Raw genomic sequence first — 69149 nt, 5'->3', positions numbered from 1 at the left:
AAGCCTTGGTTATTGTACTTAGTAAATAAATGCATTTTGAAAAAAAAGAGGAAGTCATTATTGGAATAAATCTTGTACTCTCTTTCCTTATTTATGCTGCAGATCATACACTTAAAAGGAGTTACTGAGAGCAAAATTTCGGTCATGTTATTCATCTCGATCTATTTCGATTACTTTAATTCTGGATTAAATTTTTGCAAGTAAGTGTTCTCTTGTTAAACCTATAAAATGTAATTATGGAGTACATAATAGAATAGAGCATAATGCTTAGTTGAAATACCTTTTTTAAAGCTTGCTCTTTTATTTGACAAAAAAACCCTGCCTGTCATAAGTCTAGAGTCCTACTGAACTCCTGGTCTTTCATGTCTTGGTTGCAAGTCTTATGGATTTTAGTATTTTTCCTTAAACAGCTGAAACATGTTATCAAATGAGGAGACTCTCAGGCCTCTTTAATTATAGAACAAGAAGTTCAGAGCTGCCTGACAGAATACCTTCCTAACATTTAGCAAAAATAAATACCTCAACCCTCGGCTTGACTGTCCTGGCTCATGATGATGTCTTGCAGTCAGTTTTTTTCTTTCCTTTCTGCAGAAATTTTCAGCACTGTGACACTGCTGGTCCTCTTTCCCTGGTTTCTGCACCACTGCCCACATGACCTTCCTCTGGCCTGCCACAGTTACTCAGATGCAGAAAGTAAAGTGCTCGTGTTGTACTGCTGGGAGTTACCAAGGCTAATTGTCCTTTGAAGCTTTTCTCAATATCTTCCACACCCTTAACTGCTGTTGTTGGATACAGTGAGGTACTGGAAAAATGGGGAAGCTTTTTGTTGAGTGCCTTAAATCTGAGGAAATGTAAAGGTTTGGCTCCTCTGCTGTATACCTTAGCAGCCTTGTCAAAAGAGAAAGGGCAACAGAGGTAAGGGAGGTATAAACAGATTCAAGGCAGAGACGGGAGAGGGTTTGAAGAAGTAACCTCTGTGGCAGCTGAGGGGAAAAATACAGTGAGTTTGGAAAAAGATCCAGAAAGTTAGTGTCTGCAAGAGGTCATCCGCAATTAGAGAATGTCTGCAAATAGTTTTCTTCATAAACAGCAAGTTTCGTTTTAGAAACGTGGAGCCCTTTCAGCATGAAAGCTGGAAGCAACAGCAAATCTCCAGATCTCTGCTGTAAGCAAAGGAATGTGATTAACAGACAAATAAACCACTGCCGAGATACAGAGCAAATATTTCACAGAGGGACTCAGATGTCTGGAAATGTGGGCTTGCCAGGCAGAAAAGGTGCAACTTTTCTGATCAAAAGTAGATATTAAGTGTTGCTCTAAGCATTTTATTGTTTGGCAGCATTCACATGGGCTGCCTGTTTCCAAAACCTACATGGTAGCTGCTTTGGCTATTGGTTGTATTCAGACAACCCGATGTCGGTAGACTTCTGTGTTACCACAGACCCACACCACAAAAACAATGTTGGTATCCCAGGACAGTTACCACCTTCTTCTTGACACCTGTCTTCGGATTGTCCCATCTTTGTGCTTGTAACCGTAGTTTGTTCATCTGATGTAGGCTCATGTAATGAGAAATAATATTTCTGGGGATCTCAGCAAACACTTAAATAGTCTGCAGGTCTTTCTCACCTCCCCAAACTCAGAAAATAAAGGAAAATATGTAAGTTAAATGACTGGAAGCCTCTTCCCATCATTTACCTCTATAAAGACTCTCAGTTAGAAACTCTCTATGGAGGTGCAATGGCTTTTTCTCCTTAAAAAAGTTTCAGCACTGCAACACTGATGGTTCAGTTTCCCCAGTTCCTCATTATTACCCACAGGCTGACATTTTTCCTTTCTTGCATTCCATAGTTTATGCAGAATGCAGCAGTATCTCATCCCATTTTGATGAATAATGTAAACTACTCTGTACACTTTCACCTAAAATGTCTATATACTTGAGCTTTTTTAACAAGGCAAGTATTCCCACATATTGCTGCTAAAATGAAACCTTTAAAGGAGCACAAAAATAAGATAAAATACAGCAGATGACTTGTCTACAATTGATAAATCTGATCAGAATAGGAATACAGAAGTTAAGCCTTTACTCTGATAGCATTTAAAATTTTATTTTCATATTCAATAAAGGTATTTGGGTCATAGGGTGGGATTTTTCCTGTTCTTACAGCCATGCAGATTTGCTGGAGGGGCCTTAAGCTCTGCTAGAAACATATTTTAGCACCTAGTAATGTGTTTATGATGTCTCTTTATAGCTCCAATCTTCATGGATCTCTTTCAAGATACTGCTAGAGCTACTGACATTAACATTAGCTCTGATTATCCCTGTATGTACACACATGCATGCATACCCAGTCATATTAAGTAATCCTTATACTTAAAACTAGGACTTCGAGGGTTGGTGGTGTGTGGTCTTTAGTCCTTAAAAGTTACAGCTCTACAGCAACTTGAAAGCTAGCATGCAAGCAAACGCTGAAAAACTATGGGATGCACTGCCCTCGTGTGGAGATTTAAATGATAAAGGTATTGAGAGCTCCACAACCGTTCTTGACCTTGGAGCTTTGGAAGTAAATTTTTGGAAGAGCTGGGATTCCAGCTGAGTCAATAAACCTCCTCTTCCCTGAACCTTATCTTAATTTGCCCAAACGTTATAGAGTTGTCTTTGCACTAATCATTACACCGTACAAATAGAAGAAAGACTTATTTTTCATACTTAGACAAATATATACTTGTATCTTACATTATATATGTATACTTGTGTTTTATATAAATGCACACACATATAAAGCATGTCTATGTTGTGTATATAATATATACATCATGTACACACACATTTTCTAAAAACATTTTATGAACTTCTGATGTATTTTTCAAATATAAACAATTCAGGATCAATGGTCTTTATAGTCTGATACACTATTTATTTTCCTCTAGAGATTATGTAAGTGTTCATAGGAGCGAGTCTGGGGAAATGCTGAGATTAGAGGTGGGACTACCTGTGCAGCACAAGCCAGCCATGCGATTTTAAGAGAGGCTTGGGGATTTGATAAAATCCGCTGCCCCTCAAACACACAAACACTCAGACAACTACGGGTGTTGTCAGCAAACGCTCACCCTCCTGTCCCACTGATTACAGGGTTGTTAGGCACTGCTCTGCTCGGTCTTTTCCTCTGAGACTGATTCCTGACCTCAAGCTAACAGCACAGAGAAAGCAAGTGGCACATCAGGGGTTGCTTTCAGCGACAGACACTGGGCTGTGGCAACAGCTGGGAACGACAGAGCTGGAAGCATATATAACTGTGATGCTGCTTCTCTATCATGTAAATTGGGATGTCCCTGCTGCACACCGTTTCATCCCAGAAGGGGCTATAGCACACACCCGATATCAGGTGGAAACTAGGAGGAAAGAAGCAATCCTTTCTTTCTTCTGCCCTGTGTTGCTGCTGTGGACCTGGCAGCTTGTCCTTCTGAACAAAGCAGGGACAAAACCTGTCATTCTGTGCTCCTCTCACTACAATTTAGTTGTGTTCACAGTGTCATTTTTTTTTTTCAAGGCCCTAGGCTTCTCCACCTTGCAATACCTTCTCTGTGACAGAGGCCAAAAGCAAAGCAGTTGGTGTGGATCCCTGATATCCCTTCTTTATTCTTGGAAGGAAACACTTTTCATTATCTAAACATGCCACGGATGCTTCATGGGGGCTCGGATAATGATTTCTATGTTGCTAAAAGATGCTTTGTGAATGGCCACGTTCTCCTCCTGGGCACTGCTACACCCATGTTTGACATAGCTGCTTCTCCTTGTCCCATGAGATGGATGTGGAGCTATCTGAATGACAGACTGATACTCCTCTGGTACTAGATATACTGCACTCCCTCAGCAGCTGTGAAGTTTCCTCATAGGCAAGGTATAATGTAATTTGATAACTTTGTGGGACAAACATCTTCAAATTATGCATATGTAAAAACATTTACAGGCACATTGCATACTATACAGCCCACGTACTTAACTGAAAATCTTATTTAATCTGACTTCCTGTGGTTTCCTACATGCTTGTAACACCACCCTACTTCAAAAAGAAAGGAAATTATGGGAAGTGATCATGTAGACACACTGAGCTATTGCAGGCCTTCCAAGTTGGGTAGAAGAAGAGGAAGGAGCATTTAGACCTGAAGAAAAGTGAATTGACAGGGGTTCTTAAAAATGGACTATGGGAACACAGAGCTGAACAGTGAGACTGGAGACTGGTGAAGGAAGTCTACAGTACCCATTCTGAAAGTACCCCTTGAGTCTGGAAAAATGGCTCTTGAAACTCTTATGTTTTCCAGTAAAACTTCAGCAGTACTCTGCAAGAAGCAATGACAAAGTAATTTGAGAGCCAAGATGTACTTCTGTTTTATACAGCTTGCAAGGATCTGAAATTATTTTAAAGACTAGGAGACCCCTTCGTAACCCACAAATCTCATTGGACATGTAAAGCAACTTTAACAAATCAAGGAGATAGAGTAAAGCAAGTAACTCTGCTCAGAAGACTGCTAGATAAATGCCAGTTGTACTTAAAAAGATAAAAATAAAACATAGCACAGGTAATGTTAAATGACACAATGTTTTTAAGCAGAGGAGTGTTCCTGATGATTAGCTGGTGAAATAGAATCCATCTGTAAACCACTAATGTTCTTTTCCCTATAGTAATAGAAACAAGAGATATTAGTTACTTCATGAACTGTGCAAACACATTGGACTATGGCAAGGATATCAGTGGCAGAAAGAGGCTCCTTGAAAAACACAAGTCTGAACTCTTGGAATTAATGAGGTTATCCTAGAAAAGCCAAGCTGCCTTGTGAAAGGTGAAACGTTCATTCCCTTTATATCAACGTCCCTAGGATTCATTAATTTCTTCACGATGGCAATGATTTGTTCCCCAGACAAGTCGACCTTGTGCTTGCACAGGTGACAGCCAAATAATACACCCAGGTTGAAAAACATACTCACACTGCAATATATATAAAAGTAGGCAGAAGAATTTGATTATCATAGTGTTCTTTACCTGCTTGAGGGTATGACTGTGATGGCCATAGCATGAATACATAGGCAGAAAAGCAGAGAAGTCCAGAACAAAAATATCAAGGAAAGATCTCTGCAGTTCAGAGCTCTAACTGCTGGTTTGCTTTTGTTCAAAATACCTCAGATATTTGAAAAAGTCAACAGTTTCATAACCAACCTTGGACAAGCTAATCTTTGACTAGCACAGTCAGCCGAGACAGAAACTTTTCTGATAACTGCTGGTGTCATTGATCTTCCCCTCGGTCAGCTCGCTGCAGCCTCACACTTGTTCTGCCTGACTCCTGCAAGGCTGCTGTGGAGCAGTCAGTAACAGTTTCTTGTCAAACTCTCCCAACTCTGGCAGCTTATATGATGTGGTTTAGCTTTTCTCACAGGGTTCTTCAGACAGACATTTAGACCAGCATAAGTAACAGAAAGGTAAATGAAAACATGTATTTCAACAGCTTCATGGTTTTGTCTTCTAAATAAACTAAATCACTCTTTGTCATCTAAGTTTATCACAGTAATGAATTTAGTAGCTCCCAGTCCTTAAAAACAATAATAATCAAAAAAACACATATCATTTTCTTAACATAAAAAATTATTTTAGCAATATCCATTTTTGGACACAGTCTGAACCTTCATGGAAAAGAATCTATAGAATTTCCACATATTTCTATTATTTATTTATTCATTTACTTAACTTTCAAAAAGTCCGTTGTGCAAATCAGAGGAGCAGTATACAAGCAGAATTCAGTCAAGGGAGTCAAGTCATGTTTGTCTTATTCTTAATTGGACGCCACACATGTGAAAGATGAGTTATGTCGCATGCATCGCTACGGGCTCTACAGATGACTGGAGACAGATCTGTGTTCTGTCCTCGTCTGTCAAAACAAGCTGGCAGGAACAGAAGGTGTTCTGTCCTGTCAGGTCTGTTCTTTATACCTATACACTCGCTGGGCTGGAGTTTCAACTTTATTGCTTCGTTTCCATTACAGTGAAACTGTACTGGAAGACTGAATGAGAAAAAGAAGAAAATCAGGGCTGTCGGTTTGACCTGGAAAACTTTGCGTTATCGTCTTACTTCTCTGGAGTGACTGAATTTAGCTTATCAAGCTAATATCCCACAGAAAGCAAGGCATTGTATAGGAAGATGACTCTGGATAAGAAGTGTGTCCCAAATTCTAGGAGCATCCATGCAATTCCACTTTCCTTTTCTTTGGTTAGGATTGCAGTCACATTGAAGATGTACACATATTAGAATTTACAATTATGTTAAACTTACAGACATTAAGGGTAGGGATGTAATCTTTTCCAAGAGGAATAATTCTTCATCTTTTTCCTGTGTATGCCAGGAAACATATTTTTCTGTTACTTGGTGAGATCCTTCTCCTTTTACTCAGTCAAAAAATACAGTAGTATCATATGAAAGATACTCTGGTTTCCATTTGTGTAGTGTCTTTCAAGCCCCCTTGTTTGCAAGGAGCAGTGCCACAGTTCACAGCCCTGAAAAAAGAGCAGTGCATTTGTTCTGCCAAGCTCTATGACAAGCACAGACTATTCCTGTGTTTCACACAGGCCCTTTTTTCCTAGTTGGCTCTCCAGCTATCCCAGAACTATTTTCAGTATTATCGATTTGCAGAGGACATCTGTCTACTTTCACAGTTGTATTTAATCTAAGCATTTTATTTCCATTTTCAGTTCAGCATAATTTCCTTAGGTAATTATTAGTATTTTTAAATTGAGCAATAATATCTTTAAAGATCAATTTTCAATCCTGCTCTCAAGTCACTGCCGCCCATAAAGAAATTTAACTTCAGAATTTACATGCTGATACTTGAGATGACCTAAAGCCTGTCAGGTTGCGGTGAGAAAAGGCTGGTACCCGTGGACTGCGTCGGGAGCAGGAGGCCCAGCAGCCCCGCAGGGTGACAGAGCCCCTGCCCCAGCCCCTCCCGGTGCCACCGGAGCCCCAAGGTCTGCTCCTGGAGGGGTCCACACGGCGTACAGGTACGTACGTATGTACGTGTGTGTCCTGGGTTTGAGTGAGTGGTGGGGCTTTTGTGGTAGCAGGGGAGGGGGCTATAGGGGCGACACCCTGTGAGAAGCTTCTCGAATCTCCCCCAGCTCTAAGTCAGCTCCACCTCTGCACCAAAACTGAGCCCATCAGCTGCGCCTCTGCGAGAATGTATTTAAGAAGGGACGTGGTGAGGAGCAGTGGGACTGGTGAGGAGGAGTTGCTGCAGCTGCGTGAACACCAAGGTCAGTGGAGGAATGGAGGAAGAAAGGAGGGGGGAGGTGTGCCGGAGCAGAGACCCCCCTGTATCCTGTGGGGAGACGGCAGGGCGGCCCCCCCCTGCCACCCATGGAGATTTACGGTGGAGCAGACACTGAATTATGGCCTGTGTTTTTCATCTGGTTGATCAAGGTTCTGTGCCTGAAGAAGGCCAGGGTCTTGTGGGAAAAGGTAGCCCCGCTGCTGTAATTCAGTGCTGGGAGGATTGCAGCATGCGGGGGTGTCCCACGCCGGAGCAGCTCAGGAAGGGCTGCAGCCATGGGAGGGACTCACGTTGGAGAAAGTTTGTGGAGGACTGTCTGCTGTGAGAGGGGGACCACGATGGAGCAGAAGAACAAGTTCCCAAAGCTCCCCCCACCAAAGATGGAAGAAGAGGCAGCACTGCCTGCACCCCCCATTCCCTGCCCCTGCGCCCCTGGGGGAGGAGGTAGAGATATCGGGAGCAGAGCTGAGCCCGGGAAGAAGGGAGGGGTGGGGGGAAGGTGGCAATGTTTCTCACTGTCCTACTCTGTTACATGTTGTTAGTGTCTGTAATAAATCTATGTTCTTTTTTTTTTTTTTTTTTTTCCCCCTAATGAGTCTGCTTTTTGCTTGTGCCCATAAAGGGTGATTTTTTTCCCATCCCAGTCCTATCTCGAACCCCAAGCCTGGCTCTCTGTCCCTTCTCATTGCCAGAAGAGAGAGAGTGGCTGCGTGGTGTTAGGCTGCCAACCAGGCTCAAACCACAACAGTGCGTCTGTCTGTGTATCTATATAGAGAGAGATGTACGCGTATATATTTTCCACTGACCGACCTTCACACGCTCAGCCTTGCTGCTGGTGGCCCCGGAGCTGCGGCAGGCTGCCGGTTTTGGCAGCCCCTGACACAATCCATGAGACCAACGGCCCACAAGATGTCCAAGACACCCAATTATTCAATGCAAACCACAATTTCAGTGACTGGCTGTTTTTTAACGCCGGAGTACATATTTCACTTTCTTACCCGCCGACTGAGAAAACACATAGCATCACCCTGTTGGCAAGTTATTGGGAATAAACCTGAGGTTTTATGGTGAACTTTCTCTGCTTGCTTAAAAGGCCCCATAGGGGATATCTGGGATTCGGATGAGATCAGACGATGCTAACAGTTCCTTTGGACTGAAAAAAACGAATGACGCCGCCTCTTCGCCAAATACTTCATTCCGGAATCACGGGAGCGGCGGAGGAGGCTCCGCTGCCGCCAAACCCACCCGTGACGCCCAGCGCCAACCCCCGCGGCCCTCCGCCGAAGCTCCGCGCTCCCCCCGCGGGGCGGGCCCACGGGCGGGACAAGGCCCGCTTCCTCGGGGCGGGCGGGCCGAACCCCCGCCCCGCCCCGCCCCGCCCCGGGCGCCGCGGCCCGGCTCCTCCCCGCGGCCGCGGCGCTGCATAAGGCCGCCCCCCCCCTCTTCTTCCCCGGTCTGCGCGGAGCGGGAGGCCGAGCCGCGGCGGCGGTTACCGCCATGGTGTTGAACCCGGTGCTGGGGAAGCTGGTCAGCAAGCGGGTGGTGCTGGCCAGCGCCTCGCCGCGCCGGCAGGAGATCCTCACCAACGTGGTGAGTGAGGGCGGGCAGGGGAGAAGGGCGGCGGCGCTGCCCTCGGGGCCCGCGGCCCGGCCCCAGGCCCAGGCCCGGGCCCGGCCCTGACCGCCCCGGCACCGGCGTGTGCGGGCCCGGCGGCGCTTCCCTGTCCGTCCCCGGGGCTACACGCCGGCTCGCCGGTGGATATTTACAGTGGTTGTCCTGTCACAGTTTTTCTCGGTCAGGTTTGCTCTGTAAGCGGGGCGCGCCTGCGTACTTTTCGTGTGTGATCGGGTTGATACGGGGGGGGGGGGGGGGGATTGAAGCGTTCTGCGGGTGTAATCAAACAAATAAAAGACTTCCTCAGGCTGAAAAATGCTGGCATAATTACTTCTGGAGCAGAATAGAAAAGTTCAGAAGGTTTTACCGTCATGTAAATAATTGAAAATGCATAAGTAACGAAGTAATTAAAAATGCGCTTCCGTTGCTCTTTCGGTACTTAATACCAAACTCAGGAAAATTTGACTTAGGTTCCAGAAATGTATGAAAAATTTCTGGGATTAGTATTCTGAGTGGGGAGCATGGTGGTTGTCTCTTCTTTCTGTGAAGTGCTTGTGGAGCGCAGAGAAAGCCCGTAACGCGTCCTTCGGACTCGTCAGCCCCTGTGGAGGAACATGTGGAGCTCGCTGGGCAGGCTGCAGGAGGCTTTTGAATGACACTTTAATATTTTAATGCATCTAAATTAGGTTCCTTAGTGTTCCTGTTCTTCATGGGAGAAGCTGAATGTAAATGGAAAAAAAAGTATATTATTCTTGAAATAATGAGATGTGGAAAAGCACCAAGGTTCGAGCATGCGTGAAGTTATTAAAACATAAAGTGCCTGCTGGGTGTAGTAAATTTACAGGTATAACCTGCAGGCAAGAAATAGGGAGAATATTTTTTTTTTTGACAAAACTATACAGAAACTGGGTCTCTGTTTTCTGGTTATCGTGTGTAATGGCACGTAAAGTGTGGGAGGTAAAGGTCCTGTAAGAATGTATACTATTTCATGAACAAATAAAGTATTATGGATGGATTAAATAAAAAATATCCAGTAGTAGAACAGTCTGTTTATGAAGCGTGTAAGTTTTATACTGTTAGATTTTTTAATAGAAGAATTGTGAATTTACTACTGCAGGTAGGTTCTAATAAATAATAAGGGTAAAATCAATTAAGCACACTGGTTTAAAAGTTTTTTATGATTGAGCTTTTTGTTCCAGACTGCTTGCAAATTATATGTATACACCAAGCACTGGGGTTTTTTTGTTGTTGATTGTTTGTTGGGGTTTTTTGTTTGTTTTTCTTTTTTTTTTTTTCCTCTGTGTGTTTGAGGGGGAGGAGTGTTAAAGTAGAAAGAGTAAAAATCAAATCTGTTACTTGATTAATATCTTGGGAGCAACTTTCGGTAACCAGATCAGCTTGAGTTAATTTCTTTCCTTTGTTATAGGGCCTGCGGTTTGAGGTGGTTCCATCCTGGTTTAAGGAGACACTTGAGAAGTCATCTTTTGCAGCCCCTTATGAGTATGCTGTAGAAACAGCAAAACAGAAAGCTCTTGAAGTAGCAAACAGAATGCACGTAGTAAGTTACCAGCTATTTTGGCCGTGAGATTTTTGTCTTTGTTGTGCATGTTACTGTGACTTAATTTGCATCTACTTCTTGGGTGATTTCTGAGTGCATTTTTCCCACTGAAGGCAAATGGATGGTTTTTTTGTCATTTGTGAAGGATAGCTTCCTGAAATTAACTCACCTAATCAAAATAAGGTCTGGTAGGTGCAGTTTGGGCTTTCCACACACAGAAGTGACCTGCATCTCTCGTCAGCAGCACACCTACTCTTACCTGGGATTTATACTTGGTAGTTCCTTTTAGCAGTCAGGTGTGTGTCTGGACAGTTGTTCGTTACAGGTGTTTGTTGGCTGTGGAGGCAGACTCTCTGGAAAAACACACTGATGTGAACCCAGTGCTTTGTTGCAGCTTTCGCTGAACGGTAGTTCTGTTGAACAGTTGTGACAAGAGAATAGCTTGGAAATTGTGAGTATAGAGGTGCTAGAGGAAAGCAGATAAATTCCATTGTAAAGCATTTTGAACAAAGAAGCAGGCAATTTAATTTTAAGAAGGAAGAAGCTGATGTGATTTCAGGTTCTGTAGTCAAGGCATTTGTTTTGTAGCCTGAATATTGTCAAAACCAGTGATACAACTTACACTATCAGTGGCATATTTGACTTCTACCCTTGCCTGCAATCACTGTGTTTGAACACATAGGTTGTGGTAGAGATCAGCCTTATTTCAAAGTCGAGCTGATTAGATCCCACAAAATGTACCGTAATAACTTCTTAACGCAGCTCTGGAAGAGAGGAGCATGTTTGTTGAGCCTATACTGGTGGCAGAAAAGGAATGTTGAACACTTTAAACCAACAGTGTTGCCAGATGTCACCATTTGTCAAAGCAAATATTGCAAGATCCCTAATGTAAATCGTTACCCAGGTTTCCGTCAACTTCTTGTCAGAGGATGGTACAACATTAGGAGGGTGGATTTTAAACCCAGCCTCACCGACTTAACACTGGCCTTTCATTGCAAAACGCTATGCTGGCAATAATGCTGGATCAGTGGATTTCAAAATTCTTCTTCATACAGGAATTTTTTAATGATGACTGGAATTAGTCCTGCTATTTAAAGCACATCATTGGCCTTTCTGTAGAAGAACTGACTCAGCTATAAGGATGTCCTACAGTTTAAAGCCAAGAAAAGGCTACAAGGAATCTTTATGTATATCCCTAGCTCTCAATTTCCAAAAACGGACTGCATGTTTTCCCTTTTGAGAGAGATAAGGCAAGTGTAGCTAAATAAAGTTTGGAGGTTGTTTTTCAGCAAAACTTGGCTTGGAAAAATAATCCTGGAGGGCTGTACTTCCTGGTTTCCATACACTGGGCACTTCCTTTAAAGGAATTCTGTCTGCCACCTGGAATGCCAGGCTGACTTTTGAGACTGAGATTAGTTCTTCCCTGGATGCATTTGTTCATCAGTAAGGTATTTGAGCAAAATTGTGCTCTGAAAATGGTCTGCTCAAGTCTCCTGTTTTCCTCACTTCAGTGGCAATATAAATGATCGCTATTTTGTAAGCAGTGCGAAAGGAGAAACAGTGTCTTGTTTTCAGGTCAGCATAGAGCCCTACCTGTAAACCAGTAAACTTATGTTTTCTTACCTTAGGTTTTAAAAGGTTTTGTTCTTTCTACCTCTTTTGAGAAGTATCTTCTTTCTTTATGCCTTTGCAGAAACACCTGAGAACACCCGATGTTGTCATAGGAGCAGACACTATTGTGGTAAGAAGTCTTCTGTGGTTCAGCATTGTTTTAGTTTATTACTTGTAGAAAATACTTGTATTTTTAGGTTTAAAACTGAAGTTTGAAAGCTGTCTTCTCAGTGAAGCTATACCTGCGATATGATACATCTTTGGTTTTGTGGGTGTGGGCTTTAGGTTTTTTTTTTTTCCCAGCAAGGCAATTTTTGGTATCTTGAGTCCTAGAAGCCTTACAGCTGTTTTTGCAGAAACACCAGTATTGTGTAAAGATTGCTTTGCATCCTCTAGTATGTAATGGAAATCCTTTTCTCGGGCAGCTGTTGACTGTCAAGAAGACCAGATCATGTGAACTGTTCAATGTTGTGCCTTGTAGTGGGCATCACTTTATACCTGTCACCTCCACAGACACAGGGAACTGTTAAGGACAGAAGTTGAATTACTCATTTGAGACCTGCAGCCACTGAAGTGTAGTGTGGCATTCGTTATGTGCTTGACACTAAATTACCTATTCTACTGAAGTATCTGTGCTTCTTGCTCTACTCTATAGACTCCTGTTTGAAGCCCTGTGTGAAATCCTGGTATAAATGTAATTTCTGACCTCAGTTTCTGAAAAGCAGCAGCACACTCACTCTGTCTTTCTGTTTTAGACTGTGGATGAGCAGATCCTGGAGAAACCAGTTGATAAGCAAGATGCGTATAGGATGCTGTCAAGGTCTGTAGTTTTTAAGAAAGATTCCAATTGTGTGTATATTAGGCTGTTTTAAAAGGAGCTGTACAGGTTCCTTGGTGTGTATGAAGAACTCAGTGGACACAAATTTTTCAATCACTTTGAAATAGTGTTACCTAGTTCTGCCACTGAAAAAGTTAGACCTGATTTTATGTTACCCACAGCTGCTTGCACTTGCCCCTTCATCTTAGGAAGCTGATCAGGGACATAATGAACCATTTTGTTTTCACTTGGATTAGTTTTCAGAGTCACTTATAACAAGACTGTACGTATGCTTCAGCTGGTACAGGATGGGGAGTTAGGGAGGGAAATCATGATGGGAAAGGTGACAGAACCATCATAGAAGTGGTTTGGAGCTTGAAATTTAATCAAAGAATATTGCCTGTACAAGAAAGTACATGGTGATATGTGTTAATGGACAGTTGCTTTAAATTCTATAGTTTAACTGAAGAGGGAAAAAAAAAATCTACTGACAGTGTTCTTCATGGCTGGTGGACTGATGTTGTTTGAGGCTTCTTTTTTCCTAAAGGATACTTTTCCTTATAAGGCTAACATTATCTTGTAGCACTCTCTTTTTTAAAAAGAAAAAAAAAAAGAGGAACATCAACTAAATAACTCTAGTCACTGAAGGATGAGATGTGATGAATCCTCTAGTCATGCTTCTGTTTTATGGGAAGAACACAGAAGAGGTGCTCTGTTTGTTTAACCAGTTTACATTGTAACTCGGGCATCCCTTAAAGAGAATACAAGTGCCTTGGTAGTTTTTGGAGTTTTGCTCTTTAAGTCTATCTTAGATTATTTTTTTTTTATTGATGACTTAGGCTGAATTTTTGGTCCTTTGTGGCATGTTGCTAACTTAAAAGTAGTAGTCTTAAAAAAAAAAAAAGTGATAGCAGATATGCTATTAGTAGCAGATTCTCAAAGGAGTCTGTCTGTCAAGTGATTTGTCACAACTGTTTTTGCTTGAAATCAGACCAAGTTCAGGTAGTTCAAAAATAGTAGTTTTTTTCTTTTACAGAGCTTAGTCTACTTCTAGCACATGCAAAAGTTTTTTTTGGTTTTTTTTTTTTTGGTTCAGTAGGTCAGTCTCTTAATCATGGATATGAAATGCACTTAAAATTTAGATTTTTACTACTCCTCTTTGTTTTATTCTATATGAATAGGAAAAAAAAATGCAGATGATATATGCATATATCCAAGGTGACAGATTAAAATTTCACTCAGTTTCATTTTACAGTTAGTTATGTGGAATCTAGTGGAGAACAGTAAGAGTACAAGATGCTTCTGATCACATCAAATAATGGCCTGGCTAATCAACTGGAGACTATTCCTTAATTAGTCTCGTGAAAGATTCAAGTTCTCATGCTCGTTATTATACTTCCATTGCTTACACATTAGTTTAATAAATTTAAGGCCCACAAAATTAATCGGCCAGTGTGTGGCGTGGTGGAGCCACTGCAAGAGAGAGCTCAGGGGGAGTGCAGGCTCTCTTCCTCCGCACTCTGTGCCTGTTACTCTGGCTTGCCATGGGATCCCTGGGGACCAGCCTGGATTAAATGAGTACAGAAGCTCCAGGTGCCTATCCCTTGTTTAGTCTAAGTTGCATCACCTTGCTATTTATTGCCTGCTTTCAGTGAAGATGCCTATGCTTGTAGGGTTTATGCTGATTGGCTTTTTGTTATGCATTTGAAATAGTCACTTCTCCCAATGTACAGTAAGCAAGCTGATACCATGGAGTACTCTTCCAAATTGTGGACATCGGTACAAGTGAGATTTTGGAGACTTGAAATGACAGAATCTCTTGAGAATATTTTTTTGTTTCGACAGTGTCTTTTCACCTATGTTGAAATTAAAAAATAAAATGTATTTAAGACACGTGTCAGAGACATCAAGTGATGTACTAATACAGTTGTCTGTTTCTCAGGCTGTAGTAACATAATCACGTAGAATGTTTTTGCACATGACAGATTTCATAAAACTGTTTAATGTGCATTTTTTTTCCCCGACAGGTTGAGTGGGAAAGAGCACAGTGTTTTCACAGGAGTGGCTATTATACATTGCAGCAGTAAAGGTACATGTGTCGTTTTATTAAAACTCAGTATTTTCATTAAAAATTACTCTCATAAGGACTTGTACAAGTGAAGAAACAGGATGGAAATTTTTCATATACAGTCTGAATTGGCTTCCTACTCATGATGAGAATTACCTTATAAATGTATAAATTAAAAACTCCCTGCAGAAGCCTACCTTCTCACTGTATTCAGTTTTCACACAGGAAGGAGGATGACAAAATACAGTAGGCTTCAGAAATAATGTCTGAAAGCTATGGAACTAATTAAATTGTAGGAATATTCTAAATGAAATTCAAGTAAGGCACTACCACCTGTGGGATTGAGCAGAATCTGATCCATATTATCTATTCCTGTGTTCTGTTTACACTGGCTGATGAATACAAGTGGTTGCCATATCTGTAGTTACTTTGGTTTTTGGTAAATAAGGGAAGCTTTAGAGCCCGTTTTTAGGGGATGAGTAAAGTAATGGCTTAATGCCTCAGACTGTTAATGAACTGTAGTGGTGTTCTTTATCTGATAATTTATATAACAAGCAAGTGGTTTTTGAGATCAATACTATTAATATAATTTGAGGAGTATTTAGCTTGAGAGGCTTCCTCTGATAATGGTGCCAATATTCTTTTAGTGTAACTTTTGCAAAGATCGTTTCTCTGAAATTTCACTGCACATACTCTTTCTGTAGACAAATTATTTATAGCTTTTAATCTTTACTGGAATGATTGCTGTTAACTCTTGTAGTAGAAATAAAGTCACTATCCAGTACCCTTACTAATGTGCTAGTACAGTAGAAAGAGAGCTGCTGCAAAAGAAATACATGTTATCAAGGGGTTCTGGTGAGCAATCCAGAATAATGATGTCTTTAATTGTTTACCCTAGGAAGGAAGTAAAAGTGCACACAGCTGTAGTGCTGATGCTATGACAGCACGCCTCATTAGAAGTTTATAAATTTAAGCCACATTATATGGTATTTTTATTCATCTGAACAAGTGTGAATATTCCCCAAGTGATTCCATAAATGGAAGAGTTTTCTAGAATACATTTTTAGTTTTAGTTTATGAATACAATGCTGTCATTAAGTATCACGTTTATATTACAGATGGAATTTTCATCTTGAACTGAATGGCGATTTTTTTATCATTACTGAAAGACACAGTAATCTGTCTTCATATGCAACATTATTTTTTTTTTTAACTTGGGTCATTAAATGACTTTTCAACACTAACACCTTTAGCAGTTGGTTAGTATTCTTCCTTTAGTCCGTACTGTGGCTCTTACTGCTCCTCAAGAATTTCCACCGCTATTAGAACAGTGGTAACAGGAGATGCTGACCTTGGTATTTCTAGAAGAGCATAGAGGCAACTAATAATCCGTAATGTGCACACCCATTTGTGCAAGGCTGTTTAATTTTGAACACATTTTAGAAAAACCTTAGTCTGCAGTGATACCAGATTCACAGTGTACCACATGCAACAGGGTCCACAACCAGGAGTGCAAGACTTTATTGCACCCCTGGCTTTCTCTCAACCACTTCTAGACACAGAAGTTTGAAATAATCTTGTTATTTCTTGAGAGTTGATATGGAAATGGCACTGATGGTTGGTGATGGGACTGGTGGATATCTGAGTCTGCAGTGCAGATGCAGCTGCACATTCACATTTGAGCATTTATAACAGCTACCTGTTTAACTATGATGTGTTGTGAAGAGTTCTTTCACAACAGTCATAAATTTATAAGGGTGTTTGTAGCCTTCTTTGTACTTAGTGCTGGGTGTGTATGCTGGTAGTCCATAAATAGGTCTGCATAAGCATTGTTAATTTAAGAGTGCATCACATACAGGGAGAGCAACCTGCTAGCCCCAGGACAGGACTGCAGGGGTTGAAAATGCAGGCTTTTACTTTTTGGGGAAGTTGAGTCCGCTGTCCCTAAAGAAGATTATTAGTAATTTCCTATATCTGTGTCGTAGCTGTAATTTTTCCAAAGCAAAAATGTCAAATGAATACGCAATAAGACAGAGGTTATGCTACCTAAACTAGAAGTTCTGTTCCTAATAAGACCTCTTCCTTTCTGTAGATAATCAGCTAGAGACAGAAATCACTGACTTCTACGAAGAGACTAAAGTAAAATTTTCTGACCTGTCTGAAGAGCTCTTGTGGGAGTACATTCATAGTGGGGAGCCAATGTAAGTAAGACCCTGAAGCTGTCACACTGTACTTGAGAATAGGCCTTGGGGTACGTTACTAGCCACTAGCATAGAACACTTTTTCCTGTGCTCTGTGGAATTTTGCTATGTATATATGATAAATGATAGCATGGGTGATGTAATGTGGATATTCTGTTCTTCTTGTCTAGAGCTATTATTCCTCCAGGAAAAGTGAGCTCCCTTTTTAGTACCCTAAAGCATTTGAGAAGTAATGACTGTTGAAATACGCTGGATTGGAGCGAATGCTCATGCAGTAAACAGTTACCTCTCTGTTAACACAGGCATTCTGGGAGCTTGGATACTTGAGAAAATGAATAGTTCTCATTTTAAAACTGGTGAACAGTGTGAGTATTGGAGAACTTCATTGAAAGAAGTTGGAACTCGGTTTATTTAGTTTATCAAAATGGCACTGCTCTGGTGCAAGAAATGCCAATTTAATTTTCACTTACTCTTGTGGCCAGCTTATGTGTTCCAGTGCCATAACTGTCTCTTAGCTTATGTGTTTCCACTACCCATGTAATATACTAGTTAGTTACAGACAACATGGATTCCACAGAAGAAATAGGATAAGAACAGAATGCCTAACTGCGCCTAAGATGAAGGTGACTAGATTGTTTAAAAAAAAAAGTACTTATTTGGATACAACAAGGGAATGTTGGTGACTTCATGGAATTTGCGTTTCCTCTGTGTTAGCTAAAGCTTAGTAAAGGCATACTGGGCTACAGTTAGGACTATGGACTGCATATCTGGTGATCTGGGGTGAACTTTTGGCTCTAACTTAAATTATGACTGTGTAAGAATATCAATCGTGGTGTTTTTTTAAACTAATTTGTGCTGTAGAACAATATAGTGATGTTTTACTGGGGAAAGAGGAACCGGTGTAGACTTTGAATTTACTTAAGTGCTTGTGTGTAAATGAGGCATACTTTCTGAACATGTAAGGGTCAGAAACTGAAACTAAATTGGATTATGCAGAGAGAAATGTTTTGGCAAGAATAAGGTTTGTAACAAATTTCTAGTTAGATTTTCGGAAGGTGACCTTTAGTATGCAGCTGATCATAAAGTTGTGGCTTGGAGGAGAAATGACTGTGAAATTTTAGGACGAATGTCAAGTTAAAAAATACTACAATATTCTGATTATTTCCTCTGGAAGGAAATAAGCTTTAGCAGTGCTGTGCTGCAGCAGAACGGTTCATGAGCAGCACTGGGTAGTTCTCTTCATTCTGCTCAACAGGGTGTGTGGCAGCAAGGGTTTCTCAGGAACCAGAGATTCAGAGAATATATTTCCTTACTCTCTGGTGCAGAAGCCAATCAGTCTTCATTCATATAAGCAAGAGGATAGGAAGCATTTGATCTGGCCTTGTGAAGGAACTACTAAATATAGTGTCCTATAAATTTTGCAAAACAGTAAGGAGAAGTCTCTCATGTTTTGGTTTGGTTTTTTTTGGCTGGGCTTTTTTGTTTCCTGCTTCATGCCCCACCCATACTGGTTACACATTTATGTGCATACAGGTTTTTCTAAACACTAGCACAGTTCAAGTGAGCACTTGTTGCTTTTTGTTTGTTGTTTTTTTTTTTAATGTCTACTTAATTTTGTGAAATCATACAAGAATTAATGATCACATGAAAAATGAAAAGAAAATTGACTCTCTTGGTATGTTGAGGGTTGGGCTGAGTTCTCCTTATAGCAAGGACAAAATTGGCATATAGTGTTTTAAAAGTCAGTCACTGTTGATACAGAATAATTCTGAAAGTATATGGCTAATTTAAAGTATGTGTAAGGGAGGAGGGAAGAGCACTCTCTCAAGGTACACTGTGATGTGATGAGGCTATAAAAGCCCTCAAAAATTCTGGCTGCAGAAAGACAGCCTTTCCCTTTCTGTTTTATTCTGCTCCTCTTGCCAATCAAGGATTTTCTGCCTGCTCTCAGGGTCTCTTTTCTGACTCTCTGTAGAAGGAGGGTGGGACCATGGTAATCCTCAGTGTTTTGAGTTTGTGATGAGTAGACTTAGTTTCTGCCAGCCTCTTTGACCCAGTTTTTTAATTTGTAATCTTTACTTTGTGAACAACTTCCTCCTTCTCTCCTCACAACTGGCCCTCTGAAGTTCCCATGTGGTTTTTGGTAGCTCTGCTCTCAAAGGTGGCGATGGAATCAAATGGCCCTACTACACTCTGGAAAAGGGGTGATTATACAGAGGCTGGAGCTCTACAGTTTCAGACTTAACTACGAAGTAACAAAACGTAGAATGTAAATGTCCAACTTTCTTTCCTTGAATGATATCTCTTAAGAGTGTTTTCCTTCAAAAATACAGCAAATGTAATTTCTATATTTTACAAATAATTACATACTCATAGCACAAATTAGCTCATGGGTAACATGAGGTTATCAGCTCTTAGAGCATAAGAGCAAAAATCTGCCAAGTGCAGGATTACAGAAGTAAGGGGAGCTGTACTGTTTTTATACTAGAATTAACTTGGAATCTTGTTTTTAGTTACTACCATTGACTCCCCTGTATGAAATAATTGGCCTACATTCACCAGAAATTACTAGCAAATCTTCTTGTACCTGCCTTTCTCTGCTCCTTTGCAAGTTCCTTTGGAGATGGAGAAACACGTCTGGTTACATGATGTGTGTATGCTGGCTGGACATACAGCTGTTGCCTCTTGCAAGAGAGAGGTGACCAAATTCTGCTTCTCCTTACCTCTGTCATGCCAGTCTCTGCTCTACAAAAGCATTAACTTGATATTTGAAGGAACTAAAAGTGAGACTTCTCTAATTTGTAGCTATGTGAAGTGAAGACAACTAAGCTTGGGTATCCAGTCAACTAACTATTAGTTGATAGAGATGCAAAAAATTAATGTACAGCTTTTAATGTATTTTAAACGTTTGCTTCAGTGAAGGCTAATTTTGTCAGTGCTGTACCTATATCATATCTTTCTGACTATTAGTGAAGCCCAGTCTTTAACTCCGGTGGGCTCTGTCTAATGTGTCTGAAATTTGCCTGTATTTCTACTCATGTAACTGTTTGAACCAAGACATGTATAACTGTCAGACACATGTTCTTGCCTTTGGAAACCCACCTAAAACCTGACGAAGCATCTCCCTTCATCTTGTAGGAGCAGTAGTGCTTTTTAGTGCAACATTGATTTATTTGATCATTGGCTCTGTGTTGGACAATACAGATACTGTATACCTGGATTTACTGTTTTGTGGCATGACTAAAGTTCAAGTTCTGCAGCTAACAAAGAAAATGTGCTTTAATGTTGCATTTTCAAGAGTTTCCTCTACTGTACCTACTTCTTAACAATTTTTTTCCCCATTGTATTTTGTCTGGGTTGGTTTGTTGTTTGTGGGGATTTTTCTTAAAAAAAAAAAAAAGTTGCACACATTCCTGCTGTATTGTGTGTGGATTTGTTCATTGGTTGGTTGTGGTTTTTTTTTTGGTTTTGTTTTTGTTTTTTAAATCAGTGGATTAGCACACATTCCTTCAGAAATCATGTATCCTCTACAACAGTCAGTTACTGAAGAATGTTTTAGATGCAGCAGTGGTCTTACTGCTTGTCAAAAGGTCTTTAAAGTGAGTTGTGTTTTTTATATAGTGCAAATTAACAGGTGCATAGTGTTATAAATGAAGCCTTAAAGTTAGTGCTATGCTAGTAAGAGTATCTTAGCCAGTCAGATTAGTCAGAGCTAATGGAGAGCTGTGTTAAATACTGATATGTTCTGGGGTTTAGCATGGAAGACACTTGAAAAGTCAATGGAACTGTCACTAACTACATAGCCTCATGCTTTTGGACTAGAAAAGCATGAAGTACCTGTAATAGAAAATCCTACTCAAGATCCAATGCCAGAATAGAAAGTTCTGTGTAAAAATAAACAAGATGTGACCAGTTGTGTTAGTGTCCTTGCTGGGAATATAATACTGCTGCTTTTGATGGTCACAAAGTGGGGTTTTTTGCCTCCCTGTCGGTATATACCAGAAAGACCTCATCCTACTGGACTGCCACTTCATTTAAAAATGAAAAGACTTTTTAGTTATTAGAACATTCCTAATATAGATGGTGTAAGTCTTAAGTATGTTATAAAAGAAGGAATATTTTAAACAATGACAAAGCAATACACTAGTGCTTAAAATGAATGATTAAAGGGAAAGCCCCATTCCCTAGTTTATAGCAATTCAAAAATCCCATTTACTGGGATACTGATTCCTCTGTTTCTCTTAGGAGACTATTAGAAAGGGAATCCAGAAATAAGTTCTAAAAATATAAAAAGCTGGTTCTGATCAAATCTAAGATGAAAAATCTACAATCATCTTTGTGTAGCAACTTCGTTTCACAAGTGGTTTGAGTAATTCCATAGTATCTTAAGTTAATAGATCAGAGACTGACCTCTGGTTTCAAAGCTTGCTGACTTGGGCTTTCAGGTTCTGATGTTATCTTGTAGTAAGCATACTTCTAATTGCCTTGTTCTTAAACGTGAACAGTAAAATTGTTGGGTCTATTGCAGCTTATCTGCTTGCATGCTTTTCCATTCCATGTGGTGGAATTTGCGTAATTGCACCTAATGACAAACTACATTTCCAAGGTCACTCTCTGTGAAAACATGTTCCTGTGCCAAATTACCAGTGTTACCATGACGTCTAAGAGCACAGTGTTGTGAACCACAGCTCTACTTGTTATGTCAGAGGTTTACACAAGAATAAGATAGGGCTGAATGGAATAGTAGCACATTTTGTATTTGAATGGGTTGCTCCTCCTCAAGAAAGTCCTGCTTTCCTGATCCTCAGTTTAGATACTCCCATGACTGAGATCTGCAATATGCATACTACAACCATTTGAGTTCTAAGATGTCTTCTTCAGTGTGAGCTCCTTTTGGAGCTTTAAAGGCCTGTCAGCCTCTTGTGGATTAGAGCAAGGGTCAGTATGCAGCGGGGTGACCCAGTGGCACTGTTGGTCTCAGGGACACTTGCTGTTACCTTTTTGGTAGCCAGGACTTGGAGAAGGCTGGGTAACCTATTGCAACACAATCTGCCTGCAGTCAGCTGATGTACCTCCTGCTAAGGTGACCGTGGCACTTGGACTGTCTGAAGCGTAAAGACCTTATGGGACTGTCGTGGTATAGGCCTGATTGGCAGCCAACCACAATGCAGCAGCTCTCTCTCCCTTCCCCTCCGGCAATGAGAAGGGACAGAGAGCCAGGCTTGGGGTTCAAGATAGGACTGGGATGGGGGAAAATCCCCCTTTTATGATCACGAGCAAAAGGCAGACTCGTTAGGGGAAGAAAAAAAAGAACATACATTTATTACAGACACTAACAACACATAACAGAGTAGGACAGTGAGAAGCATTGCCACCTTCCCCCCACCCCTCCCTTCTTCCCGGGCTCAGCTCTGCTCCCGATATCTCTACCTCCTCCCCCAGTGGCGCAGGGGCAGGGAATGGGGGGTGCAGTCAGTGCTGCCACTTCCTTCATCATCGGTGAGGGGAGTTCCTGGAACTTGTTCCCCCCTGCTCCATCGTGGTCCCCCTCTCACAGCAGACAGTCCTCCACAAACTTTCTCCGACATGAATTCCTCCCACGGGCCGCAGCGTTCCCCACACTGCTCCGTCATGGGTCACTAACTTCCTCCGACTGGATTCCCTCCCACGGCTGCAGCCCTTCCCGAGCTGCTCCGGCGTGGGACTCCCCCGCATGCTGCAATCCTCCCAGCACTGAATTACAGCAGCGGGGCTGCCTTTTCCCATGAGACCCCGGCCTTCTTTGGGCACAGCACCTTGATCAGCTGAGCAGGAACAACAGGCCATAATTCAGTGTCTGCTCCACCGTAGATCTCCATGGGTGGCAGGGGGGCCGCCCTGCCGTCTCCCCACAGGATACAGGGGGGTCTCTGCTCCGGCACACCTCCCCCCTCCTTTCTTCCTCCGTTCCTCCACTGACCTTGGTGTTCACGCAGCTGCAGCAACTCCTCCTCACAAGTCCCACTGCCCGTCACCACGTCCCTTCTTAAATACGTTATCACAGAGGCGCAGCTGATGGGCTCAATTTCCCAAACAGAAGTGGAGCTGGGGGAGCTTCGAGAAGCTTCTCACAGGGGGCCGCCCCGATAGCCCCCTCCCCTGCCACCAAAAAACTCCACCACTCACTCAACCCAGGACAGGGACTCACCCTTAGTAGAAATACTGATCTATATATTTATCCTGTGATTTATAAATTGAAGTGTTGAGCCTGACTAGTAGATTTAATCTGCCTCTAACTTGAGTACACTAGTCTTTACTCCAGACTGCAGTACTGGTGAAATATTTGTGTTCTGTGCTACCTTTACTCTTAACCTTAATTAGATACATGTCATTTTGCTTTCTCGCCCCCAGGGACAAGGCTGGTGGATATGGAATCCAGGCCCTCGGTGGGATGTTAGTTGAGTATGTCCACGGAGACTTCTTGAATGTGGTGGGATTTCCTCTGAATCACTTCTGCAAAAAGCTAGCAGAATTGTACTATCCGCCCTCTAAACATAATGTACAACATAAAAAGTATGACTCTATTCCTTCTGTGGACACTTTTGAGAACCTAAGTGATGGAGAAAGTGAATCTTCAAATTTCACAGAGCACAAAGGCACTAGTAAGTTGGACAGCAGTGGGATGTGTCCCTCGGGAGCTATTTGCAATTCTGAAAACAGTTCTACTGTCAGAACTGGTTTTATGGTACCTCTGGAAAATCAGAATGGAGTGTCGGAAGGTGCAGCAAAACTTCCATCTAAAATTCTAGAGCTGATGGATGGTTTTAGGGCTTCAAAGGTAAGGGAGAAAATAAAACTGTTCCTTACGTTGCTGACTGATACGATTGTTTCATTGGTTTTCAATATATGACAGCTAATGTGAAATACTTGAGTTGAGGTGAGAACGTATTAATAATTTGTAAAAAAGGACCACTGAAGTACCAGAGAATCTAAGATAACTGAAACTTCTTTTGCAGTGCAAACATTGAGATATTTTTGGTATTTGCTTTTATCTGTTGAATGAAATTTCAGTTACTCAATTTTTTTGTCTCGAGAGGAAAAAAGTTTGAACTTTTTTACTGATCACAAGAGCATGATCAAGTAGGAAGTTACCTTTATATACTCTGCAAAGAAAGCATTTAATAAGGTTAACTTATCTGACTAAACTGTGACCTTTCTCACTTTTAATGCTTAACGTCAGAATTCTGTGGAAGATCTTAATTTTTTTATTCCCTGTTAAGGAGATTATTTTTTTTGTGCCCTGTTTCATGTTTCAGCTATGTTTATCTGGTGTTCTCCCTGCAGTATCCGATGAAGACATAGGCATAACAGTTTTCAAACAGGTCGCATGCTCTGTGTAGCAGCCAAGTGTGAGAAATGAGTAGCTGGACACTCAGTACTAACAGGTTTTTTTACTCACAGTTCCAGTGTAGTGAAGACAACAGTGAGGAAGGTGAAGGAGCAGTGAACACCAATCACTTTAACAGATCACTGATCTCCAAGTCATTCATGTTTTAGGAAAAGGTGGAAAAAACTGCTAAAGTGGCAGTGAAATGACAAACTTGGAACTAGAGATAAAACAGATTTGAAGGGGGATGGAGGGAAACATGCAAGACGGGACAATGGTTTTGCTGAAACAGCGGAAAGTTGTACTGTGATCTGAAGGAAAACCATAGTGTGGTCGCTGTGGATCAGTGGGCATGTTGCTTGCAGGCATGCAAAGCAGTATTGGAGAGATTTGGAATAAAGCAGCCTTGAGATTGCTGTGTTTGAACTTCCTCGTATATCCATAGGGAGCAAATTCTGATGCATCTGAATGGGTGAGATGATGCTTAGCATTCCTTCAATTTAAGTAAAAAACATACGGAGTATCATCAGCATTATGTATGTTGTTTGCAGTGATGTGGTGCTGGATTTGGTTTTGGGCAGTGAAAGATGGTGATGCTGTAAACAGAAGCAGAAGCTTTCCTTTCCCACTAATTCAGTGTAAAGTCATAGTGTGAAGTGCTGAGTTTCATGCTGAACTCTAGCGGGAAGTTTTTTTCCTCAGGGCTTGGATCTTTGTGAAATTAAATACTGCTTGCAACGAACGTTTCCTGTGATCTGACAAAACTCATCATCTCTTCACTTGTAGAACAGGGATAAGAGCACAAAAGCTCTCAAGTTCTATTTCATTTTGATCCTTGAGTGTTGTTTCAAGGGCTTTGTAAAGTAGAGTGCAGTCTTCTGCAGGCGAAGATGTTGTTGCTGGTTTTAGTCTGAACAGCTGCTGTTGCAGGACAAGAGGGGATCAGGGTTAAATAGTATTTTCTCAAGCTTAATACATTCTGAATTTGTATAATCTGATCTGTACTCAGACCTTTGGGGTTTTTCCTTTTTTGATTTTTTTTCACCCCCCTTCCCCTTGAACTGAGAATTAGAGTGGTAGAGTGATTTGGATCAGCCAAGTTTTTGACCATATCTTCTCACCTTCTCTTTCCTGTTCTTAAAGTTTCCAGGTAGTATCAGTCCAAAGATTGGGCAGGTCTTGGTAGCCAAATGGTTGTAGACTAGATGCAGTTGGCTCAGTATTGTGACAGCCTGGATTATAATAAATCTCAGCTATATGTTCTTATTAGAATAAAAGAGGAAACTGTAAGAGGGTGAAGATGATAAAATATACAGACACACAGTAGCAGACCCTCATCTCAAAGTTAATCTCTTTTTCTCCACCTGATTTTTATTAAACAGAATGTCAATCCATTTTTTTTTCCTTGACTGCCTTTGATTTTTAAGTACACTATAGTTGCCTGCAGTTACAAAGAAATGGCTTCTGTGATTGCTGTGTGTGTTTCCACTCCTGTGCTCTACATAAATTCCTTGGGTTTTGTTTTTTTTTTTAACTATTACACAATACTGAAACTAAAGAATTGCAAATTAATTTCAAATGGGGAGCTATATATTATCACATCTCATTACCTTTCCTCTCTGGTTTGGTTAGCATATCTCTACAAGTTCAACTGAAAAACTTAACTTAGTTGCATTGCCCATGTTTTTTTTCTGCACTATCAGGCACTAGCTGTTCTCTCTTCCTTGTTCCATGTGTACATGTACTGTTAAGGTGCACATGTAGTACAATTGTGCTCTGAAGTTTTAGTCTTTTTTTTTTTCTTTAATTTTTATTTAACAAAGACCAGTATTACAGCTACTGAACCTGTTACACTGCCTTAGTGGAGCTTTCCAGTTCCATATGTTTTGGGTAAATCAAATTTAATTTGACCTTTTGGCATAGGTTCAGATGCTTAAGTATGTTTGACCATATGGAACAATCTTATAGATGGGGATACGCTAAATATCTGAATAAAGAGGTGATCTTCATGCAAAAGCTGTAGGCTGCATTCCAGAATATTTTGAGTTCCTTTCTCTCCCAAACACCTCTGTTCAAAATTCTGTTACTAGGCTAAGATAGTAAAACCCCCTGAGAGGGAAGGAAACATGATAGCAATTTCTAGGAGTTTTGTTAAACTGTGGTGCACTTCTTAAAGAACAGTAATTGTGTAGGATAAATCTAGGTAAAAGGTACAGTTCTTTTGTTTCTTGACTGCAGCCTTTAAACACAGCATGCTAACAGGTTTTTTTTCCTGCATGTAGGCTCTGTTTGTAGCTTCTAAGCTGAAGTTGTTTGATCATCTGAAAGATAAAGGTCCACTGAAGGCTGTAGATGTTGCAAATGAGGTTAGAACATCTGTGTGTGGAACAGAAAGACTTCTTGATGCGTGTGCTGCTCTTGGATTACTGAAGAAGACACCACAAGGTGACTAATTTCAACCCCCATCCAATTGCGTATAGTACTGGAAGACATGCAGGACTGGAAGAAATGCTTTGAAGTTAACAGGATCTGAGTTGATACTGTGGGTAACTTGGATTTGGGAGAAAAGGGAACGGATTGTTGCATCTTTGCTTTCATTAATAGTAGCTGGATTTGATTAATTTGGGGGCAGGCTTTATCTAATGAAAACATTCACGTCTCCTTTGAGGAATGCTTAGATTCTTCATGCTACACTGACCAAATTTCTCATAAAAGTTGTGTGGGTAGTCCCAGGGAACAGCACAATAGCTCAGATTTATTGTCTGCACTTGGGTAACAAGAACCTCATGCAACACTACAGGCTTGGGGAAGAGAGGCTGGAAAGCTGCCCAGCAGAAAAGGACCTGGGGAGGTTGGTTGGCAGCCAGCTGAATATGAGCCGGCAGTGTGCCCAGGTGGCCAAGAAGGCCAACAGCATCCTGGCTTGTGTCAGCAATAGTGTGGCCAGCAGGACGAGGGAAGTGATCGTCCCCCTGCACTCGGCACTGGGGAGGCTGCACCTCAAATACTGTGTTCACGTTTGGGCTCCTCACTACGAGACAGACACTGAGGTGCTGGAGCGTGTCCAGAGAAGGGCAATGAGGTTGGTGAAGCGTCAGAGCACAAGTCTTATGAGAGGCAGCTGAGGGAACTGGGGTTGGTTAGTCTGGAGAAAAGGAGACTGAGGAGAGACCCTATCGCTCTCTACAACTACCTAAAAAGAGGTTGTAGTGTGTGTGGGGGTGTCAGTCTCTTCTCCCAAGTAACAAGTGATTGGACAAGAGGAAATGGTCACCAGGGGAGGTTTAGATTGGATATTAGGAAAAATTTCTTCACTGAAAGTGTTGTCAAGCATTAAACAGGCTGCCCAGAGAGGTGGTTGATTCACCATCCCTGGAGGTATTTAAATGACGTGTAGACGAGGTGATGAGGGACATGGCTTAGTGGTGGACTTGGCAGAGTTAGGTTTACAGTTGGACTCGATGATCCTTAAGAGTCTTTTCCAACCTAAATGATCCTATTACTCTATCTAAAATAAGAACCAAATTCCATTCCCTGCTGCAGCAATGCAGAGTCACAATCTTCAGACGAATCACGGTTTTAACAAGGAGAGCTCTGCTGTGTGTCCCTCTTCATGGGCAACAGCTTAAATTTTAGTGCCCCTAACTGGAACAGTGCGTGAAGGTGTATGTAGGTGGAGTCAGTATCAGGTTTAATTTTTTCAGTCCACATTACGTAGTTAAAAGTTTCCATGTGCATCATTTACATAGTAAGACTTGAAATGGTCAAGTGCTAGTAAGAGAAAATAGAGGAGGCTTTCAACTCAGAGGACAAGACCAAGGAGGAGGCCCTAAAGGCAAAGCATACTGAAGACAGCTTGAATTTAAGGGACGGAGAAGCCATAGTCTAAAGAAAAAGGCAGTCAAGAATGAGGAGTTTCTGATACTCACCTTTGAATATTAGGTGTCTGAGGTACTCTGGTTTAAAAAACCTATCTATTTCTATATGCCTGTCTATCTTCCAGCATCTAAATTCTTTTTATAAACAAAGTACTTGCTCCTTTAAGAATAAGAAGACTTTTAGAACTATTTCATAGAATTTTTTGCACAAAAAAAATATGATCATAAGATTAGGATTTGCTAGCTATTTAACAGCTACACAGGAAAACACGCCTTCAGATTTTAAATGACAGTTGTAAAGTACTGAAACAAAGCTCATTACAATTGTTTTCTTCCCATAAGGTTACACTAATACAGATTCAGCAAATACCTACCTGACCTCAGATGGTGAATACTCACTTCATGGCTACATTATCCACTCTAATGACCACCTTTGGCCTCTCTTCACAAACTTGGAGTCTGCTGTCAAAGAAGGCAGCAGGCAGAACCACCGAGCCTTTGGAAAGAAAGCAGAGGATTTATTTAAGGTAATATCTTGTTAGTATCAAAACTGTCTTTGAGGAGCCCAGAAATGATCTAGGGGCAAATGGTCTGGGAAAGCTGGTTAGTCTCAGAAATGGTAGAAACACAATGCAACTCACTAGTCCCAGACTTCTGCTCCTTCGACTTTAGGCTCTGAAGTGCTGGAGCAATCACAGAATATATTGGGAAATTTGAGTGCTGATAAATTCTCCGGCAACACACTCTCAGAACAACCTCTGGGCCTGTTTCATTTACATTTTATGTGTCCTTTTTATAAACACCACATAGTACCTTATCACACATGCACCCCTTCCATATTGGGTGCCAGTCACTTGCTACTGATGTGCATCCAGTTCAATCTGTGCTGGCTGTGTAATCAAAGCTATTTTCAAAGTTGCCTTGCGTTGATGCAGTGGAGAAATGTTATAATCTCTTTTATGAAGGTTTGTAATTCTGTATGTGCTTCAAGCTGGTATACAGTGCTGATAAAAATTGTAATTCTTTCTTGCCATCTGTTTTCCATCTCTATAGCATTCCTTTTCCAGCAGTGCTGGCCTAGTGTACTTCAGACTACATCCTGAAGTTCTGAATTTGTACTTAACTTCTAGATGCTAATGAAGCCAGTCTCCTAAAGGAAATACGGGCTTTTGGAGACTTAAGAAGGTCCTGTTAGCCTAATACTAGTACCTGGTGGACAGAACCTCCTTTAGGAATCCTTCAAAGGCTCTTTTAAAGAGAGTTTAGATACTTTATTTTAGAGTAACTGCTGCAGTAGATGCTTAAATATTTGTGCAAATTAAGTGCTTTAACATAGGTGAACTGGATCTCATCCTTTTGTTAAACATCTGGATTACCAACTTGAGTTTGCTTGGGTGATGCTTGTGGCAGGAGTCACTGCCAGTTCAGGCCTGGGCTCTGTATGTGTACAGGATGGTATGTCAAAGCAGAATATGTGGGCTGGCTATGGCACTGCACATACCACAGCCTGGAGATACTTGCACTTCATGGTAGCAGTAAAGCCAGACATAGAGATTTCATCAGTTACGAAAGTGAGATATAAAGGGATTCATGCTTACATGTAATTTCAAAGGTTAAGGCATGAGATTCTGGTACTGAATGCTTGCTTCTCCCTTAATCAGAAAACCCAGTATGAGCTTTAATGTTTCTGGTTTAAGTTAGGGTGCAATCATCTAGTTATTTTTCCATCATGGGAGAATAAATGTCAGAATTAAATGAAAGCAATTTGAATATATCAAGGAGGAGCGCCTTAGGAGACTGAAAGAAAAAATTCAGTCTGTCATTTCAAACTGTTTAAAGTCTGGAGACATCTTGCTGTGGAGCAAATGCCTTAGTAAATATATATCAAAGGCACAGTGTATCTTTACAAAAGCACATACCAGATTACCCCTTCTTCCTGCTATGCTACCCGAGCTTCAGTGGGCAGAAGTGTTGAATTTAATAGCCCTTGGGACATCACCAAGAGCAGGTTCAAACCAGCCAAGTGTATGTCCTTTGGGATGCACTGCAAAAGATGTCTTGTGATCAGAATTTTTGAGAGAATGTAAAAATCTGCTTATCACTACAGTGAAATAGCAAAGGACTTGGATGAGTAACTGGTCAATGGCACTTTTAACTGATCTTTTAATTTTAGAATTCTGATGTTAATTTATACCTGCTGACTTGATTGTATATAGTTTTAGTTAAGTCATGAAATAAACTTCAACTGCTGTGCTTTTTCCCCTTTTTTAGGACTATTATCACAGCCAGGAGGTGAAGCAACGTTTTATGGCTGCCATGCACAGCATTGCCCACCTGACAGCAAGGGATGTGGCTACAGCATTTGATCTTTCACAGTTTAAATCTGCTTGCGATTTAGGAGGTATTGCCTCTAGTGGAACTTGTATGCAAGTCAAAGGGGAAAGCTTGATTTTTCAGTTCCATATCTTATTACTTAAAACATTGGGGTTTTTTACTGGAACTGCAGTAATTTTTACTGGAACTGTTGTTTTTCTGATATTGTAATGTCAGAGTAAAAGGACTGAGTGTAGTTAACTGAAAGCAGAGTTACTTAAATGGTTTTTAAGTACTTTGAAATAAGTGAATGTTTGTCACAATCAGTTACATACTGACACAGCTCAATACAAAAACCAAGATGGTTTGTGGTTCAGCTGATAGAATATTGGGCTTGGAACTCCATTTTCAGCTGTGATGTTACTGTCCTTTGGCCTGTCCAAGACTTTAAAAAGTAGTGAAGGATTTCTTTCTGAAGCCTTCTAAATTGGAGTGTCAAACTTGAAACACTGCACTGCTAGAACAAAAAAGTTTTGATTCTCTTACAATTCTTTTTTGTGTGTTTTTATTATTAATATCTAAGATGACCCCCAAAATGTTGAAGACCAGTGATATACCTGAAGAAACTCTTCTTGTTAGTGTTGTTTTTTGCCCTGTGTTTGGAGTTGCACAGAGGGAGTGTTATTATAGGGGAAGATCCACTGAAGAAGGAACGCTTAGTGCCTGGGGAGGTGGACAGCATGTCAGAGGATTTAACACAATACTGGTGCAACCTCTGCTTCTTGTGCAGAGACACCAAGACTTTACCATCCCTGTCCTTCACTGTGCTGGAGAGTATTTGTCAAACTTCATATACCAGTGCTTTGTAAATGGTCAATAGTTCTAGTGCTTTTCATCCACAAACTACAAGGCCTTGCCTTTTCACTAATGTTGTTCTACCTCCCCAAAAAAACCCTGAGGTCCTGGTATCAAAAGTCGTATTAGCAATTCTACAACAGTAAGGAGTCATGCCTGCATTCCCCAAACTTTAAAGCATCACTCTATCCACCAGGAACTGCTATTGTCCTTGTTAATTGTGGAGCTGACTGTCTAATTCTGATTTGATGTCTCTATTTTAATGTTATATACAGCCTTGACTATAAAAATGTCTGTAAATGCTGGGAGAAAAGACTTGTTTTTTTTTTTTTTTTTTTTTTAAAAAAACTTCCAACAGGTTGTACTGGAGCTCTGGCTCATGAATTAGTACAAATATACCCAGATCTCAAGGTCACAGTATTTGACCTTCCAGAAGTTATTGCAAACACCTCTTACTTTCAGCCTTCAGGACAACAAACGGCTCCAGTGACATTTGTGTCAGGTAAATGTAACACATGATCTTTTGTCTTACTTCTGTTATCCTGGAGCACAGACCAGGCTCTCTTGCTGCAGAAAAGAGTGTGCTACTGTGCTCCAACCCCAGACATCTGTCTTAATAGAAGGTAGTGTAGACTCATCCATGGTGAATGGGGACACTATTTCTCAAGCTTGTAGGGATAAAAACAAACTGGCTGTGGATGGAGAATGTGGATAAATAAGGGAGTATGAATTAGTCATTTTTGAGTACCACTGGCAGTAGAGCCTGCACGTCCTTGCCTCAGGCTTTTCTCTTCTAGGCAAGATCAACACGGTGGCTACAAAGGACTCTGTCTCCTTCCTTGCTTTAGGTTTTTTCTCCATTTTTATACGTTACAGAAATCTTACCTGTGATTTTTCTCTTTAACTACGTCTTCCTTATCTGCAAATCAGTGCATATCTCTACCTGTTCATTCTTGTTTCTCTTTACCTCTGCTGAAGCTCCTAGTTCCTCCACAATATTTTCATTTCATTTTATAGGAATGTAGTCTGTGGTTTCTGGAGGAATGTACTAACTCTACTTTCCAACAGGTGACTTCTTCAAGGATAATCTTCCAGAAGCAGATCTTTACATCCTTTCACGTATTCTTCATGACTGGCCAGATGAAAAGGTACACGTGCTGTTAGGCAAGATATCAGCTGTTTGCAAACCAGGTAAGTTTTTCATCTTGTGGGCTTAAAGGTACATGTTAATGCATTAACATAATGAGTAATCATAAGAAGTTCATATTAAAAAAGCGTATTTTTCTGTCCAGTCATAGTAGCCTTTGCTTGAATGTCTATGCTTGCATCATGGTAATACCTACTAAGAGGAAAAAAAAAAAGGAAACAAAGCTGCTAATAAAGCTGTATAAAATAAACCTTGACTATAGTTGAAGGTTTCACATACAACTATGACATCTCCCCTATCTCTGCCATGCCCAGTCTTTCTTACTAAGCCCTGTATCATCATATAACTAAGCATGTGCTTACACTTATACATACAAGTAGTCTAACTAATGTTCCTTTAGGTTAATCAAGATGAAGCAGTTTGTTTTGCAATCTCAGTAGTGCCCAGGCTATGGTAAACTGGAGTTCATCACTACTTTATGTGCAGATTTCATGAGAAATACATAGCCTCTTCTGCTTTCTCCTACGTTGGAATCATAGAATATCTCAAGTTGGAAGGGGCCCATAAGGATCTTCAATTCCAACTCCCTGCTCCTTACAGGACTACCTAAAACTGAGCCGTATGATTAAGAGTGTTGTCCAGGCATCACTTGAACTCTGACAGGCTTGCTGCTGTGACCACTTCCCTGGGGAGCCTTCTCCAGTGACCAACCACCCTCTTCTCAGTGGGGAACTTTTTCCTAATGTCCAGTCTAAACTTCCCCTGATGCAGCTTCATTCCATTTCCTTGTGTCCTATCACTGGTAACCAGAGAGAGATCAGCACCTCCCCTTCTGCTGCCCCCCTTGAGGAAGTTGTAGACAGCAATGAGGTCACCCCTCAGCCTTCTCTTCTCCAAGCTGAGCAAACCAAGTGACCTCGTAAGTCTTGCCCTTGAGGCCTCTCACCATCTTGGTCACCCTTCCCAGGACACACTCTAACAGTTTGATGTCCTTCTTAACATTGAGGTGCCCAGAATGGCATGCAGTGCTCAAGGTGGGGCTGCACCAGTGCACTGTAGGGTGGGACAATCACCTCCCTTTACCAGCTAGCTGTGCTGTGCTTGATGCACCTCAGGACACAGCTGGCCCTTTTGGCTGCCAGGGCACACTGTTGACTCGTATTTGGGCAGTATTAAAGATCAAAGGAGAAGACTAAAAGCAGAAAAGCCTGACTGCTAATATCAACTGATTCCTTAATCCAACAGGATTAACTGTAGCTGTGAAGTTTGTTTCATATGAGAACATTCAAAATTAGACTAGGCCATAAAGCATAATCCTGTTTATAAATTAAAAGAAAAGAGTGGGTGACCGTCTTAATCTTCTTATGCAAAGATTGGGGTATGACAGATGCTTACAGGAGTTGCTTGGATCAGATGGAAAGAAGACTGAGTTTAAGAGCGTAGTCAGGAAGTGATCTAAACTTCAGTAAAGTGGAGACCGTGCTCTAAACTCCTTCCTTTCAACAGTTAAACGGTTGCTTTCAGGAAGAGATAACTAAAAGTAAAGTTCTGTTCCTGGTTTCCACTGAGGACCATTAAAACACTAGTCTGAGGGACCTCTGTGATTGTTTCTGAACAAAGCACTAAAAGCTTGGAACTGGAAATGCTTTACTGAACCACTTTTAATTGTTTTGGAAATGCAGGAAGTGCCTTGCTAGTGGCAGAAATTGTGCTTGATGAACAGAAGATTGACCCTCCTAGAGCTGTACTACAGTCCCTCAGTATGACTGAAGGCAAACAGAGAAGTGGCTCAGAATATAAACAGCTGCTGGAGAAATATGGATTCACAAATGTACAACTTAAGATCACAGGAAACTTATTAGATGCTGTTTTGTGCTTCAAGAGGAATCTGCCACCCTAGTGTGGCCCACAAGGAAACTGGGATGCTCAGTTTTTATAACACTTGTGCCATATACACATCATCAACCAGCACATATTGTCAGTTTAGGATCATTTTGACCCTTTATCTGAGCATAACTGTTACAGGCCTTGAATAAAAGTTGGATTGCAGCTTCTGCAGGAGTGAGTTCTAAGCATTTAAAAAGTGCCTGGGGCAGGCCAAAACTGCTGTGTATTAAATACCTTCATGTCCAGTTCTTCTGGCTAGTTTACAGACCGTATTAAGCTTAGACTTGACGTAGCTGTATAGCATGCCAAGTTAAAACTACAGTCTTTTATGAGCCACAGTAATACCTTATTTTTCTTGGACCTTAAAAAGAATTCTCACTCTGCAGTTTATTCAGTAGTTACTACTCATTTTTATCAGAAATGAAAAAAGGAAAAGGAATACTGTACCATCTGTCTGAATGTGGGGGTGCCATTCCTCTTTTTCACCTTTCTGTGGGGCTTTACTGAAAAAAATATCTCAAGGATACCCTTTTTTAAAGCACTTTTTCTTCAGGCAAAAGTGAAAATAGGACGAAGCTCAAACATGTTCCTACAGCAGCTATAATGTCACAGAGAAACTTCAGCAGCCTCTGACCTCTAGCCACAGCATGAACCCATACAGGCTGCTGTTGAGAGCTGTTCCTATCTGTTCCTGTCAGTTTTGTTTTTTTCTGAATGTGGTTAAATGGCCATAGATGCTTTCTGTCTCGTTACTTGGGATGAGTTTTGGGATCTATGTATAAATTCTCTTACAAAAATTAAAAATAGAAGTTTCTTCATGTTCCAGTCTTTAATTATAGAAACACGTAATGTATCTCATCTTCTGAAGTAATTTGTCACTAATGTTTTTTTTTTCCTGCTACTTCATTGGTATTTATTTTTTTCTATTTAAAGTCTACTCTGTAGTAGAAGTCTTCCTGAGGATTAAAGTTGCATTTTCAAACTAGCTTTCTTTATCAGTTGTGAGTTTCTTGCTGGTCACACTTGTACATCAATAATTCCAGTAAGACAGGGCAAAAGAGGCTGTGCCTATGCTGATTAACTGACTGCAGAAAATTAAAGAGTTGATGAGCAAGATCAAGAGCTGCATCTGCATGGTGGACTCTGATGTTACTTAATCAGAGGTTACTTTGCTCTGTGAGTGCTGGGTAAAGCAGAAGTGCCACAGTGATTCAATTCATCATGAGAAACGTGCTTACTACAGAGCATTTCAGCTGCACAAAATCAGTGAAATATCAGACTTTTATCACACTGGGGTTTTTAATTCTTGGTAGGTTTTTATGAATGGAAATTTGACTGATCTCATCTGTACAGACATTTGAAGAGATACGGCACAATATTCAGTAACTGAATAAATACAAAATGTTTCTTTTCTATATTGACGTGAAGATTGACATTATCCTTACCAGGTTTGTATTTTTGAGAGAGACTCATTCTAGCAGTCAGGTGTTTCTAGTAGTTATTCATAAAGTTCGTAACGTTGTTCTTTAAGCAGCTGTAAGCTGCTTGAATTGGAAGATTTCAACACTAAAGTTGGTACATCTGTAACTGTCATAGACTTTAAAACTGTGCCTCTAAGTACTAGGTGTTTGGCTGTAAAATTTGACTAGAATGTGCTTGGCTACCACACAGCCTCAACGTACTCTGTGATTAAAGCGTAACACTCTACGGAGGCTGAGCATTAGTCCCTTGGGCACAGTGTCTGTGGTAACACTGTGGCTTTGCACTCTCAGGATCATTAAGCATTTGAGCAGGTTGCCCAGAGGTTGTGGAATGTGGTCCTTGGAGCTTTCAAGATCTGAGAACAAAGCCCTGCACAGCTGAGCTGACTAGAGCTGCCCTGCTTTGAGCAGGCAGTTGGACTACAGAGCTCCTGTGGTCCCTCTCAGCCTAAGCTGCTCGCTAATATTTGTCGTAGCCCACTCACCTGAGAAATGATAAACTTATCATCCCTCATTAATGTCCAAATTGAGTTTTTCAGTTGCTCTGGAGAAAGCTGGTATCTTTTGCTGGCTGGGAGAAGGGATGGATTTACTGACGTTACACTGAAAAGACTTCCTAAGCAATAGGCATAACTGAGGAAAACTTGGGCCAGTTCACTAATGAAGACATGAAGAATGATGGGGCTAAGTTTTAAAATCCAAATGAATTTCTGTCAGTAACATCTGTAAGTGTGTTGCTCCTTAGGAAGTGGCATTCAGCTATGCCTTCTTGAGGATGCTGTCTTTTACCCACATTCTGTCTTAACAGCAGTTCAGAGGAAATGTGATGCACAGAAGACAGTTTTTTGAGGTGGATAATTGTGGGGGTTAACAGCATGATAGATCAATAATAGAAACAAGAACTTCAGCACTTGCTCACTGAACGCTGAGATAAGAATCCTTGAGGAAGATAGAAAAAGAAGTTTGTAAGAGACACAGCTTGGTTGGCTGTGCTAGCTCAATCATTTTCACATCAATTTTTGACCTTGTTACAGCTATTAACAGTACTTGTGCCTCAAAAGGTAATGGGACAGACGTGAAGGGTAGTATGTCATCTGAACCGCCCAGCACAAAAGCTTGGGAAGCTTTTTTAACGACTAAGACCCTCTGTGTGCACTCTCAGTTCAGTTTTGGATGTGTTCGCCAACTCCTGGATCGTGGAAGTATTTAATGTGGGGTTTTGGTTTGTTTTTTAAAAAAGTTTTTGGAGGGCTGGAACTTTACTTTCCCCCCATCTTTTGGCTGGAAATGGTGTCCTTGCTGAACAGTGATAATTGGATTAAATTACTTTCTAATTCAGAAAAGATTGTTGCAACCATTAATTTTTATCTTCTATAAAACCACGGCCAAAAATTCTTTATCAGCGTATCCTTTCTGAAAGGGCTGGAAGTTAGTTGTTTCAGTCTCTCTCACGAAGAAATTTCAGTTACATTAGTAAGTCTTCATTAACTGTAGAGAGATTTTTTTTCCCTGTACTAACTTAATTTACTGTGTTTAATTTTTGAAGGTGTTCTTCCCACATTGTTTGTACTTTCTGGGTATATTTTTTCAGATTACCCTGATATTATCTGCATGTCCCAGATAACTTTCCATGGCAAGGTACAATGACCATTTTATTTGTGTCCTCCTTTTAGAGTGTACAGAATTTGGACACCGTCTTCCAAAGCAGTAATATAGTGGTGACTTAGAGTCCTGCATTAGCTCTGCCTAGCAACTTTTGCTGTATAACCAGGAACTGCAATTCCCAGATCATTCTGTTGAAGACACAGGAGAATCAGATGGAAAGGGGAATAGAAACCACTGAATCATAACAAATGGGCTTCATCACCCTAACTTTAGGTTTCCTAACATTAGGCATTCAGACCATCTAGTCACCTGGAGCTCCCTAATCAGTAGAAAAACATGGATTTTTCAGTGGATGATTCATCTCACTTATCTGTGAATTTCCTGGTTTTCCTAAGAGAAGTGATTACACGTTTCATAGTGGATAAAGCATATTTAAGAGGGCTGGCTGAAATATAGCTATCTAATCTATGGATGACTGAATTAGGGCAGAAGAGTCCCACTGGACAGATAATGTAGGTTCAGGCTCACCTCAGACATGCTTGCTAATCTTTTTTCTCTGTGAAGCAAACCTGTGTCATGTTCATCGCAGGGTAGAGAGCTTGAACTTGCATTTAGTCAAATAGCTGATGACACGGGGAAGAAACAGGGAATTTATTAATAAGCTGTCAGAAGGACTTTCATGACTCATGATAGTTAACACGCGAGGTCTCAGCAATTTTATCTGCAGATCTCAGTCTCTCCTCTAAGAAACTGCAGTGTTTAATTTACTTTTTGTCAGTTGTTAAATGACTGAGATGTACGGGTGGGAATGGCTCTGAGATTATCTTAAGGGTCAGAAAGATACGTGTGCTATGCCGCATAGTAGTACTAAAATCACTGTAAAATGCTGCAATTTTGATCTGAGTTGGTGGCTTCCTACCCACGCTGTTCCAAGAGAAACCACCACATAAGATGTAAGCCCAAAAGACAATGAGTAAAATAATGCTCGTTCTATCAGTAACCCTCTTTTGTCTTCACTTTCCCCTCACGGGTCTGAAGATGGAGGAAGAGGCTGTGTGTAAACAGGATCATTTAAGTTCTGCTTGCATCCCTAGGTCAGTCCCACCACAAAGACCTCAGTTCCTACGGAAATAATATACAACATTGATTTCTTCTCTGCTTTTATAATGCTTGCTTTCCACCCTTTTGTCTGCTTGGCACTATTTCAATATGAATGTGAAGCAGCGATATATCCCAAGGAGACGCCGCTACTATTCATGTCTAAGTGTTTTCCATAACCCTCATGCCAAGTCTACAGAAGTCATCCCCTCCTCCCCTGAAAACACAGACCTGACTTGACTTGTTAGTGCTCCCTCCCATAGTGTGGAAGGGAATTTCCTGGGTTTTGCGAGGGGAGTGGATTATACATTTAATAGCGGGTTAGTCATTTAATAGCAAAGCAAATCTACAAATGATAAATGAAATCACCCGTGTCTTGTAATTTGCACCCTTAAAAATGGTAGCAGAAATTCTCTTGCCAGATAATGGGTTGGTACTGTTGCATGCATCTGTTTTTAAATTAGGTTGTGGGATTTTGCTGGCTGAAATGGTATTAGATGATGAGAAGAAGAGCAGGAGCACAGCTCTGCTGCAGTCTTTGAACATGCTTGTGCAGACAGAGGGAAAGGAGAGAAGCGGCTCTGAATACCGAGGTTTACTGGAACAACATGGATTCACAAATGTCAAAATCGGATTGACAGGAAATTTGTTAGATGTCGTTCTCTGCATTAAGACCTAGGAAAAATGGATTTAGTAATAAAATCCGCATGTCTCTAGTCATGTTTGATGTTCTGTAATTATGCAAATACATTCTCAGTTTGCCATCAATATGATAAGCAAGAAATGTTATGTCAGCTTTCTGAAGTTTCTTTTAAAAAGATTTATTTTGAACTTGAGTAAAATACCAGAAGATTCTGGCATCGTTTGATGGCAGTGATACTGTGGCTGCACAGCACCTCTAGTACTCTCAGAAACAAGTCTCTAACCACAAATGGTATCAGCAGCCCTATGGCAGCAATCACATTCCTGAGGAATCAGTTTCTTCATACTTGGTACAATTAGAATTGTCTAGTTTTCAGACCAGCACACATTGCTTTGCCCCTGTTTCAGGAGGTCAATGCAGGTATCTTTTCAATACTCCATTTTAATATGATTTTATGTTACACACTTTACTGTAAATAAAAAAAAAAATTCTCTTATGAAGTCTGGAAACGGCTACTGCAATGGTGTAGTCAAGGCTGGAAACAAGAACTGAAGCAGCAGCTTCTCAAGAGAGTCAAGACAGACTCCTCTGCCTTCTAGGAGGTTTCTGGAAAAAGGCAGTTGTATAAATGCGCAAGTTTCATCTGTGATTATAATTGGAGATGAAATGTGGGGGCACCACATTTGGTTCAAGAACATCCTCCTCCTTTTTAGCCCTACTTAATTTGTGAGCTCTTATGAAAGTGGAGAACATGAGATTAGAATATGAGATTAGATAAAGAACAGAAAAAAAGGTGCAGGAACAGAAGGAAAAGCATGGCCCTAATGAGGAAAGAATTTCCTCCAGCCAGAGATATCTGAGCTCCCAAGGTGAACAGGACAGGCCAACTATTGACTGAACAATTTCCTATCACAAAAGTTATGTGCGTTTTACCTTAATTTTTCAAATCGACAACACTTCGGAGTCCCAGAGTATTAAACTCTTTTTTTAATCAATAGAAAATTGTATTAGGGAAAAAAAAATCCAGCCTTGCACACACTGTGTTATACTATGAGAGTACGAACATTCAGCTCTGAGATTTTTTTAAACGAAAAATGCCACACTAAAGTCCAAGTGCCTGCCTGAGATCGTGCAGTACAGCCTTTCATGAATTACATCCAAAATCTGGTCCTGTAACACTGTATGTGCCTAACCCAGTGTGGGCACAGGAGTCACTTCACTGTAACTGTACTATTATTTGGATTATTATTATTTTGTACTGTTATATAAGATGGCACGCAGTTTACTTTGGATTTTTGAAGTGCAGAAAAAAGGTATGGTGACGTGTAATCCAGTCTGTTGTACCACAGCAGAGACAGAGGCTATGTATGCCTGGCCCATCCCGTTCTCACGGCGTGCTGTCTCACAGATGCTCTCATTTTGAAATCCTGAAAAGTACACACGTATGTAAGCAGTGGTTACAGACACGTCAGCTACCCCAACTTTGTGGTTCACCAGTCATCTATTTAAAAAAAAAAAAAAAAAAAAGTTCGGTTTTATTTACTTTTGTAGGAAACATGCATTAAAAGTGAGAGCGGTAATAAAAGGTACGCATGAACAAATGCCCTCCAGCTAGAACAATCTCAAGGCTTGCTTTTAGAGAGAATAATTTCAGACAGAAGTTTGGCCATTAGGTGTAAGATTTCACTTTCAGCACAGAAGAAAATTAGCAGAAATTACTGACGGAGACCAGGCCTGTCTTTGTAGGGGGCAGAGGCCTTGCCGTGCGTGCCCGCTCGGGCAACCCTGCAGAAGAGCTTCACTTTGAGCGCCCAAACAAGAAGAGCCGTGTCCACGCTTCCCCACGGTCCCTCCAGGAAACCGCTGTTGCTTCCTTTGGCATTTATCTTGGCTCAATTCGGTGATGGGGACAGAAAGCGCTGGCGAGGAGGAGCGGGGTGGGAGCAGAACCTGGAAAGGGGGGGGGGGGGGGGGGGGGTGGGGTGTGCTTCCCGTCAGCGTCGCTCAAGGGTGGCGAGCGCCCCAAATCTGCTCCCCTGCACCCAAATCCGCGCCCGCTTCCACCCCCACGAACTCCCCCGTGGGGTCGGTCGTTTCCGCTCCTCGGCTCCCAAACCCGCGCACCCCGCCAAAGCCGGGGGCTCTTCCACCGCCACCTCACGCTCCGCTTGGCGTCCGGCCGGTTCGCGGGGTAACACCGGCTGCGGTGGGAAGAGCCGCCGGGGGGCCGGGCTGGGGCGGAGACAAGGCCTCTTCGCCCTTCACGGGCGGCGGGGCCCACGCGGCGCTGCGCCACTGGCGCCACGAGTGGGAGGAAGTAGGGGGGGGGGGGGGAGTGGCCCCGCCCCGCCGTAACCGCCGCCCTGAGGCGACCCGGCCCCTCCCGCCCCGGGCGGTGAGGCCCCGCCCCCGGGGCGGAGCGGCCAATGGGGGACCGAGGGGCGTGGCCGGCGGGGCCTGGCATTTAGCTGATGCGCGGCGGCGGTCCCGCCCTTTCGGCTTGAGCGGCAGCGGCGTCTCTTCCCCCCCCGGCGGCTCCGGCGCGGCGCGAACATGGCGGACCAGGCCATCTCCTTTCTCAAGGACTTTCTGGCGGGCGGCGTCGCCGCCGCCATCAGCAAGACCGCGGTGGCGCCCATCGAGCGGGTCAAGCTCTTGCTTCAGGTCAGCGGCCGCGGATCGAGCCCGGCGGGAGCGGGGAGCAGCGCGGGCAGCCGGGGCCTGTCCCTTCTCCCCCCCCCCCCCCCCCCCCCCCAACCTTACACCGCGGGCGCCCGCGCTGGCCGGTGGGGCTGAAGGAAGGACGGACCGTGGGCGCCCCCCCCAAACCCCCCACGGAACAAAGGGCGCGCGCGAGGCGGTGGCTGGCCGGGGGGTCACGTGGGCGGCGGCGGGGAAGCCGGTTCCGCTATGCGGGGCGCGGCGTTGCGGCGGGGGGGGGGGGGGGCGTGAGGGAGGGGCGATAGGGGGCGGCTCCCGGGGTGTCACTTCCTCCCGTCCCCGGGGCTGGCGCCGAGCGCGCAGGGCGGCGCCATCTTGGCGTGACCTTCCCGCGGCGGCGCGGCCGGGCAGCGCATTGGGCCGCCGGCGGGGCGGGGCCCCCTGTGACCCCCCCCCCCCTGCGGGCGGGGCGTGGGGCGGCCCCGCGCCCCAAGGTGACTCGCGTGACCTTCGCGGAGGTCGCGGCCTCGCCGGGCGGGGGGACGGGCGACACGACGGCGGCCGCCGCCGCTCCCGCGGGCCGGGGGAACGTGTCGGCGGGAGGGGGGCTCGCCCAGACGCCCCCTCCGCCCGTGGGACCCCCCTCGGGGAGGGCGCCCGGCGCTGGGTGGTCCCCGTCCCCGCGTACGTGTCCCGTAGGCACAGGCCCGTGTTGCTCACGGCTGGCTCTTCCCAGCTGGGCAAGGCCCGAGCCCTGAGGAAGCTGAGGAGCGCTTCCAAGCCTTTTTCTGGTTCTTAGGATGGTACAGGGCCTCGCGTGTCTGTGGTTCCTCCTACACATGCATCCTCTGGTTTTATGTGCGTGTAAAACCTAGGCTTTTAATTCTAAAGAGTTAGGTCAATCCTCGGGTTCTTTGTTCTTCACTGAAATATCAATCAATGACAGTTCTTAGTCTTAAGATTCAGGCAGACCCAGGAGCTTTTGCTTGGAAGTTCGCTATCGCACCTGGTTTATCAGAGGCTTAGTCTCTGTGCACAGCTGCCATCGGGCATACAGGCTTAACAGCTCTTTTGTTTTATAGCAAAAGCAGACTTAAGCCCAGCTGTAGTGCAGGCCTGTCAAGGCATATGGTCCAAATAGATGTTTTTATTTGCAGGTACAACATGCAAGTAAACAAATTGCTGCTGATAAGCAGTACAAGGGTATCATCGATTGTGTAGTGCGTATTCCAAAGGAGCAAGGAGTGCTGTCTTTCTGGCGAGGAAACTTGGCGAATGTCATCAGATACTTCCCAACTCAAGCTCTCAACTTTGCCTTCAAGGATAAGTATAAGCAGGTGTTCTTGGGAGGTGTAGACAAGCACACTCAATTCTGGAGGTATTTCGCTGGTAACCTGGCTTCTGGTGGTGCAGCTGGAGCCACTTCCCTCTGCTTTGTCTACCCCTTGGATTTTGCAAGAACCCGTTTGGCTGCTGATGTCGGAAAAGCTGGTGCAGACAGAGAATTCTCTGGTCTTGGGGACTGTCTAGTCAAAATTACCAAGTCTGATGGGCTGCGTGGCTTATATCAAGGGTTCAATGTCTCTGTCCAAGGCATCATCATCTATAGAGCTGCCTACTTTGGGATCTATGATACAGCAAAAGGTAACGTTGCAGAGGGGATTTGATAAACCTGTTTTCAGAAATGTATTGTTTGCTTGTGTCTGTTCTTGGACATCTAGGATGTCTGCCTAGTAACTATGTGAGCGTGGAGGTGGGAGGGGATGTTGGTGCCCACATCAGTGACCCTGTATGTTCAAGGCAAAACCCAGGCACGTGTTGACAGTAGCAGGCTACTCTCCAGTACTCCTGGTTATGTACTTAAAGGAGTTTGTCCTCGTGCCAGCAAAGCATGTTGGTACCAATACACAATTATAAGAAGTTCTTTTTTTCTTCAGTGCATTACTGTAGTTATATTGAGCCAGTTCAAGTGTGTTTAGCAGAATGGGATTGAACGATGCTTTTACAAAGTACTTGTTTGTTAAGCTCGACATTTGGGCGTAGAGGTCATCGGTACTAGCTTATAGTTTAATGTAATTCCCAGGGACAGTGACTTAGTTTAGTGGCATTTGTTTCTAAAAGGAGTAGGGAATAGTTAGATTTTTTTCTAATGGCAGTCTGAAAAGAATCCTGGTGCTTACATGTTAACTGTTTTGATTACTGAGGAGAATATCCTCTGAATTTCCTTAAATGTTTTTTATATTGCTTCAGCATGTTTCAGTTTTATCAGGTGTCTTGCTACAATGTCAAAGTATAGCTTTATAGTGTTTCGTAGTAGTTTGTCTAGTAAAGTAGCTGTCATACAGTGAGCGAACGGGAGGAGGATGCGCAAGATAAAAAGCTAATTACTACTTCTTTTATTGCAGGCATGCTCCCAGATCCCAGAAATACTCATATTGTTATCAGTTGGATGATTGCCCAGACGGTGACGGCTGTGGCTGGTGTGGTCTCCTATCCTTTTGATACAGTGAGGCGTAGAATGATGATGCAGTCAGGACGCAAAGGAGGTGGGCTGTTAATTTGTGCCGTTCTTTAAGCAGTACTATCAAGATGGAGTTCTTTTTTCCTAATGGTCATCCCTCACCCCTTAAGTTCCTTGTTCCATAAATCTGATTTACATTATATTACGTTTAAATGAGATGAGGAAATGCAGTAGGGCCTGACTTGTGGTGTTTGTCAAGAATTATGCTGAGGAATTTTCTTCACAGACCAGGAAGTGGGCAGATGGGCTACCTGTTTGCACTGAAAGATTAAATGAAACCAATTAGGGTACAGTATAATTTCCAAAAAGAAGGCTTAACATTTTTATTTTGTGACTTAGTAGTTCAGGCAATAGAAAATCTGCTTGCCTAGTTTCTAAAAGCTAAGTATTGTGTTAAAGTCTTAAATGTGGTTTGGGACATCACAAAATAGCTAGAGAAGTGAGACAGGGCAATTGTTAAAATCATCTTGGATACAATTATAGGAGTTAAATTACTCTTTGCTCTTTTTCTGCAGCTGATATCATGTACTCTGGAACAATTGACTGCTGGCGGAAGATTGCAAGGGATGAGGGAGGAAAGGCGTTCTTCAAGGGTGCATGGTCTAATGTCCTCAGAGGCATGGGGGGTGCTTTTGTGCTTGTGCTGTACGATGAATTCAAGAAAGTAATTTAAACAGCCTAACTAGAATTGGAAATCAAGTCGAGCAGATCATGTAGAATAACTACCATTATGGACCATTGACCTTCAAGAAATTCCTGTGAGTCTTATTTATCGGAGCCAGATGATGCTTGTAGATGGGGCTAGAAACTGACATAGAGGACTGATCCATTTCTCAGTAACATGCATGAAGACACTGAATCTGGCAATTCAGTGTGGTGTTTTGTTTTTTGTTTTTATTTTTTTTTTCCAGCAGTGAGGAATGAGTAATGTTGATTCTGGGTCCAAAGTGGCTGGGTCCAATTTAGGCAGAAAAAATTTGCCTGTGGATCAGTCCCCAGTTTCAAGTCCTATCTTCTAGGACCATAAAATTGTATTTGAAAGTACTTGCTAACAAATCATGTTCTTTTCCACTTGTACTGAAGCACTATGTACCATTTTGCACAGCTGAACATCTAGCAATTTTGTTCTTAAATTGGGGCATTCTGCTGTAAAACAATAAACATACTTACTCTGTCTGTGTTGAAATTATTACATAAAAGCTTTGGGAAAGCCTCTTTTGTTTGAAAACTTGTTTCAGATAATGGTTCCTCTGATTTGCTTACACTGCACTCTAACAGAATAAGCTTGATTTTAAAAAAAAAAAAAAATTTGAATGTGAGAACTTGGGGGGAAGGGGGAAGCATGGGTCATACTAATAGCAACCACTCACATTCTTTTTGCCTGGTAGTGTATGATGGGCTGCTGCAAGTGGCTTTTTGCATGATTCATAGAAAGTGATTTGCAACTTTTCATACGACTTAATATGGGGTTTTTCCTGTTGTAGTGCTAGGAGAACCCAAAGTCCCAAGGACAGTCAAAAACTACTACTCTCGCTCTTGGTAAAACAGCTTAAAATGAACTAATACTTTTTTTAAATTGATGTAGAAAGCGACATGGAATTCATGCAAAAACCCAGGAACCTGGTAAATGCCTTCAATTTCTGAGTAATTTATGTATTGTATTGTGGCTGCTATTTGGAAACGCTGATTGTGCCATTCAAGATACTGTTTGGCCCCTGATCTGTAGCAGTGGTCGGTAGCTCTGTGGAAGGTGACTTACTCTGAAATGAGGTTCATTCCAAGAGGTGATGTTGATGGGGTTGTGTGAGAGGCTACGTGTGCTTCTGTGTAGCTGTAAAATCTAGATCAAGGTAGGTCAGCCTTCAGTATTAACTGATTGATGTTTAGTTCTGGGGGTTGTCAGAAAACCAAAATCAGACTGAATCATTTCTCATACTGCAATCTGAGATAATGTAATACCTCTGTGCTGTTCTTCACATGTATGTAATTTTACTTTTGTACTTTGTAATCTGCAAAGACGTGGTAGAGGGACCAGTAAAGGAAAACCAGGTGTTTTATCTTCCAGTCACGGTTTTGAAGAACTCTACCTATATCTTGAGAAGGAAACAGTGTGTCACTGTATGAGTCATTGAAGGCTGACTGAGCTGTTTTGAGTTCTTTTGTGTGCCTTCTGAGGTTGCTATTCAAGATGAAGTATTTAAATTAACTACTTGGCTTTGGCTGATTATTATCTTCCTCTCAAACATAATTTACCTTTTTCCTTTCACTGTTGCACAAGCACTGCTTTCAACATCTGAATGTGAATGTAAGTACACTACACAGCTGCTTTGTGCACAGGCTGGTAGCAAACTTTGTGTACCTACTGCAGGTGTTTTTATCCCGTTTGGTAATGGTAGCTCCCTCGTGGTGTGGGCAGGTCGTTTGATGTTGACCTTGCCAATCCACTTGCTGTTTCGGTTGTAATTATATTGAATTGGAGGGGGCAGGGGGAGAGTTTTTGTCTACATCAACACACTGCTTAGGTTTATTTCCTACGAGTGGCTTGAAAGGTAGAGATGATGATAGGATACCTCACCTAACCTCACTGTGAGTGTATGATGGCCCAAGCTGTGTGAAGGAGAACCAAACATGACGATTACTTGAGCAGCCTCTGAAAGGGAGAGGACATTTTTCACTCCATTTACCCCCTCTCTTCCAGAACTAGACTTTCACCAGAAGAAATAGGCAAATCAATGCAAGTGTAGGTGTGTTTTTAAGCCGAACTGCAATTTACTTATGCTGTGCGTTCAGCATGTACTACTTGGTGTTCATTTTTTTTTTTTTTTTAAAGTATATGGCTTCCCTTAGTCATGCAGCAGCAATTTTCAATGTGTGATTATGCAGTGTGGGAACATGAGGCAAACAATAAATGAGACTTTTAAAAAACAGCATTTTTTTTTCCTCCCTTATTGAAACACTTGTTGAAATGTACTTATTTTGAAAAATTAACAACAGGAAAAGATCTGGAATTTGTGGAAGAAAATTCTGGCATCTGAAGTGTATTATTTTTAACAGGCATTGCAAATAGGGCTTGTATTTGAAGGGAATAAAGAAAATGCATTGGTATGAGGAGATCTTTACATTTAAAATCCAGTTATTAAATCTGATTACAGATTTTATTCCAATTCTCACAACTGTTAGTGTTTTTTGGTTTTTGTGGTTTTTTTTTATGATTTAATATCTGTGACTTAATTCCGTATTGTAGAGGTTCACATTTGCATTGGAAATACCGAGCTCATGAAATAGCTGACTGGCAGCTCAGCATTAAGTTACTTTTGGCAAATGTCATTTCCAGTTTTCTGTTTTGCATAAAATTTATTGAATATATTATGACAGTTTGGTATTGCTGGTTGCAAGGTTGAAGGGCAATTTTAAATAGCAAGTTATTCTATTTAGGTTCAGAAAATATATAAAAATTATAAGCTGGGAAAATTAACTACTCCGGCATTCTTAATGAGTCCTCTTGTCCTATAGGAAATGAAATTCAGAGGAAAGAAGCCTCATAACAGTGAAGATGGGAAATAGCAAGTTTATTTGTTTTTGATGAGGAGCTTTGTCTTGTGAAGAAAATCTCAGCAAGGTTTAAGCAAGTCTTCACAGTAGGCATTTGCAGAAAAGCTTAGCTACCGGGTGCTGTGTCTCCCAACAAAGGGAAAAGAACAAATTTTACTAATTTTCTCCACTTCTTTCCCCTGCTCCGTTTTAGGTGGATTTTGATGGGACAAATAGTTTTACAGGTGATTATATTAATTTCTAGTGTGGTTTGAACTACTTGTCAGGAAGATCCATGGTTTCCTTTCATGTTGGGGAATCCAAGTGTGTCTTTTTGGAAAGTTAGGTCATCTCTTCAACCATAGTTATCTCCTCAGTACAACTCTTTTTTGGTAGATTTACGTATTCTGCCTAAAGAGAAAGAAAATTCTGTAACGTGAGGTAAGTCGCAGAGTCACTGTTGACCAGAGAACATTTCTAAACATCAGATACACCAGAACCAAAGTCACCCCGTCTTCCTATTTTAATAGACCAATGTCTGCAAAGCGGGAGAAAACAGTTTGCAGGACATTCAAGGACTGTTTTAACATGTACTGGCTATTTGTCAGCGGAAGGAAAAAGAATAAAAGTAGGTTGAAATGCTGGACAACCTTAACTGAGATGGTAGAAGAGATTTATTCATAAGTATTGATGGAGTTTTCCGTAAGTAGGCATTAACTACACTTTATTGCTATCGTGTGTTTACATTGGTTAACCTAAAGTTCTAGGGGAGTGGAAGTGGCTGGGTAAGATCATAGTACTGATACAGGACTTGAAGCTTATAATATTGACAGGATAGTACTGGGGGGGAAAGCAAGCTTGCTGTCACTGGGGGTCTGTCACAGAACATCAAACCAGGATGTTTTGGTGGGGAATTTTGTCTAGGAAATCTGTGGGATTGACAAACCCTGCAGGGCTTCGTGGTCGTGGTGTTTTGTGCTACTCGGCCAGTCTCTGAGGTAAACCACACATCTGCACACAGCATGTCTTATAGGTTCTTGGAATATATTTAATGGAGGAAAAGAGGAAAAATGTTAAAAGTGAGGGTGAGGAATGACCAAAAAGTGAAGGAAGATGAGTAAAATAAAATGGATTAGAGGAATGCAAGGTGTCTGATGCCCTGAGTGAATTGGTTTGTGGGATCTTAGCCACAGCAAATAGGAAAACTGGCAGTTCTTTGACATGAGTTAAGGATACAAGTGCAAACTCAGTGCAGAAAGGCTGAGGTTGTAGATCAGGTTTTTCAGTGAGCTGAGGAAAAGTTGTATTGTGAAACAGGACAAATAAGGAGAAAACGTGAAAAGTTGCTGGGTAGGGACAAAATGAAGAAATGAAAGCTTTAAAAAGATGGGATTAGCAAAGGCCAGTACAGGTTTCAAAATAAGTCGTAAATATCTTAGCACTAAATGGCAGGAAGAGATAGTCCAGCGGAGGAGAAAAGCTCTCCTGAGAACCTCTTTGTGCTTTATTACCTGCTTGGAAGGATGACAGCATTCAATCAGTGTTAAATATAGCTGCGTAGGGACAGGAGAGGCAAAATAAAACCAGGCTTTAAGACTAGATTAAAATAGGCAGAGTCTAGAAACTGTTCAGGCACGTCAGAGACTGACAGATTTATCTTCACGGTGACTGTTGGCAGGTATGAGGCAAGGTGGGCCGAGGGCTTCGCTTGAGCTCTGACAGTTATTGCTGGTAAGGTGCTGCCCGTGCCACCACTTGCGAAGTCTGCCGGGTTGCAGCCGAGTGGTTTGAGTGGCTGTGATAGTACCCGCACACAGGAATTTGGAAGCCCTTCAAGCTTAGTCAAAGCAAGCAATTGGAGGGTCCGCAATTTTTAAAGGACTGCTTGTGACTTCACTAGCAATTGCTGTTTAATAATATGACGGGCTATGGACTGCTGCTGCTCTGTAGCCTTAGCTCTGGCAGACTGATACGAAGTGAGATATCCGCTTTTTAGGACTTCAGGTGTATGAGGAAACTCAACCGAGTTAAAGTGCCACCTGCTTTCTATTAAAGCCAAAGATGATAGGACCAAAGACAAGTCAGGACAATGTGCTGGTATATAGTTACCAAGACTAGAGAGTTTTAGTAGTAATAGCTTTGAGGCTCCTTTGTAAAAGATTGAAGGAAAATTTCTGTGTCATTTTTGAAAGCCTCATTGGTGTGGCCCACTGAAATGTAGGCAATAAACAACTGGCCTGATTTATTGACTTAAAGTGCATCTCTGCTTTAGCCAGCTGATACAAAGCGTTCCCTCACTGTGCAGACACTATACAAACCGCTGTTCAAATGGACAAATTAGAAGAGACACATGAATAGCTTGAAGCCTGGTTGTCCTGCCATGTGAAGAAAGACTGGAAGAGTTAATTGCTGTTTACAGTTGTGCAAGTGTGGAAGATACTGTAAACATGAATAAGGATAAGAGGTATTTGATTTTAAGAGCAGTAAAAGAGGCTATTAAAAAAGCTTTCTAAATGCAAGGGTAATTAAACGTTAGAATACACTGCATAAAGATGCTGTGGAATGCAGGTCAAACGCAGTTTGCATAAAACATCAAAACTCTCATAGCTGTTCCTGTGCTGAAGCAAAGAGGAAGGCTAATTAAGCTGTTGAGATTTTCCAGCCCTGTTGGTTTTCAAGATTCAACGCAACGGGATTTTTACATGGGTATAGGTCAGACTTAAAAAAATATATATTCACATTGTATTGTGATCGTTGATACTTGGAAATACTTCCTCACTTAGGTTATTTTTAAAGTATGAACAGCAACCTAGCAAAACTGGTACACGCAGAAATTACCAGTGTCAGTAAAAGTGATAACTCTGGTCTTAAAATATGGCTGCAAATACATACAGGATAATCACTGGTCTCAGCACTGGCATAGAGCTTTTCTAGTTTCAAAACAGCATACTTTGCAGGAGAGCAAATGAGGTTTTAATGGACCAAATTTAACACTCATCGTTATATGCCGATTCTTCTTGTCTTGGCCTATTGTAGTTTATAGTTCGCACATTTGACTGAATTGAAAAGAAAGCGTACCTGGATATCTTCATCTGTTGATGCATTAAATTTGTCTCTCGGTTGAGGTATGGGAGAAAATATGTTCTTCAAACTGCAATACCTTTGGGTGGAAATTAGGATTGTGAAGAATTTAAAAATAATGGTAATATAACTGACACAAACATTTTGTGTTGTACCTCAAGGACAATTTTTCACTTTCAATATTAAATACCTACTGGTCTACAAATCACTAAGTGAGCAGTAAAATATTTTGAGTGTAGACCGATGGGTAACTGTTATTACATGTATCATTTCAGAAACTAAAATTTATTTTGTGACAAGAGTCACAGTAAGTGCTTTATTCAGCAATGACTTTCAATAAATCACGTCATAACTTTCTTCCACCACTAGGTGAGAAGTTTTGTCAAAATAATGACGTGTTCGTTTGTCCTGATTCCTTTTTGTCTGGTACTGTATGAAGCCAGTGGCTTCAAAGTAAAGTGGATGTTAAATGCTTAAAAGTAAGAACAGAAATGTTTTTGCAGGATCTGGTGGAATCAATCACTTTAACATCCTTTCACCCTTTTTCACCTGTGATTTTGCATGCTAAAGTGCCATCCCCAACGACGCTGGTAATAATACTTCATGACACTGATAATCAGATTATTTAAGTTTGTTGGTAGGAAAGTAGGAGACAGGAGGAATGTGTTTCATAGAAATAGTACTTCATTAATAGTTTCTACATCAATAAGTTTGATTTACCTCTTGAAAAGACAGTATGGGAGCAGTGTCACTGAGATTGTTCCAACTGCTATCAGGAATAAAATCACAAAAATAAAGTAATCTTTCCCTCGACCTGAAACATCCAAGAGAGAGAAATATCTTAGCATGCCAAAATGCTATCTTTGTGACTGTCAGTAAGGAATGCAAATTTCACCTAATTTTTGCAATGATCTGAAGGACTTTAATTTGACCTCTTACAGAACCTTGACAAAAAGTACAGGTACACTTGATGCATTTTAAACCATTTCAAGCATTTAAAAGGTAGAGAATTAAAAAAAAAAAAAATAATCCAGAAAAGAAGAAGGATCACAGAGTGAATAATAGAGCAAAAGTGGTGGAACTGTGAAAAGAGTGTGGGGAAAGGGTGAAAAGGAAGATGTGGAAGAAAGGGGAGTATATTCACGGCAAAAACTCAAAGAACTAAAAGGCATCCTCAGCGCTTTTGACCCAAAACAGGACTGGATCTATCTCAGCCTGTTCCTGTAGCCCTGGAATCTGAGTAACTGTTGCTTTCACAAATCCCAACTAATCAAAGATTGGTATCAGCCTCTGTTGCCATAGTACTGGAGCTTTTCTTCCACATTAATAATTTCCAACCAGTTCCTTCTGTGTCATTGGGTAAGAATTAAGATTTTATTCCTGTTTGTGAATGTGGGGGAGAAAGGGTGGCAAACATGGCAATACTGAGGGGGGGAAAAAAAAAAAAAAAAAATCAGTCTTACCAAATTCAATGGGTTCACTCCATTCCCCCCAGTTTGAGCTTATGAGACAGTATTTTCCGCGTGCTCTGATTTTCAGGATGTATTTTTTTTTCTCATTGTAATTTTGGAATTCATATCTGTTGCTCCTTACCTAAAACCAAAGCAAGCAGACTGTGCGTTTCACCCCATAGGCGAATAGAATTTGGGGATTAATTTCCTGATACAGTTTCTGTAAAAAACTAACTTGTATGATTTTTTAGGTATGTACTAGTTAAATGTTCTTCTCTCCAAATTTAAACCCATGATAAATCAGTTCATCCTGCCACTGAATCCGTTTTTTGAAGTTTAAAGTTGGATTTTGAACTTTACTGGCTCTTTAGTTTGTTTTATTATGCTTTAAGGGCACTTTTTTTTCCTGTCCTTGTTTATGGTTCCTAAAAAAAACAGAAAGATGGAAAGCTGAAACGGGAGAAGCACCCTGTAAATTCACCTCGCAATCTTTACGGGGATTAATCATGCAAATATTCCCTGGATGGTGTCTGTCTTTCCTAAACAGACTTAATGTTTTTTGAGGCAAACCAACACAGATATGTATCATCTGGCCTCATGATACGTTATACAAAGTCTGGAATCTGCTAAACCTTAAGGTGCTTCCAGGGCTGAGAGGACCACTCGTGTCAGGGGAAGACTGACAGTGTGCATTAACTTCCACAGATTTTGAAGATCTCGGCATTCCCTCTGTCTAGCTGTCCTGAACTACAGTGGTATTTTTCCACCAACAGATATGAGAAAGAGAATGTTTCCAGTTTTTCTTAACCAAAATGTCACATCTGTCTTAAGCAAAATCTATTTGTGCCATAAACGAAAAGTAGGAAGTTTTGTGAAATGCATAGAGGATTCTGCCTAGTGTAAGCTACTCCATCCAAAAGGGACATATTAAGTTTACACATAAAGTTACCACGGGAATATATTTCCTGAATTTTCATTGCTATATTGATACAAGGACTGTAGTTCTAGAAGTAAGTATATTTTATGTAATGGTTCTATACGCTTAAGTGTGAAAAGCACAAATCTGTATGTGACAAGGATACTTACTCTTACAGGAGGATCCTTTTTCTCTTCTTTGGGCTCATCCTGCAAACCAAAGACAAATCTTGATTTTTATTACTTTCTTGTCAAGTAATCAAATGTTTCTCCCTCTTTTGTTCTCGTATTCTTGCTTATAAGGATCATAAGTGAAACTGAAAAATCAATCGGATATTCTGCTCTAGTAATGTCCCATAATATAGCACTTCATTCTGAGTTTTGCCTTCCTCCACTTCATTTTAGAAAAGGAAGGAAACATTAATTATCTATCAGTGGTTGTGAGAAGCTGCATTTACCTCTAAGGGCATATTTACACTGTGCATTCTCATCCAGCAGAAGTATATTCAAATTATGCAAGCAATCAAATCATCCTCCAAACACAGATGTGGAAGCTGTGTTTTCACAATACTCTGGTAACATGGGGCAGAAATTTCATGTGAACAGCAAATTCACCCTTCTTCCAGTTAAAGCCTCTGTTAGATATCTGAGTGATCCATACTCGGGGGCTTTCCTCGAAGTACTGTGAAGAGCTATTTACACATCCCATACAACCAAAGTTTAATTAGCTGGAATTGAACATTGACCTGGATCAAAGAACCTGAAAACTTTGAAAAAAGGATAGGTTAAAAAACGAGTGAAGAAAATCAACAGCAGTGGATTTTGCAAGGATCGCAGAGAACACTGAAAAGCTGGGGTGCTGGAAACGTCTATCACATGTAATGTCAGAAGGATGTTATTGACCAGAATGTCTCATTTCAGCAAATACACCCGCTGTGTGTGTTGCATCATAGAGCAGACTAGCATTTCCCCGTTCCTGGTGGTCAGCTGAGCTCTGTCAGCTCAGGACACGGTAGGAGGCATCAGCCTGTGCTGTGAATGGGGAAGGTGAAAATCAGTTAAATTCAGTTTTAGGTGTGCGGTGCCGTTTCAGCTACCTTTACCTCTGGTGGCCCCTCCTGAAAGGTGTGAGTTACATCTGCCATCTCCATGTGGGTACCTCTGATACCTTCGGTACCTGTAGCACCTTCGGGGGAATGAGGCACCTACTGCTCGGCTGCACGAAGCCCTGGGTGGACATCGACTATTATGGGATATCCGTGCTGCTTCACAGACACCTACGTTAAGGTGTCTTACTACGTGAGATGAATTCCACACCCAAATGTAGGAATCTACTGAACCCCACCCATTCTGATTGCAGCACGGGAAAGAAGCAGCAATGTGTATTTGATAGTATTGCATTTGATAATGTGTTGTGATAATATTGCTTAAGTCATGTGCTGTAACCTATATCTTGATGTAAAAATGTTCTAAGTATTTCACACAAGATCTTATTGCTAAGTGATACCAGCCATTTCAAAAGCTATATGTACTGAAATTGCTCCTTGAAATAGCCACCAAGGTAGATATTATTCATGCATGCAAGACACAAAATCCCAACGATCCAAAGAGCCTGCAAGATGCAGGCCTTGTTTGGAATGAATTATTGAGTTTTAATGATGTATTGCTTTATTGCAGTTATATATTTATGTTTAACCCTCAGCTGATCTTTCCCATAATACTCTTGTTTTACAAATGCCTGAGGAATTACCACTATGGTAAGCTTCTGAGCTGTGGCTGGGAAATGGGGTAGGTAGGGAGCACTAATTTGTCATGGATGTCATCCATGCGTGGAAATCACGTAATGGTAAAACGGATATCCCAGGAAAGGGGAGACAGAGTGCTGTTCCTTGCATCCTTGTCAAACTCCTGGGCTCAAAGAATTTTCCTGCCGTTTGTCTTTAGGGGTGCTGAGACCAGATGTTTTAGGCACTGAGATCCGTGGAGGAGGATTTGTCACTTCAGCCTCTCTGCCCAGTCGTGCTTGGTGGAAACCAGCCGTACCCCAGCCGTGGTAAAGCGCACACTGTGTTGTCCTACGCTTTTCCTGTGGTCACTACGGTAAGTTGGCAGTGCTCTGCCTATAGCGTGGGAGACGACTCACTTTCAGTACATGCATACATGTTTACATCTGAGATAGGCCTTTTAGGTTCCTCTCTTATAGCCAGCAGAAAGAAGGAAGCACTTTAGGAACGTGATTTGTCTGTGGAAGGAGATGGGTAACACCCCATCTGACTGCAGAGGGAGTTGACAGTGACTGAAAATCAAATGCATCCATGGCAGATGTCTACCCCAGGCCTGTGTGAACTTTCCCGTGAGTTGCTGGTATCTGATTTTTCAAAAGAGTGGCTTCTATTTCAGCACTGGTTTCAAAACAGAGGTTTTGGCGGACACTGTAGACAGGCGGGGGTCGGGTTGGCTCAGCCAGGCTCCAGGGGAAGGATGACATCTGAGGGAAGGCTGCCAAAAGTCGACAGAGAGCGGGAGAGGATGGTCGAGGAAAGGTGGGGAGGCTGAGGGGGGAAAAACAGTCCCGCGTGTTGAAATTGAGGGGCGTCTGGGAGCTTTCCAGCATCTGCAAAATGCCGTCAAGGTGGCCGAAGGTTGAGGTGCCCTGGGAAGCAGGGCGGGCGTGAGGGGCCTGGAGAAGAGCGTGAGAAGCGCTCGTGCAGGACACCATCTCAGGTGCTCTCCCAGAATTTGGACAGAGACCCCTCATAATGGTTCCCTGCTCTCCTCTGCTTTTCTGCTTTTCACTTCTGATTAGTTTGAAACAAGGTCACGAGTGGTGGGATGTAAGACCAGCAGAGCTGAATCAGGAGAACATCACAGCTTATGAGAGAGGAGTTATTAAATAAAGGAAACATACGTTTCTGTGTTATATATATGTGTGTATGTAGTTATGGTGCCAAATGCAGTTAAAGAAATTGTTTTTACCTTATTTTGTATGCTAATTTCATACTGAAAACACTCTGTATTTTCCACATGACTTGTAAGAGGTGGTTGCCATGTAATTATGCAACCTGCTGAATCTCTGGTACAATTGACAGTGACATTTAATGGAGGAGTGAGTGTTTCTGGAAAGAAATAAAATAATGAATGTAGGAGCATAAACACTTCGTTCACACATAGGTACCCATATATTTAACTAACGAAGTTTTAATTTGGAAGTTGAGCCCTCCTCTGGTTTTAGGACATGTAGCTCTTGTGGCTCTCAGAGAGGTGTGGAATTAAGGGATGGCAAAGTTAGCTCATCAGAAAGGTGGCCTTGAAAGTCTAACCATTGCATTTCATCACTTGGATTCCATGGATATATTCACACCACTTCTCTGAGAAGTTATTTCAGGCTGCCTCTGCCTTTGCTTGTTTTAGTTAATTTTTGGAACTATTCTGTCAGCTATCAGAAGCAAAGTCTGTCCTGCAGTGCAGGATCCTGCAATGGCTACAGACATTGTTTCATTCTTCTTTTCTCTTCAGAGAAAAATTCCCCACTCCATTTTATAAAACAGCAATAAAATAAAAATTTTCACTTACCAATTTGATACAGTTCAACATACTCATCATAGAACTGGATCGGTGTTTCTTTGCTAGACCCGTTCACCAGGAAGTAAGCTTTTTCAAGCTCTATTGTCACATTTTGGAATCTACATCCCATGTTTCTTCCATTTTCATCTTTAATGTAAAGCTCACATTCCATCACATCACCATCTCTGTATATAGCAAGGTATTTTAGTGAAACGTGAGCAGTATGATGTGTTGAATGAGAATTCAGACTTCCCTCGACTCAAGCAGACCTACTTACCTTGAGTTCTTCCAGTAGAGAAAATATTGGGTATCTCCTGGAGCATCCCTGCCTGCCTGCCAAGAGCACTTCATGAGGGAAATGTTATAAATCACACAGGAGAAGTTTTCAATGGCTGACCCATTCATGCCTGCAAACACAGAAATATCTGTGATGAGGAAAAATTGTGTGTCTGCTCCAAGCTGGAGGATCTTGGCACACACCTAGATATGTTAGACACCTGCAACTTCAGCTGGCTATTGCTTGGGTTAGGAATGACAGCTGAGAGACAGACTCTCACCCTATTTTGACTGCCTCTGAACTGTGAAACCTGGGAAGGAATAGAACATCCACACAGGTAAAGGAAGGCACGATGCCTTTTAACACCATCCTCGGTGCTACAGAGAGAAGTATTCCTCCTTTTGCAATTAATGCCCAGGAATCCACTCCTGAAGTGTTTACACACAGCATTTTAAAAGCTGCGACTTTTAAAAGTAAGGTTGGGCTTTTTTGCTGCCCTCTGATCAAATAGCTAGATCTTTCCACCCTGTTGTGGGTGACAGCGACTTGATCTCTTCCTTTTCTGGAGGACACTGAAGTGGGAACCTAATTTCTTTGGAAGCGCCCCTGTGGCTGGGCTCTGCAGGCATGCTCAGCCTCCTGCTCTCTTCTCCTTCACTCAATTTTCTGCTGCTTCTTGTGGCATGCCCCAACTTCAGCAAAATGGTGGAGGCTTCCTCTGCTACTGCCTCCAGTGCCCAATTGAGGGCACTCTTGTGGAAGCAGGGGAGAAGCCGCTGGGGAACCTGCATGCTTGGAAGTTAGGGCCAGCTGAGGAGGAACACCAAAAGCAAGAGGTTTTAAGAGGCAGAGTGCCCTGGCTTGTATTTTCTGGGTTACCCAGAGAGTGTTTCCTCTGTCAAGTCCCTGGGAAGAGGTGAGTAGGGAGTACTTTCTCTGCCCAGATATTAACGAGCTGCTGATCTCATCACCTCTGCCAAGTCTGAAATACCCCGGTTACACAGAGCTGCAGGAGCACTGGTGACTGGGCTGTTTTACTGGATGAGAACTCGGAGTGGAGAAGGAAGGGGAAAACGTGCCGTAAAAGCTGCAGGTTTGGAATTATGAACCTAGGATCTGCCTAAATCCCACTTTTATTAACTCCCAAGTGCGGCAGGCTCAGGATATCTTTGTAAGTAGTTGCCCCAGCTCCGTGGGTGCAGGGCAGCTGAGGGAACCCACGCATGTGTGCGTGTGAGTGTGCACATTCCATTTGCCCCTAGCTGCTTATCACCGGCATTCCCTTTCCTCTCCTCCTCCCGTTTTATGGGTTTCACTGATCTCCAGACTGTGCCTTTAGCTAGCTCTGTGGTCTGGCTCCTGAAAACTCACCAACAGCCTACCAAAAAAGCATTTAATAAAGAAAAGTGTGCTAACGTCTTATTTTGTAACATCCAGGACGGTTATTTGAACCTTAACCCTTAAACCACTATAATTTAGTGGCATTTTGGAGCCCTAGGATGAAAGAGAATAATGCAATTGCTTATACAATTTGTAGTAATTCATGTCTTGCAGAATTGTGGAAACATTCATTACAGAGCAAATAACTTTATCAGATTTACAAAAAATAATTTTTAATAGTTACCTACCACATAAGGAATTTCTTTCTAAGGCAATGTTTACCTTTAAAAGACTGCAAATGGAGAAAACCTTACCGAAACCATAGACATTACCTCCAGGGATAAAGATGCAGTTTTCTGAGATGTTCGTGTCTGGCACTTCAATGGTAAAGAATAACCCTTTGTGCAGAGGCACGTATTGTTTCACTGGAAACCTGCACAGTGAAATATTCACCTGAAAAGGAACATGTTGATGTTTTATTTCTTGTTTTTTCCTCTGCTGGTGCTAGGTGATGCTAGCTATGGAAGTGCAACTCAGCGACTCAATTTTTAGGGCCAAAAATCTTGCTTGTATATGTATGTGTTTTAGGCTCAAGAGCTAACTCCCTCCTTCACCACTTGAGGATGATGTAGAGTGGAGCTGAGTGATCAAAAGCATAACTACACAAAAAGCTTTGCAGCTCAGGAGTTGGATGCTACACTAGTGTGCAAATATTAGAGAAGGCTAATAGGACCCTAGTGGCATTATTTAAGATGGTTAATAAAGAGAGGAACCACAATGGAATTTAATCAAAGGGCTAGGCAAAATAGAAGTCCTCATCAGACCTCTGCAGGGGTCAGAAAGGTGTCTGTGGCGTTATATTCATAATCTTCAATAAAGACGGGATGTGTTTTTGTAATATATATTTCTAAGGTATCTGCTTTGCTAGGCCAAATAAGCCATCTGTATCTCTCTGTCCAGCTTCCTAGTCTTCTCTTTGGATAATGTTGGCTTACAACATAACCTGTGCTACAGGCATGTTCCAATTTACTGGGAAACAAGTGAAAAACGTGAAATAATGAAAATCCATGGCAGAGTTTGGGGAGTTCATTTTTGTATTGGAAGAGTCTCTGGCTCTGTCTCTCTAAATTTTCTAGGAGTGTCACTTAGTCTCACAGCCCCCTTTTTCAGAAGCTACCTCCCTATTCATGATTCAACGTAGGTACAGTTTGGAGCACCGCCTCCTTTCCATTTTGGGGCCAGAACTTCAGTTCTGTGGTATGGACAGGATGCTCCTCCTGCAGCAAATGCACCCTGGCATTGGTGACAAATTTCCACAGCCCCAGACAGATCAAGCTGTAGACTGCAAACAGTCACTGATCAGATTTTACCTGCAACTGATTAGCTTTTTCAAAGTAAGTGAAACAGATAAAAGGTAAATTATTTATATCAATAAATAGCAAGTTTACCTCTTTAACTATAAATTCCATGTCCCTGTCCATGATGGTACATTTGTACTTAGAGAAATTCTGGCTGCTCTCCCAGGACAATTCCATTTTTCTCCAATTCATTTTCACATTTCTAATAGGTGATTCTCGTGCCTCTGCTGCAAGTGCTATAGAATAAGTTCAGTAAAGATACGCTATTGTTACTGTCGAATGCAGAGGATAGTATCCATCAGGCCTAAAATGACAATTGCCAGATTAATTACAAATATCTCTGATAAATGAAGCATTAAACCCCGTTTCTCAGGTTATATCTGCAAAAACATACTTACACCTCGTACACTGGATGTCAGCATGCAAGGGATGAAATAGCATCATATACCACCAAATCATGCAGATGAGTCCAAGAGTATCAAACATCTTTTCTTCTCTGGAAAGAGGCAATGAGACCTTCAAAAAAAAAAAAAAAAAAAAAAAGGTAAAATTATGCCAAAGTGTACTTTGGTTTCTACAAACTTCTTTTTTTTTTTTTTTTTTTTTTTTTTATGACAAGAGTCAAAGATGTCATCCAATTTAACCCTAGAGAAAATTTTTAATAAAAGTCAAGAAGAGGGTGTACTTCAGGACATCTGACAGGTACCTCTTCTTTGAAAGAACTGAATAAGCTCACTACTGTCTTTTACAACGTAGTGGTTTGAGATAGAGAGGCCCCAGACTCTCATTATGATACACTCATATTCAGTGCATGATGCATACACTCACTGTAGTTGGTGCAGAGACCATGATCTAGGATTACTGTTGTCCCACATATCTACCCTAACCACACCATCAGAAAATCAGGTTTTCTTGCTTTCTGATCCCGGGAACGTCACTGCAGATTTTCCTACTCAGTGCTCCAGCTTCTGCTGCAAGGTGGGCATTTAGACTGGCTTTCAACCACCTGAAGGCACTTTTTGGGAAGTGGATGGTTTGGCTTTTGGTCCTGTCAGGGTGTGGGCGACTCACTTCCCTGCGAGTGCTCTGTTAAAGTGAGCATCACCACTAGGCATGTTCAGAGCCTCTGCCAGCTCCTGCCAGCATGTCTTAGGAGTGCATGGAAAATGTCCATGAGATCTGAACTGTTCAAGCAAAGCAGGAAGAGAAGGGTCTCGATCTCCATCAGGTTTTAGCAGGAAGTAAATGCTGACCTGCTTACCTTTTTTTTTGACTATGGCAAATCTACAGTTTTACTTCAAAGTCTTTTGGGACTGATTTCAGGACTTGATGTACTAAGGCCTTAAAAACCCTTAAAATAATGTTTAGAGCAATGCTCTGAATCACTTCTCATTCTTTTCCTGGAGGCAAAGATCAAAGCTGACTGTGGACATTATTACTGGTTTTGTATATGTTATTTATCAATTTCAGTACTATTTCCAATCACCTTTTCTTCATTTCTGACCACAGACCAGCTAAGAACAGCTTTCCATTCAGAAAGGTACCTTAGGAGCTGGAATTTTCATGGGCCTTTCCAAAGGCTATTAGGTACTGCATAACCCTGCTTTCAGCTGATTTTCCATTGTCCCGAATATCTCAAATAGAAGCACTGATCATAAACTTGATGACACTTATGTCAGTTCCTGACTAACCTGAATGATTTTTTCATTTTTATATGTTGTCACTCACTTCTCACCTCTTTTCACCAAAAACTGAATATAATAAAGAATTCCTGTTGTTAGGTATAGTTTACTGTATCTCACCATTAAATATTATACTTTTTTCTACACTTTCTTTATTATCATAGAATCATAGAATGGTTTGGATTGGAAGGGACCTTAAAGACCATCTAGTTCCAACCCCCCTGCCATAGGCAGAGACACCTTCCACTAGACCAGGTTGCTCCAAGCCCCATCCAGCCTGGCCTTGAGCCCTTCCATGGAGGAGGCAGCCACACCACCCTTACAGTAAAGAATTTCTTCCTTATGTCTTATCTAAATCTATTGGCTTCCAGTTTAAAACCATTACCCTTCATCCTATCCCTACATTCCCTGATAAAAAGTCCCTCCCCATCTTTCCTGTAGGCCCCCTCTAAGTACTGGCAGGCCTCTATAAGGTCTCCCCGGAGCCTTCTCTTCTCCAGGCTGAACAACCCCAACTCTCTCAGCCTGGCCTCATAAGGGAGGTGCTCCAGCCCCCCGATCATCTTCATGGCCCTACTCTGGACTTGTTCCAAAAGGTCCACATCCTTGTTATGTTGGGGGCCCCAGAGCGGGACACTTGACTCCAGGTGGTGTCTCACCACATCAGAGCAGAGGGGCAGAATCCCCTCCCTCGACCTGCTGGCCACACTTCTCTTGATGCAGCCCAGGACACGGTTGGATTTCTGGGCTGCGAGCGCACATTGCTGGCTCAGTAAGATTTCCATCCACTAATACCCCCAAGTCCTTCTCAGCAGAGCTATCTACTCATCGTCCAGCCTATATCTGTGCTTGGGATTGCCCTGACCCATGAGCAATACCTTGCATTTGGCCTTGTTGAACTTCATGAGATTTTCACAGGCCCACCTCTCAAGCCTGTCAAAGTCTCTCTGGATGGCATCCCTGCCCTCCAGTGCATTGACCACACCACACAGCTTGCTGTTGTCGGCAAACTTGCTGAGGGTGCACTCAATCCCACTATCCATGTCTCCAACAAAGATGTTAAACAGCATCAGTCCCAATACTGACCCCTGAGCGACGCCACTTGTCACTGGTCTCCACCTGGACATTGATCCACTGACTGCAACTCTTTGAGTGTGACCAGGCAGCCAATTCCTTTTGCACTGAGTGGTCCATCCATCAAATCCATGTCTTTCCAATTTACAGGCAAGGATGTCATGCAGGTCCAGGTCACTTGCTCTTCCCCTGTCCACCAGTGTTATAAACCCATGTAGAAGGCCACCAAATTTGTCCAGTATGATTTACCCTTAGTGAAGCCACTCTGGCTGCCACCAATCACATCCTTATTTTCCATGTGCCTTAACACAGTTTCCTGGAGGAACTGCTCCATGATCTTGCTGGGCACAGAGGTGAGATTGACTGGTCTGTAGTTCCCTGGTTCTTCTTTATTTCTGTTTTTTAAAATGGGGGCTATGTTTCCCCTTTTCCAGTCAGCAGGAATTTTACCCAACTGTCACAACTTCTCAGATACGAGGGACTGTGGCTTAGCCACTTCACCTGCCAGTTCTCTCATAACCTGCAGATTCATCTCATCGGGTCCCATGGACTTGTGCGCCTTCAGGTTCCTTAGATGGTCTCAAACCCGGTCTTCTCCTGCAGTGGGTGGTTCTTCATTCTCCCTTTGCCTTCTGCATCTTGGGTGGTGTGGCTTATGCACTTGCTGGTGAAGACTGTGACAAAAAAGTAATCAAGTACCTCAGCCTTCTCCATACCCCGGGTAACCAGGTCTCCCGTATCCTTCTGGAGAGGGCTGACATTTTCCCTAGTCTTCCTTTTATCACCAATGTACCTATAGAAGCTTTTCTTGTTGCCCTTGACATCTGTGGCCAGACATATTTCTACCAGGGATTTTCACTTTCCTAACCTGATCCCTGACTACTTGGACAGTTCCTCTGTGTTCCTCCCCAGCTATCTGTCCTTGCTTCCACTCTCTGTAGGCTTCCTTTTTATGTTTCAATTTGTCAAGGAGGTCCTTTTTCATCCAGGAAGGCTTTCAGGTGGTTTTTCTTGACTTCCTTTTTGTTGGGATGCATCACTCCTGAGATCGGAGGAGGTGATCATTGAATATTATCCAGCTTTCATGGGTCCCTCTTGCCTCCAGGGCTTTATCCCATGCTAACTCTGCCAAACAGGTCCCTGAAGAGGCCAAAGTCTGCTTTTATTTTCATTTGAATGAGTATTTACATAATTATAAACAGTACACACCTTCATTCTTGGTATTTCTGGTCATCTGTGCCTACAAGTTTTTTTCTGTAAGTTGGCTACATTTTCTAGAACATACTTCTGTCTTTGTGTGTCTTTCAGTCCAATTTCCTGAAATGAGATAGTGTGTGCTGATGATCCTTTTCAATGAGCAATGCTACAAAAATTAAGATATTTTTCAGTGTTTCTTTCCCCCCTTGACTTGCCTCCGTTATGCCTTGTTAATGAAACAGACCTATTAACATACCTGCACATATACTGTGTGGGATGAATTTTGATATTAAGACATCTAAAAGTATCTACAAGTAAATATTTACATAAGCACAAGTTGTTTAAGCTCCTGTTATAGTCAACGGAGAGCTTGTTAGGAGACAGAGGATATTAATTACTGAGAATGTATACATCTGTATGTTGGATATAAAGGTGGTTTAAGTATGTTAAATTGTAATTGTTGGTAAGGGAATTTCAGGAATGAGGAACAGATACAATGGGATGGTCAGAAAACATGTGAATGTATCAAAGTATGTGGGACCTGAGCATGACGCAAATAGTATCCCCCCTGTATCCTGTGGGGAGACGGCAGGGCGGCCCCGCCCTGCCACCCATGGAGAGCTACGGTGGAGCAGACATTGATTTATGGCCTGTTGCTCCTGCTCATATGATCAAGGTTCTGTGCCTGAAGAAGGCCGGGGTCTCGTGGGAAAAGGCAGCCCCTGCTGCTGTAATTCAGTGCTGGGAGGATTGCAGCATGCGGGGGTGTCCCACGCCGGAACAGCTCGGGAAGGGCTGCAGCTGTGGGAGGGAATCCAGTCGGAGGAAGTTAGTGACCCATGACGGAGCAGTGTGGGGAACACTGCGGCCTGTGGGAGGAACTCATGTCGGAGAAAGTTTGTGGAGGACTGTCTGCTGTGAGAGGGGGACCACGATGGAGCAGGGGGAACAAGTTTTGGACACTCCCCTCACTGAACATGAAGGAAGTGGCAGCGCTGACTGCACCCCCCCATTCCCTGCCCCTGCACCACTGGGGGAGGAGGTAGAGATATCGGGAGCAGAGCTGAGCCCGGGAAGAAGGGAGGGGTGGGGGGAAGGTGTTCTCAAGATGTGGCAATGCTTCTCACTGTCCTACTCTGTTATGTGTTGTTAGTGTCTGTAATAAATGTATGTTCTTTTTTTTCTTCCCCTAACGAGTCTGCCTTTTGCTCGTGATCATAAAGGGGGATTTTTCCCCATCCCAGTCCTATCTCGGAGCCCAAGCCTGGCTCTCTCTCCCTTCTCATTGCCGGAGGGGAAGGGAGAGAGAGCTGCTGCCTTGTGGTTGCCTGCCAATCAGGCCTAAGCCACAACAGTACGGTGGAGATTGCGTTGGATCCAGCTGAGCTGGAGTTAACTTTCCCCAGAGCAGCCCATATAGTGCTGTGCTTTGTATATGTAAGTAGAATGACATTGATAACACATCAGTGTTCTGGCTATTGCTGAGCAGTGCTCACACAGCATCAAGGCTGTCTCTCCAGCCACAAAAGCCAATAGGCTCGAATGGGCAAGAGGTTGGGAGGGGACACAAGCGGGACAGCCAACCCAAAAGGGAAAAATGGATATTCTATACCATATGATGTTGTGCTCAGCAATAAATGCTGGGAGAAAGGAGGAGGGGTGTGTGAGGAGGCATTCGTTATTAAGGCAATTGTCTTCTCAGGTGGTTGCATATCGCCTGCTGGTGGGAAATAGAAAATAGAGAAGAAACGGATCGAGAGAGTGGCTTGGTGGGCACCTGGTGGCCAGCCAAGTTCAAACCACCACAGTATTTTTTTCCTGTTTGCTATCACAAATGCCTCCACTTTTTAAACTAGATTAATTCCCTCTGTTCTTAGCATTTTACATCCCTCACCCCAGAAAAGTCTACTTCAAATTTTTGCTTGTTGCAGTGTCAGAAACTAAGGAGTCAGATGTTATAGATCACTGTAGGAAATTTAAGTTATTAAGGAAGTGTGAATAGCTGCAAAGGGTGAATCCACTTTCATTTATATGGCATGGAGGTCTGAGCAGAGCTAATCAAACACTGGCACCAGCTCTTGTCAAACACATCTGTATGCTAGATACCATTTACCTTTTCTCAGAGGGAGTTAACTCTTTGCAACAGATTTCTTTATTCCCAGCATTTGTTCTTCTGTTTTTCTCTACATGAGGAAGCAACACTGGTTAATGGTTTTGTTTGTTTGTTCTAGTATTTCCTAGTAGTGTAACTTCCTAGCAGCAATTTTCTTGATTGTACTTTTAAGGTTAATTCTAAGACTGTGAGGTAAATTCTTACAAACTCAGGAGAAAGAGAAACATGGTAATATTTTGCTACTCGTCTGTCCTTCTATATTCATTTTTATGGTAATTTCGGAGTGCTGATTCCAGACTGACTTAATTTGTGGTGAAAGTAAAAGCCTAGTCAGACCATCCAAGCAAGCTGGAGTCTCAAATATTTCTAGGAGGCACCTCACTTTTCATGGAAATTGGCTCAATGTGACTGTCTGTCATGGACTTCAGGAACCAAGCAGGACACCATGTCGGGGTTGCAATGAAGACAGACTCTTCACTGTAGCCTGACTCTTCTCTGCTCATCTCCTGCAGCATCAATCTTTTCTTTGTAAATCATCATGATACAGTAAGGATGTGGCCACAGCTGCTGGGAAGTGATACTGTAGAATCTTAAGTACAAACAGTACGGAGGACTGGCCGTGAAATGCTATGTGAAATATTGGTCTCAACAGTGATGTCCCCAGTAATGCACACAGGAACCTCGAGACTTCCTGTCCTTCTAGTCTGCCCCTTTTCATACAACGATAATTTTCTCAATTTTGTGCTATCTGTTCAGTCAGCCTTAACCTTTTCACCTTACTTTCCTCATCCTATGTTCCTGTTTCAGACATTTATTTTCCCCTTCTCTGGCAACTGTCTGCTCACCTTCCTTTATAGTCTTTGCTTCATTCTTGTTGTCTCCCTCTGTCTGCTCCCATGAATCTTCTGTTTTCAAAATCTCCCTCATGTTTCCTACACATGACAGTCCCATTCTATAAGCACTCTTCATGTTTTCTTATGGAAACACTTGTTTGGAGCACTGCTGAAAGAGTTATGTTCAACCTTGCCTGCTTAGAGGAGTGCTTGACGGCACCATTGCCTCCAGGACCTGGATGTGTCATTGGGCTTGCAGTGGGAATAGCAGAGGCTGTAGGCACTCACTTTCCTCATAAGAAACGTGCATTTCCATTGACCACAACACTAAGAGGGTTTGATTCCCAAAGAATTTGTGTTTCACAGTTAACTGACTTTTAAAACAAGTTACACAAGAAAGAACTAGTGTTGGGCTGTGTCTGTGTTCTCTCTATTGCCCCAGCTAAATGTACCAACACATAGACAAATCCTTTGACTTTTCTCTGGCCTACAGGAAAGATAAGAGATGTAGGAGTGGTGGTGAACCCTAAGCCATTTACGTGACTGACCCATACCTTCTGCCCGGTGGCCAGGCAAATGGCTTCAGCACCACATCTGTAGGAGCTTTATGCCTCCAGGACCTCCACACTCTCCCAGATTGTTTTTTTGCAAAGAAGTGTGGTAAAACTCCCTCTGATCTGAACAGACTTCAGTATTGAAGGTGTCAGGACGAACACATTTTTATGTCAGACTGGTTGGGAGTGTTATTTGGAGGATCAGATTGGAAAACACATATATAACCTAGTCTAAGTTATTTCAATTATAAAGGAGTTAATATAGAATCTGTTAGGATGAAGACCTCCATCCTTAACTCTATGCTTGATTCTGCTTTGCCTCTTTCCTTTTTCTTCCATGGCCAGCTTCATAAGTGTCTTGACCTCTCAGTGTGTGTCTACCCTGCTATGTAGGGGAGGGGCCCAGGGAGGACTCAAGCACTTGGTTTCCATACTCCTCAATCCTTAGCTGATTCCCTAGCTCTCTCCAAGACAGGTTTGCTATAAACCTAGTCTATCCACCTAAGGTATGGGAATATGAGCCAGCCAATGATACTTGGCCTTAGAATTTTCTTTTGTTTAGAGGTATGTGCATAACCTGTATGCTTAATTTTTTCCCTAGCAAAATGTTATCAAAGAAAACATTGCTAAACTTATTATCTAGTGTTACCAGATGTATTACGTGTCTTAGCAGTAGTGATCATATCCCTGGTAAGGAAACATGAGTCTGTTTGGTCTTTTGTAGGAAAGCATAGTGAAACTCAATCTGCTCAGTGTGTCAGAAGGAAAATACAATCACATTTAAAATTTGTGCTATGCCTGTAGTAGTTTTTAAAGAAAGCAACCATTAAATACTGACTTAAGCACTTTAAATTCCTACACTCTTAATCTGTACAGTCTACTGTCTTTGCTCTTAGTCTGAGAGTACAGGATGCTACCAGAAAATGTCACCTGAGACCAAGGTTCCTTTGTTCTACTTCCCAGTTTTGCCAATGACTTTATTTTCTTGAGTGGCTCTGGGAAAGTTACCGCTGCTCACTTCCAGAAATGAAAATTTGGATTTTACTCATAGGATGATGTGAGGATAAACTGGTGCTTATACATTACAGACAAAATGAGGCTTATATGTTGCAGATGTATGGAGAATACCATACACTTGCTAAGCATAGCAGGAGGCATAGAAATAGGGATAAAAACCTTACAATTCATACCAGGCACTGAAATATTCCTCTCAAATTGCTGCCTAAATGCAACTTTCCCAGATTCAGTTCAGTCCTTAGGTTGATATTTTGATTTCTGTAGGTGATAAAACACTGGAACAAGTGGTTGGTGTACCACTATTTCTCTTCAGATGGACCTGGACAGGCTGGAGAAACGGGCTGACAAGAATCTCATGAAATTCAGCAGAGGAAAGTGCTGAGTCCTGCACCTGGGGAGGGACTACCCCCGGCACCAGCACAGGCTGAGGACAACCTGCTGGAAAGCAGCTTTGCAGAGAAGGCCCTGGGGCTCCTGATGG

General features: G+C 42.1%; 3 protein-coding genes and 1 long non-coding RNA gene across 5 annotated transcripts; 2 read left to right on the top strand and 2 right to left on the bottom strand.

Annotated features, from left to right (window-relative positions):
• The first annotated feature begins 8707 nt into the window (after positions 1-8707).
• Positions 8708-39925, top strand: ASMTL (acetylserotonin O-methyltransferase like). Of its 2 annotated transcripts, none has more exons than XM_032996575.2 (13): positions 8708-8907; positions 10358-10489; positions 12183-12230; positions 12856-12920; positions 14945-15006; positions 17078-17186; positions 23577-24003; positions 26835-26997; positions 28773-28957; positions 30702-30831; positions 31957-32100; positions 32667-32789; positions 39281-39925. In XM_032996575.2, exons 1-13 carry the CDS (start codon positions 8815-8817, stop codon positions 39493-39495), a joined length of 1896 nt encoding a protein of 631 aa, XP_032852466.2. In that variant the 5' UTR covers positions 8708-8814; the 3' UTR covers positions 39496-39925. The 2 variants fall into 2 exon arrangements, with proteins under 2 accessions (XP_032852466.2, XP_032852465.2); XM_032996574.2 differs by lacking the exon at positions 39281-39925 and adding an exon at positions 34428-35617 and having other exon boundaries at positions 8711-8907.
• Positions 39926-39929: 4 nt separating this feature from the next.
• LOC116962552 lies at positions 39930-41761 on the bottom strand. The gene is made up of 3 exons (XR_004407646.2): positions 41584-41761; positions 41179-41409; positions 39930-40886 (listed from the first exon to the last, which is right to left on the bottom strand). It is a non-coding gene; the product is annotated as an uncharacterized LOC116962552 (long non-coding RNA).
• Positions 41762-41932: 171 nt separating this feature from the next.
• On the top strand, positions 41933-45815 carry SLC25A6 (solute carrier family 25 member 6). Its single transcript, XM_042788352.1, has 4 exons — positions 41933-42123; positions 43278-43764; positions 44526-44666; positions 45157-45815. Exons 1-4 carry the CDS (start codon positions 42013-42015, stop codon positions 45312-45314), a joined length of 897 nt encoding a protein of 298 aa, XP_042644286.1. The 5' UTR covers positions 41933-42012; the 3' UTR covers positions 45315-45815.
• Positions 45816-47176: 1361 nt separating this feature from the next.
• LOC104359712 (granulocyte-macrophage colony-stimulating factor receptor subunit alpha) lies at positions 47177-60708 on the bottom strand. Its single transcript, XM_032996573.2, has 11 exons — positions 60597-60708; positions 60289-60425; positions 59173-59293; positions 57461-57590; positions 57193-57368; positions 56596-56735; positions 53791-53829; positions 52717-52846; positions 51974-52067; positions 51251-51332; positions 47177-48583 (listed from the first exon to the last, which is right to left on the bottom strand). The coding sequence occupies exons 1-11, from the start codon at positions 60682-60684 to the stop codon at positions 48515-48517; spliced, it is 1206 nt and encodes a 401-aa protein (XP_032852464.1). The 5' UTR covers positions 60685-60708; the 3' UTR covers positions 47177-48514.
• Positions 60709-69149: the final 8441 nt, after the last annotated feature.

Source organism: Tyto alba, unplaced genomic scaffold (assembly GCF_018691265.1).
Source record: "Tyto alba isolate M040663 unplaced genomic scaffold, T.alba_DEE_v4.0 Super-Scaffold_14, whole genome shotgun sequence".
Taxonomy (NCBI): Eukaryota; Metazoa; Chordata; class Aves; order Strigiformes; family Tytonidae; genus Tyto; species Tyto alba.
This window is presented reverse-complemented; position numbering and strand designations above follow the sequence as displayed.

Excerpts from the sequence above, each read along its gene's own strand:
- SLC25A6 (XM_042788352.1), top strand. The coding sequence starts at position 42,013 with ATGGCGGACCAGGCCATCTCCTTTCTCAAGGACTTTCTGGCGGGCGGC. Across the intron at positions 42,124-43,277 it reads GGGTCAAGCTCTTGCTTCAG|GTACAACATGCAAGTAAACA; the intron begins GTCAGCGGCCGC and ends TTTTATTTGCAG. Across the intron at positions 43,765-44,525 it reads GATCTATGATACAGCAAAAG|GCATGCTCCCAGATCCCAGA; the intron begins GTAACGTTGCAG and ends CTTTTATTGCAG.
- ASMTL (XM_032996574.2), top strand. The coding sequence starts at position 8,815 with ATGGTGTTGAACCCGGTGCTGGGGAAGCTGGTCAGCAAGCGGGTGGTG. Across the intron at positions 24,004-26,834 it reads ATGGTTTTAGGGCTTCAAAG|GCTCTGTTTGTAGCTTCTAA; the intron begins GTAAGGGAGAAA and ends TCCTGCATGTAG. Across the intron at positions 28,958-30,701 it reads AAGCAGAGGATTTATTTAAG|GACTATTATCACAGCCAGGA; the intron begins GTAATATCTTGT and ends CCCCTTTTTTAG.
- LOC104359712 (XM_032996573.2), bottom strand. The coding sequence starts at position 60,684 with ATGTTTGATACTCTTGGACTCATCTGCATGATTTGGTGGTATATGATG. Across the intron at positions 59,294-60,288 it reads TGGAATTTATAGTTAAAGAG|GTGAATATTTCACTGTGCAG; the intron begins GTAAACTTGCTA and ends GTTCCTTTTCAG. Across the intron at positions 56,736-57,192 it reads TGTTGAACTGTATCAAATTG|AAACACTCACTCCTCCATTA; the intron begins GTAAGTGAAAAT and ends ATTTCTTTCCAG.